This window comes from Numida meleagris, chromosome 1, assembly GCF_002078875.1.
Source record: "Numida meleagris isolate 19003 breed g44 Domestic line chromosome 1, NumMel1.0, whole genome shotgun sequence".
NCBI classification, from domain to species: Eukaryota; Metazoa; Chordata; class Aves; order Galliformes; family Numididae; genus Numida; species Numida meleagris.
Genome location: NC_034409.1, coordinates 5,171,733 through 5,243,821, shown reverse-complemented (window position 1 = coordinate 5,243,821; position 72,089 = coordinate 5,171,733). Strand labels below are relative to the sequence as shown.

General features: G+C 36.8%; 1 long non-coding RNA gene across 1 annotated transcript; it reads right to left on the bottom strand.

Moving 5' to 3' along the window:
- On the bottom strand, positions 37,442 to 54,611 carry LOC110392694. Its single transcript, XR_002434572.1, has 2 exons — positions 54,423 to 54,611; positions 37,442 to 37,962 (listed from the first exon to the last, which is right to left on the bottom strand). It is a non-coding gene; the product is annotated as an uncharacterized LOC110392694 (long non-coding RNA).

Here is a 72,089-nt window from a genome sequence, read left to right as displayed (position 1 = left end):
AGGCTAACTACAGCAATTAGTATTCTTATACATTGTTTGAAGAATTCCACTTTAAATGAAGTTTGTCACCCACCCCCAGACACATGGATAAATCACATACAGATTTTAAAAAAATAGTTCAGTCATAACAGGGACACACATGCAGCAAAATAAAAAATGAATGCTGAAGAAAAAGTGATTTTCCTTCCAATCTTCTCTAGGTAAGCAGCTGATGATACTTCCCACTTTTGAGTTCAGTTTCCACTTCTTTCAGCTACCTTAGTAAATTTGGATTGCAAACTTGCTTGGTGGAGCAATCTGAACCAGGGATATCATGAATGCTCAGGATCCCATACACCTCATCTGAGTTGCTGGCTCAGATCTTTTCAGACACATGAGAGAGCTGACCCTGATTTGTTATAGACAGTGTTACATGTGGTAACTCTTGAATTACCAAGTAAATGGTAGGTGATGCCAATGCCTTGGTGATAGCTTTTTTTCTTTTCCTTCTTTGTTGGTGTTTTTTGTTTGTTTGTTTGTCGTTGTTGCTGTTTTTTGGCTTTACAAACACCTCTAACAGAACTTTTCATTTTGGGTTGAGTGAAATGACTTTTTTTTTCAGCAGTAGATTTTCCTCCTCAATCTCTCCCTGAAGTTCCACAGTTAGTTCAATTTGTTATTGTTGTTTTATTGGTGTGACCACTTTTTTCCCCACTTTGGCAGCAAACTCTAAAACACAAATCAATTTTTCAATCAGTCTGCCTCAAGAATACAAGCTGGTGTTGGGCTTTCACCAAAACTCTCAATATATCAGGCCAGCCTGGGTACACACTCAGAAAAGATCTTTTCTCTATGACTCTGCCAGCCTGTGTATCCTTTACTGCTGGTGCAACAAGGGTGACAACCTGTGGCAGGCCTGGTGGGAGCTGATCCTAGTGGCGGGCGTGCAGTCAGCTATAGCCTGCTGTCAATTTTACCTGCCAGCAACTCTCCCGGAGGCCTGAGTCTGCCAGAGTTCACAAAATTGAGGACAAACAGTGCTGTTTTTTGTTGTTTTATTTTTTTTCGTAAGTCAATTCAGGTACTCAGAAAACAGGTTGAGCTGGGAGGGAAGACAGATGACATGGGAAAAGGGACCACCTACAAAAAGAGATTTTTGCCTTCCTATTTGTGCACACATGTGAAATTCACTATTAAACAGAATCAAACGAGAAAAAAATCTCTCATTTATACAGTGCATAAGACAGTTTTGTGATCTCAGACTTCAGATGCTGGGCTGGGTTTGCCAGTCATTAGCAATATTCACACACAACCTCCTCACTCGTTCTTTGTAAGAACGATGCTCCTTGATAATAGAATCATAGAATCATAGAATATCCTGCATTGGAAGGGACCTTTATAGATTATCGAGTCCAACACTTGGCTCCACAGGAACACAGTAGTTAAGCACAAAGATTTCTTCTTTCTGTGATCCTCCATTGACATCTGCCAAAACTGAGATACTGGCTTGAATGAATCAGTCAGTTACTCAAATCTGGCTAACTGTGCATCCTTCTAGATGACAGCATGTAGAGGGACTGTGTACAAAATATCATTGGTCATTTGTATGCCTTGAACTGTACTGTGTGTTGATAATAAATTTGACAATATCACTGAGGGAAAAAATTGTACTGATGTCCCGTTCCTAGGAACCATCTTCTATTTCTTTCTTAAAAAGGTGTATTTTTCCTAAGAAAAAAAAGAAAGAAAGGAAAAATATGATATTCTGTACAAAATACGCCTTAGCACCTTAGGCATTGCAAGGATCACCAGCCAATGTGCTGAGGAATAGCATAGCAACCGTCACCAGGGAGAATGTCAAAACTCTGAGACATGCAGACAAGAGAAAAAAAAAAAAAAAGCAGGCAATGGAGGTAAGTTCCAGCTTCCCTTAGATCTCTGAGAAATTGTTTAATTCGAGTACAGTTCAACTGCATTGAATCTAACAACAACAAAATATATAGTATAAAAAGTATATATAAAACACATAAAGTACTCTACACTATTTTTCAGAGGGAAGATGCAAACTTCGCAAAGAGGGAAGGTGAAAACATGGATTTTGGTAGTATAATTCAGAAAATAATCTAGGTGTATTCAATAACACATTTCTTTAGGGTAAAATCCTGGTTGGCAAGTTAGGTTTCCAGACAAATAATATGAGCCATTAGCTCTTCACTAGTGACTACAAAGCCCACTGCCTTTGTTGTTTAAAACACATATTGAAGGGTGATTTTGCCAAAGCACTCATAGCATCTGGTGTTCTCCTTTCAGTCCTTGCTTGGAGGATAATGTGAGAAATCTCAGATTTTACTTTTAAAATTATTTTTAAACAAATACCAAATCCTTGCTGTAGCAGCATCCAAATGGAGAAAGTGGCCTACATGCCCTGCACAGATATAAAAATACAAGGACATACATCAACTGTTTAACTATATAACAAGTTCTCTTCTATCTTTCCCTTCCTTTTATGCAGCATTATGTATTTAGCTGCCCTGAAGATTTTTTGACCTAACTTCTCTCCTATCCCTCTCCAATCCGTTCATAATTCTGTAGTTTTGACTCACTTCTGAGAAATGTAAGATAGGAACTTGCATCCTGTTAGACCAAAAGGGAGCTTACAGCAATGTCTTCATCATGGAAACAATGTTCTTGCTCATAATCCAAGAATGACTCTTTAAATCATGACCTTTATTTGTTCCATTTTGGATGAGGATGTGGGACTTAATGTTCTCAGCAGATCCTGATGATCAGTATGAAGCCATGATTTGTAAAAGCATATGTATTTTTTCTTGGGATGAAAAGATAACTGCTCCTGATATTTCTTCTTGACAAACTCCTTTTACTCAGCATGTAGGAGCCTTCCATTATTATTTTGTAAACATTAAGTGTTTAACAAATTGAGGGCAGATGCTTGTCCTTTAGGCATTAGGGCATCCAAAGTCAATGTTTTTGACCCTGTTCCATCACTATTGCACTAAGATATTAAATAACTAAGAACAATTCATATTTCTCAACTCTGAAATCATTTTGTCCTAATTCTGCTGAAGAAAAACACATGTATACCAAAATCATGTCATGCATTTACTGGAACAGGCTGCCCAGATGTGATGTGGAGTCTCCTTCTCTGGAGGTACTCAAGACACATCTGGATGCTTTCCTGTGCAACACACCTTAGGGAACCTCCTTCTGCAGAGGAGTTGGACTTGATGATCCCTGAAGGTCCTTTCCAACACGATGTTGCCATGATTCTGTGATTCTGTGATTTTCTTATTCATTCAATCCTTGTCTTACAATTATTTCCTTCTCTCTTGAATCATTATCTATGGAACTTTGACACTGTTATTTAACTATGTTGAAGCTCTTAAGGTAAAGTGCTCATGACAGAGAAGATCTGTTAGGAATCACCAGGAAATATGATTTTTTTTCTTTAATTTAAAATGGATGATTGATCTGCCAGAAACAAAGTGTCCTTTTGAAAAGTAATTCTAGAACTACAAAGAAGGACTAGAAAAATAAACAGATAGAAATTTCTGGAAAAACTACTGTGGATAGGCACAAAAACATATTTGAAACTTAGAGATGTAGACTATACTGAGTTAAAAAGAAACAGGAAAGTGCCAGGAGGTTTCTCAAGAGAACATCTCCTAATAGAGCAAATGATATTCTAAAAAAGCATCATATTCCACTTCTGTATTTTTTTCTTCTCTAATAAAAATATATATATATATTTAAATTCTTGCATCTTACAGACACATAGAAGACATAGTATGAATAGTTCAGTTTACCTAAGCTTATCTTCTATATGTGAGTTTGTTGGTTCATTAATATTTTATAAATCACAAGGTTTTGTCCCATAGTAGGACAGAAAAAACCTGTTAAATATATATATATTTTTAAAAAGGATAAAATATGGTTCTTACCAACTACTAAATGTGTTTTGTTTATTTGCTTGTTTTAAAATAAAAATAAGGATTACAGTAGCAAGCATATTAGCAAGCAAGCAATCTTGCTGTGCTTGAGCTGTTCAATATTATGCAAGTTGGAGTAAATTTTCTCTCTTGTGTTACCGTTCTGATGCATGAGGAATCCAAAAGAAAATATGTTTGCACCAGACCATGCAGCATCTGATCAGTATGGGTAATTTGCTGTAACTGGGAATCATTGACACAAATTCTGTGACTCCATCTAATAAGAGACTCAATAATTTTACAGCCATTAGCACAGCAAACTAAGTCTGTAAGGATGGTGATCAAAAATCACACTTTAGGGCATAAACTAATTGCCCAGCAAGCCAGGAAATTATGTTTCTCCTGTGTTGCACAAACAATCAGATGTCCTATAAGTTTTCACCTTTTTTTCCTGAAACAAGAGAAAATCAAATACTGAACGAGCCTCCACTGCTTGGATGTAGAAATGAAGAAATCCAGAACTGTAAGTCGAGAAATAAATGTTACATTAATGTAGACCTCATTTTCCTGGGTAATTTCATTATTTAACATGTAATATCTTTCCACTGTATCATAATTCCTACGTAATATAAATGAGAGCTGTGCCAGGAAAAAATTAAAAGACATAAGAAGAGCTGATGAATAATGGGCTGTAGGTTGTGGGTTTCAGGGTTGTAGGCTTTCAGAAATTTAACCACACAAGCGGCATTTCTTCCCTTCACTGCCCTCAGTGATTAAAATCAGAGATGGGATCTGGCCCCAGCTTATCAGGTTGAAGCTATTGTGATGGTTAAATGGGAAAAGGAAACATCTTGAATGATCCCCATCTCTGTATAGAAATGCATATTAGTGTTTGTATCCTACATTTTTTTTTCTCTTAAAAGGCACAGAAAGAACAAAAGAAAGGAGAAAACATCTCTCATTGCTAGCATGCTTCTACTTCATTGCTTGCCTACAGGGCTGCCCTGAACCCTTGATCCCATTCCATCATAATACAAGCAGCAATCATTTTTCCTTCAAAGGATGAAGTTTGGCCACTTACAGAGAAAGAAAAAAAAATAGATGAAAAAAAAAAGGAAAAGATATGTCTCTCTTAGCTCAGAAGGTCTTTCCTAGGAAAAACCACCATTTGGGGGAGCTTTGCAAGGACACATCTAAGTAGTGGTTATCAGGAGCTGGGAGGGGCTGGGAGGGAAAGGTCAGGTCTATACATAGCCTAAGCATTTGCTGCTTGCTGTTGCCAGGCAAAGGTTACCCGGCTAAATGAACCTTATGTCTAACCCCATGTGGTATTTTTTGTGTTCTTATCTGAACTCCTGTCATGCTGAGCAGAGCAGCTCGCACCTGACATTTTTCCCTTTACGGCCTTTTAAGCTACTAAGTCTGATTAGTATAGCATCCTTAGGGAGTGGGAAGACACAGGGCAGGGGGGAAAGGTGGCAGGCATTTGTAAGGCAGGAAAATGATCTCCCTCCTGCGTAGAATTTTGGCCATCTACATAACTGCTTCTGTCCTTTCTTTCCCCTAATGAATAAAATCTGAGGTGAGAATCTGACTCTCAGTCTTCAGGATCAGCAATTTTTGGTCAAATTTGCCCATGAAAGAAACTCTCTTTGTTAATGAAGGATTTAAATTTAAGATTTTAATCACACATCAGGACGCTCAAAGTTAAGGTTGCCACAGCAACCTTACAATAAAGCTTTGTGCAATGCAGTTAGTGAAACACACATTTCAATTAAAAATTGTCTCATTTATCTGACAGCTTTTCATTTCTCCCCAGATTCTGTTCTCTCCTGCACCCTCTCTGAATTGTCATCTAAATGAGGTGAAGGACAAGAGCCATATTGGCAGAGGTGAGCCGTGTGCTGCTGCATAGAGGGGCTGGATCTCAACTATATAGTTCAGTACAAGGCACTGTGGTGGTTGGCCTTCCACCTTGGGTGGAGTCCCTAAAATCACCATGAGTTGGCAGAACCAAAAGCTTTGCTGGAGTCTAGGTGGAAAACAACAACAACAACAAAAACTCTATCTAGTTCTTTGCTACTAAGAAGACTTTTTCAGTAATGAGCATCTAACAAGGAATTGGAGACATTTTGGGGATGTGAAGTGTGTAATGCTTTTAAGTTGGACCAGGGGAGGTTCAGGTTGGATATTGGGAAAAAAATATATTCTCAGAAAGAGTGGTGAGGCACTGGAACAGGCTGCCCAGAGAGGCAGTGGAATCACTGTCCCTGGAGGTGTTCAAGAAAAAGGGAAGATGTGGCACTGGGGGACATGGTTTAGTGGACATGGTGGTGATGGACCAGATGAACTTAGTGGTCTTTTTCAACCTTAATGATTCGCAGATTCTATTCTGGGAGACTGCGCAGAGAGAAAAGGAGAATGGTTTTGTGGGGTAGAAATATTGTCCAGTGCACAGATGGCCATTAGTGGTGACTTGGTTCACTGATCAACAGTGACATGAGTCAACTGACCTATCTCAAAAGAATCATAGAATCTTTAGAGTTGAAAGGTCATCTAGTCCAACTCCCTTGCAATGAACAGGAACATCCACAGCTAGACCAGGTTGTTCAGAGCCTGGTCCAGGCTGGCCTTGAATGCCTCCAGGGATGGGGCTTCCACAGCCTCTCTGGGCAACCTGTTCCTTTGCCTCATCACACTCAGCATAAAAGACTTTTTTCTTATATTCAACCTAAATCTACCCCCTCTCAGTTTGAAACAATTTCCCCTTGTCCTATCGCAACAGACCTTGCTAAAGAGTCTGCCCCCTTCTTTCTTGTAGCTCCCCTTCAAATCCTGAAAGGACGCTATCAGGTCACCTCGGAGACTTCTCCTCTCCAGGCTGAACAGCCCCAGCTCTCTCAGCCTGTCCTCATGGGGGAGGTGTTCCATCTCTTGGATGATTTTTGTAGCCCTCCTTTGGACACGCTCCAACTGGTCTATGTCTCTCCTGTACTGAGGACTCCACATCTGGACACAGTACTCCACGTGAGGCCTCACCAACTCAGAGTAGAGGGGCAGGATCACCTCCCTAGACCTAGTAGTCACGCTTCTTTTGATGCAGTTCAGGTTATGGTTGGCTTTCTGGGCTGACAGGGCACATTGCTGGCTCATGTCCAGCTTCCCATCCACCAGTACCCCCAAGTACTTTTCAGCTCAATCCTTTCACTCCCCAGTTTGTATTGGTAGTGGAGGTTGCCTCGATCCAGATGCAAGACCTTGCAGTTACCTCTGTTGAACCTCATGAGGTTCACCTGGGCCCACTGCTCAAGCTTGTCTTTTCCTTCTGGATGGCATCCCAACCCTCTGGTGTGTTGACTGTACCACACAGCTTGGTGTCACCTGCAAATTTGCTGAGGGTGCACTTGACCCCATTGTCAATATTACTGATGAAGATATTAAAGAGTATCGGTCTCAGCACTGACCCCTGTGAGACACCACTCATCACAGGTCTCCATCCAGACACTGAGCCATTGGCTACCACTCTCTGGACCCAATCCTGCAGCCAGTTCTTCATCCACTGAATAGTCCACTCATCAAATCCATATTTTTTCAAGTTGTGGGGTACTGTGTCAAAGGCCTTACTGAAGCCCACATAGGTGACATCAGTGGCTCTTCCCTTGTTCATTGATGCAGTGACACCATCATAGAAGCCTACTAGATTGATCAAGCAGGATTTACCCTTGGTGAAGCCGTGCTGGTTCTCCTGTATCACCTCCTTGTCTTCCATGTGCCTTAGCATGGAGCTTCTGCTCCATCATCTTCCCCAGCACAGAGGTGAGACTGACAGGTCAGTAGTTCCTGGGTCATCCTTTCTATCCTTCTTAAAAATGAGTGCCATGATGCCTTTTTCCCAGTCATCAGGGACATCACCTGGCCTCCCTGACTTTTCAAATATCATTGAGAACTGCTTGGCGACAACATCAACTAATTCCCTCAGGACTCTGGGATGCGTCTCATCAGGACCCATAGACTTGTGCATGTTCAGGTTTATCAGGTGGTCATGAACCTGATCTTCACTCACAGAGGGATGGCCATTGCTTCCCCAATCCTCTACTTCTGAACCAATCATTCGAGGACTTTGTGATGAGCAGTTATCAGAGAAGATCAAGGCAAAAAGAAAAGGTATAGCATTTATACTTATGTACTGGATAAAGATATTATAGTGTTGAAGTTTTGTAGGTCAATATTTTGGAATCACCAAAAAGCAAATGTTAGAAAAGTGTCTCATTTGCATCACAAGATGATTTTGCCTTGTGCTTCCTGCAAGGCTAGTGTCACTTCATGTCCTTCTTTGTTTCCACAGCATCTTCCTGCCGGCATGGTACCTGACAATTTTAGGTGAATTGCTGGTGTCTGATGCTAGCAATTGTAAGCAAAACGTGGTAAGTGGGGGGCCATTCAGTAGCTCTTCAGCTGTCTTTCTCCTTCTCCATCTTCCAAACTGAGGTCAGAGCCTCCTTCTCTGTGGGCAGAAACAGCAGTGGCAGAGCAGCCCTTTATAAGACTGCAAGAGAAGCCGATTTGACGCGAACTCATGGGGATGGAGCCAGCTGAAATGATAAGAGGCAGCCAAAGGTCACTCTGGCCTGCCAGCTGTAAAACCAATCCAAGTGACATGACTGTAAAATCCAGGGCTTGAGAGCGACCTCCTCCAGCTTCTAATGGTGTATTCACTTACCTCTCCCCACTGCCGCCTGCTCCCTGCACAGTGCCAGCATGGAAAACTTAAGGCAGCCAGCGGGAGGTATGAGGCAGGGAGCAAGGGTTGCACAGAGGGAGAGGAAGCTCTGCCTGGCAAAGGGCAACTGTGATGGAGGGTGTGGGGGGGGGGCACCACTGCAGGCCACTGAGATTGAGCTTTTTAAGTACATTTCAGCATAGCATGTTTGCTCCTAAGAAATCTAATATCCTTTGGGTCAGTGCAGGCCAACTGTTAGATATAAAGAATTCATAGCACTTGCAATCCCCAGATGAACCATTTTCAATTCTTCATGTTTCTGAAAAACCATTGTGTCGATCTATCAGCGGTGGCTGTGCCGCATAACGAGGGCCATCTTCTGCCTTAATGCCAAAGTGTAAATATTGCATTGCAGCAAGCAGCAGTAGATAATGCATAATAATGAGCTGGATTTGTTATGTGATGTGCTATCCAGAGCCACTGAAAACAATGCATCAGCTTAAAAAAAAAAGAAAGAAAAGAAAAAACACAGAGGGAGAAAGATTTTTTTTCCAGAAAAAGAAAACAGCTTTTGTGCTGGATGTAGAAGTGAAATAATCACTTACAATTCAGAAAAATAGACGACATGGTCAGAAACATGAAGACAAGGATAAAAGACCAACTCTGATCTGATGAGCCATTGGAGTTGTCAATATAAATTCACGTATACACCAGCAGAGCTTTAAACAGAGTTGAATTTTCATGCAGGAAAGATGAATGTTTTTATAAAGCTTCCTCGCTCTGATTTAATGGGACAGGAATTTCAGTTTCAGCACATGATTAAACATGATGAAAAGAAATATTGTTTGAGCCAATAGTAATCAAGTGTTAGTTCCATGATTTTCATTGTTAATTTTTACTGTTCTCATCAGTAATGCATTTTTCCTCTCTCAGAAGGCAAGGTATAGCACTTTAATGGCTGTCAATCATCTCACATTGTAAGCTACAAGCACTTTAGGAATTACTGAACCAATGTTTGGCAGAGGCTAACAAAATCACATCCATGCAGTGTGAATAATCTGATTCATGTATCTTCATTCAATATTTTTAACAGTGTGGGCCAAAATAAAGGGCAGCTTTCTCTCTTCTTAATGCATGTTGTACTGAAGTGTTTGAAGCAGAAAACAAGGTAATGGCAGCTAATGATCAAGTTTCTGACTTCTGAAGAGATACGGTATCTGCAGGTACGTGCATAAATCCCACCTGGTCCTCCAGTGTGCTTTCAGATGTCCCTTGCCTGTGCAGCTCTTAGCAACTCAGATGGGGCTGAGTGCTGACAAGCTGCCGAATATCATCAGTTTTTACTGCAAGCATTGGGAGCTCATGCAGCTCTGCATCTTTCCAGATTCAATTCTGAAGGTGCCAGTAGTTTTATAATTCAATCCACCAAGAAACATACTGAAAAACCGTTTCATACAGATCAACACACAGACTAGGCAGCAATATCTCTCCCTCATAGCAAGGCAGGAACCTGGATGACAAAGGCTCTGCAATGTACGTTTTTTCACAAGCTGTCATAATACTGTTTTGGGGTATTTATTCCCTTCTGAGTTATCCAGGAGAATAAGAATTGGATAGGTAGCTAATCCTCAAAGATTTTCTTAGTTAAGTGTGCACTGAGGAAAAACATCTGTGCTAACTCAATTTGTTCTGAGCAAAACCCAAAAGGGACATTATTACCTAAATCTTTAAAATATTTTTATTAAGTCTAAATTTAATTATCTAAGATTTAGGCAACTAACCTTTATCAATCATCTAGGTTTCCTCAAAATTGCATAGAGATAGGTATAACTAAGGCAAAGATCCATCTCCTTCTTTCGACTGTAGTGAGGGCCCAGAAATCTAGTGGAGGCTAATAATAAATCACCTAATCACAGTACAAATTCTTCTGTACTTTCATCACACTTTTTTTTTTCAGCACGCATTCAAAAAAAAAAAAAAAAAAGGAATAATAACATGTAGAAGTTTACTTAACATTAACAATGAGGATTAGACCCAGTGGTGAGACCCAATGAGGATAATGAGACTTCCCACGCATTCAAAAAAAAAAAAAAAAAAAGGAATAATAACATGTAGAAGTTTACTTAACATTAACAATGAGGATTAGACCCAGTGGTGAGACCCAATGAGGATAATGAGACTTCCCAGGAATTCAGTAGAGATAAAGAAGTTTGCTTCAGAAAACAACACAGTTTGAGCCGTGACTTCAGAAATATGATAACAAATATGAAACATTTCATACAATTTTTTTTTTGAGATGGATGAAACAAAGGGATGAAGAGATTGTGTGTTGTTGGGTTGCCTGACAACAGAATTTGAGAACTTCCTGGATGTATAGATTAATGTTTAGCTAGGCAAAGCAGTATAAACAAGAGCAATTAGAAAACCAGACCAAAGCAAAACACACAAACAGCTGAACATCGTATTTCCTACACTTTCCTATATAATTCCTCTCATTCTGAAACAAATTTTTCTGAAAAAATATCTGGTAAGAGAAAAAGATTCCTTGAGCCTAGTTGTTATTTCTAACAACTACTTCATACAAATGTCAAAAACTTTAGCAAGTTTGATCTTATGAATAAAGATGCTAACCTTTTATAATGTTTTTGTTACAAATTAAGGATAGGCACCTTTAAAAAAGGACTTCAGACCGATGTGTGCCTACTGCTACTCTGCCTATTGCTCTTTGCTGATAAATCACTTTTACCTTTAAGTGTGAAGTTAGTGATGATCTCTTACCAGAGATTTCATCTAATTTTGAATACACTCAAGCGTTATGCCATTTGAATGTCTCTCTTAAATGCTAGTATTTTTGGAAAAGCTTAGACAAAGAGAGGAGGAGGGTGTAAGCAGAAGTCAGTAACAAGAAAAGCAAAAATATAGCAGTATGAAAACTAAAATAAAGAGAAAAGAGGAGAGGAGATATGGAGTGATTAATTATTGTTTTAGTAAGAAGGATTATCGTGATCAAATCTTACACCTGTTTGTAATGACAGATCAAGCTAACACCGTCACAGAATAGTGAGTGGCAGAAAGAGTTCTCTGGCAGATGGAACTCAAACTAGGACGCGATTTTCACAAACCTCTACTGAGATTAGGACAAGTCTTTCTCCATTGTAATTCTGTGAAAGGGGAATGGAAGTTTTCGCTTTTGAGGGCTGTTGAAAAAATATTTTGGCTAATTCTTCATGAAATCTTCAGATGTAAAAGTGTTTAATCATTGAAATAGAGAATATCTTCTATCAAACAGCAGTAAAGTTAGTCTGTAACCATTCCTGTTCCCTGGTTATTTTTTTGTTATATCAGTCGTCGTATAACAGAGAATGACCAGTGTGTATAGACTATATTACCTTCTTAGTAAATTCCTCTGAGCTAAAGCAAAATAAAGATCACACTCTACCTTGCATTCTAATTCAGTGCTTCAGCTTTGAGAATTTACTTGCAGAATCAAAATGTACCTATTATCTTTATTGTACTATGCAGGACACATTTTTGGAAACAGAACCACTTCTGGTCTTGAATGCTTTTTCAAAGACCATCCCACCATAAAAAAAAAACAAATAAAACTGACATATTTCAAGTAAAATGTGAAATATGAAAACCAATTATTCACTTCCACTAAGGGTAAATGCATATTTTATCATCTGTTTATCTTTGAATATAGATAGTGCAAGGTACCAAATCCTCTCCTCAGAGTCTAAAGTGCCAATTTTTTTTTTTTATTTGATGCAAACAGTGGATTCTTGTTTTATCCATTGAGACTTGAATACTCACATCTGATATAAGAGATGTGGATTTTTAAATTATCTTTCAGTAGTTCCAAATATTTCAAAATTACTGTTTCTGTGCAATGGAATCATTTTTGTATTAATTTTAATATCACAATCTTTCTTGCATGAATCTGTCTTCTGTGACTTCCACTGGTCAAAATGTGATAGTACACTGGTAAAATTTTCAATTTGTCTGAAAAATTCCTTAGGCATTAAATTCTGTATTTAAATTACTCTGGACTCTGTTCAGTGGCCATTGCCATGAGTGGAAGGCTTATATAAATTCCCATATAATTTTAAAAGAAATAATGGACATTGTAGATGTTAAGTATCCGTAGATGTTAATGAAATTTCTTTAAAATAGTGACAAATTTTCACCTGCAAAAATATAAATCTTTTGGGTGACTTAAATTCAACTCATATACTGAAACAAAGACAGTTCACTGCTGGATTGTAAGAAAATACAGAAATTTTCTTCTCAAAACATCAGGCTGGAAGTCAAGAAACCTTTAGTTTTATCATCATCTCTGCTAATAACTCCCAGAGTGGCCAACGGAGTTTAATACGTCTCTCTCTGTCACCATTTGTCTATCTGATATGCATTACAGAACACTGCTAGCATGAGAAATAACTAAAATGAAGAGCACATTTCCTTTTCCTTGTAAATTTCCCAGAAATCTCGCTCACTTTCTTGTCAAAACCAAAACTGAAAACCAAATAAAAACGTTGAAACATTTTTTATAAGAAGTATTTTAACTTAGACTTTGCGCTTATCAGAAAAAAACAAACAAAAAGCAAAACAAATCAGACAGAATACTTCTATGGTATTTTTTTTTTTATTTCAAAAAATAATTTTCATTAGTAAATATTAGTGTTTGAACACCAGAATTATTTCTACAGAGTTGGCCATGAGCCAGCAGTGTGCCCTTGTGGCTAAGAAGGCCAATGGCATCCTGGAGTTCATTAAAGAGTGTGTGGCCAGCAGGGAGAGGGAGGTGATCCTCCTCCTCTACTCTGCCCCAGTGAGGCCACATTTAGAATACTGTGTCCAGTTCTGGGATCTCCATTTCAAAAAGAACAGGGATCTCCCCGAAGGAGTCCAGTAGAGGACCACAGAGATTATAAAGGTCCTAGAGCATCTCCCATTTGAGGAAAGGCTGAGTAACCTGGGTCTGTTCAGCCTGGGAAAAAGACAGGGGGTCTGGTAAATGTTTATAAATATCTAAAGGGAGGTGGGAGGCAAATGGATGAGACCAGGCTCTTCTTGGTGGTGCGTAGCAATAGGACAAGGAGTAATGGCCTAAAACTTGAATACAGAAAGTTCTGTACTAACATACAGAAGAACTTCTATATGGTAAGGGTGACAGCACTGGAACAGGTTGCCCAGAGAGGTTGTGGAGTTTCCTTCTATGGAGATATTTAAGACCTGTCTAGTCTCCTACTTGTGCAACGTATTGTAGGATACCTGCTTTGCGGTGGGGGGGGTTGGGCTTGATGATCTCTCGAGGTCCCTTCCAACCCCTGCAATTCTGTGATTCTGTGATTGTGTGTCTATTTTTGAAATTCACCAAATGATTTTATAACTACTGAAACATTGGCTTCAGCCTTCATCATTGCTCTATCTGGGAGGAATGGGAGATACATAACTGTACAAGTTATCTACTAAAAAGGGGATATTTCATTAGTTGTAAACTAAAGACTAAACAGTGTTTATTAGTCAAAAGTTTTTGTTGTCATTGCTGTTTAATATTTCATCCAGATTAGAACTGACAGTATGAGAGACATGAAACTGAATTATTATTTATAAAACCAGTGGAGAAACTGTTGTCCTCAAAATACCTTATGTCAGAATATACCCAGGTGTAAAACTGATATGACCAGTAATACTGGGTCTGAGTTTATATTTAGAGAAAAATTGAGTACAACCCTGTACAAAACTGCTTTTGTTGTCAGTAGACTCTGGAAACATCATGTGTCTTCCAGTTTCTCCAAAAGGAAAGTTAATGGAGAAAGAAAAAGATGTTCCTTTGCTGTCAGAGTGCATCACAATTCTTTTCCATCCTGCAAAGTGGAACCTGTGGCTTCAAGAGCCCTGATTGTCACATTGGACAACTGGGCAATTGCTAGTGGTTTCACAAGGCATTTACGTGAATGTCTGCAATGAGCTGTAAGACAGCATGAGTTCATCTGTAGACTGCCAGAAAGAATCCAGGCATTAGTTGAGGTCAGATGCCTATAAAATATTTAAATTGACATTTTTTTAAAATCTTTAGAATATCAGAGACAGTAGCTGTGCTCCCCAGAGAATGAGTACTGCTGTATATCATCTGCTACCATCTGATGAGTCTCTGTATATCTTTAGATCTTCTACATTTAGTGAAACCTTTGCTTACACAGTTTGATTTCCTTTCCTACTTTCTATATGAGTATTTTTTTAACAGAATTTGAGAATTTTCCTGGATAAAAGAAGCTCAGATTTTCTGATTCTTTTCAGACTTTAAAGGAGATCTTGCTTACAAAATCATATTTTATATAAGAGATTTCCTCAAGATGAATATTAAAATATATAATGATGCATAAATAAAACTACATGCCAATGCATCCTTCTTATGTATCTCAGTATTCATAAAACCTGCTTTTGTCCCTGCGTGAAGCACACAGAACAAATTTGAAAAGAAACACAAAACAGCCTTTGGTCTCAGTCAATTGGCCTTTGACAGACAGCAATAATTATTTTCCTTGAATGTCCAGTCTGGCATCCAGAATTTCTAACAGTATATCCCCAGCAACTTCAGAGCTACACAAGATATTTAAGTAACGTCAGACTTAGTAGAGAAGACAACTGCATGTATTATTCTGATACCAGTCACAAACTGCATTTTGAAAATCAGGCATTTTAGAGATGATAGAGGAACATCTGACAGTGACAAGTATTTTCTTGATTTTAAGTTGTAGATTGGAAAGTTTCTTAGCTGAATTCTGATTGTTCTGATTTTCATAATGAAATTTGTGGTAGGGTGGGCCTGATCCAAAAACATTTTCCTAGGTGACAACAGCTGACAGTTGGATCTTCTGCTAACTGAAGTACGGAAAGCATTTCTCCTAAACCATCTATTATCTAGACAAGACCAGAGAAGGAAGAAGGCATTCATAGGTGAACAACAGCAATGCTATAACTTAACCAGAATGCCTGATAAAACTTGAAGACTAACTGTATGCTTCCTAAGTTCCATTCTGAGTTCTTGATCACAAAACTAGTTCTTTTCAAAAAATACATTTCATGGGTGAATCTAGAGAAAAGGATACTAGTCAACAGAGGGAAAGCAGTTCTTAGCAATTTGGGCAAGCCCTGGGTATAACACGGGGAAAGCAGGGATATCTCTTAACCATTTAGAATTAATGTATTAGAATAGTACAACATGATCATCCAAGATGGCAAGAAAAAAGCTCATTTTTATGGACAAAACAGCACTCCGCATAAAATTCTGACATATCAATTTATCATTGTTATTTGCTTCTGCTCTGGATTTTGGGACTGATACTGTTTATGCATTTTCAAAAACATCTTGAATTAATATTCAGTGTTTACTAAGCCCGTTGGATTTCCTGATGGAATTTGCATTAGCTCATAGCAGCAGAGGCCTCAGGAGAGTCAGTACCAAAGAATTAAATAGTAAAACAAATGCTTTGATGTGTTAAAAAATAGGGTCTCCTTCAACTTTACTATATAATCATCTGTGAAAAGAAGCAAAAACAAATAAGTCACATCCATTCTTTATTCCATTACTAAATAAAACAATGCCGCTCTTGTTAAGAGAATATTTTAATGGCAGTGTATTTGAATACTAGAGATTACTGAGTGTTTGACAATTTTCCATGATGAAATTTTCAACCTCACCATACCTATTACTAAAGGCCTCTGAACCATTTCAGCTAAGCCAATTATCCACAAAAGGATGGGTTTGTAGCATTAAAAGTCATTTTGGGTGATCTGACATTCAAGCCTATCTCAGAAAGAAACCTTTTTTGGTAACCTTTTTTATAACCTTGAAGAAGTCATTTACTTTGCCCATGCCTGTTTTTTGTCTAGTAAAAGTCTTGTTTTACACAGTCTAGATTGCTGCAGGAAAGATTGGGAAACTCATATCTCTACAGCAGATGTTAGGACAGGCCAATTCTCTCTATTGCGGTCATTTTCTTTCACAGATAAATTGTGAACCTTGACCTATCCATCATCACCCTGGAATTCAAGCCAAAACAAAGTTAATAAACATTTATATATAATGCCTCATATTGGTCTTAACAGAGCTGGCTGATGTGGTTCCTGAGCTGCTCCATCATATTTGAAAAGTTGTGGCTGTGAGGCGAAGTCCCCATAGACTGGAAAAAGGGAAACATCACTTTTATTTATAAGAAAAGGAGGAAGGAGGACCCAAGGAACTACAGGCAGGTGAGCCTCACCTCTGTGACTGGGAAGAACATGGAACAGATCTGCCTGGAAGACACGTTAAGGCACATGAAGGATGAGCAGGTGATTCAAGACAGCCAGAACAGATTCTCCAAGGACAGATCATGCCTCACCAATCTGGTGGCCTTCTATGATGGAGTGATGGCATCAGTGGACAAAGAGAAGGCAACTGATGTCATTTACCTGAACTTCTGCAAGGCCTTTGACATAGTCCCCCACCACACCCTTGTCTCTAAATTGGAGAGACTGGATTAGAAGGGTGTGACCTATATGATAAGGTTCCAGATCAAATGGGTTCTGTATGGCAGATGAGTGTGAGTTTTCAATCTCAGCTCTGACTATATGCAGTTCATTACAATCATGTGTCTTCAAAACACTTCATGTCCTGAACTTAATGGAAGATATAACTCGGTATGGATAACTTGCAGCTGCTTTGTCAATTGGGTCACTGTTTCTATCATCAGAATGCTAGAGATACTTCCCATGCCTACTCTGAGTCTTTGAATTATATACTAGGTAAGCTCATTGTCCAATGTCCTCACCACAAAAATTTTCAGAAATGGCTATACTATTTTGTATCCTTTAATAGAATGTTTGTGTGAAACTCTGAAAACCTATAGTATGCATTTTACATTCATGAGATAACAGTTTAACAGCGATATGCAAGTTAGGTGAATAATGAAAGACACTGTCAAATGTATTTGAAAATACTGAGAAATTCATCAAATAAACTATTCTATCAATGTTACAGTACCTATTTGTGTAGGTATTTCTACCACCAGAGGTATCTGACAGCCTCTAGGGTAACCATATTTTTATTGTTAAATTCTTAATGATGCTTTCGTGCCTGAGGCCTTATGGAATACTACATAGCGTCTTTTATCTAAAGATCTCGTAATGATTCACAAAGATTAATCATCAAAACATCCCTATAAAGAAAGTAGGTTGTACAGTACACTTATGCACCACATTGCGTACAGCTGTCTACAAACTGGAAATCACATAAATGAATTTTTTTTCATTGTTCTTCAGTGGCTTAAATATTAAACTCCCAGTCCTTATAATTTTGTGTAGGAATCTGTGGGAAAGAAGATGAGAGAAAAGTCTCAAAGTCAGTGAGTCCAGACTTTTTTTCAATGGACAGTTCAACCACTACTCACCTTCTTTGTGTGGCCCGAGAAATTCACAGCTCTTCTTTTCAGCACTGCACCAACTTGAAACATAATTGAAGGTTTGTTCTGATATAGCATCACAGCAGATGTTTAAGCATATGGACTTTGCCTTTGATCTGAGTTTCTGGATAGATGGGAAACATGCACTATGGTTTAGCACACACTGCAGTTTTTGATGACCAGGACAGTGATATAAATAAGGTACAGTAAAATTCACATGAGTTTTGTGATTCTTTCTTATCCTCAGCAGGAGTTAATGTATCTTAACGTACAGCAGTAAATACAAATTTTAGTTTACGAGCCTGGCCTTCCCACTTTTCAGAGAGGAGTGAAACCAACCATTTTCTCAAGTGCTGAGTAAAATTGTGCAAATTCTGGGAAGAACTCATGTCACTTGCACGTAGTATCCCTTCCTGTGATTGCAGTGAGCCTGTCTTTAAAATAAGCAGATGCCCATTTTACTGAAAGCTTAAACTAAGGTAGGGATCTAAAAGGATTTGTCTGAGCTAATAGGGATCTGTAGAAGACAGACATATCCAATAGTATATTTGAACTATGTTTGCTTGGCTGTTTTTCTTTTTCTTTTAAAGAAATACAAATTCAAGTGCCACAAGCCTGCCAAAACTGTCTGAACAGATCCAGGAAAGCAGAACATCAGTTTTATACGCATATATTCAAGGCTCACCAGCATCATGCCCTCAGCTTTTACTCTTGTATGACAAGCATGATCAAATATACAGAAACCAAGCAAAACAATACCCACAAAATCTTGCCACGCAGCCTATGGAAAGAACTTGTCTGAACACAACAGGGAAGCATTACATACAGAATTCATCTCTTGAATACAAAGATTTCATTTCTGATCTGGACAGTCAAGCTGAGAATTGTGTCTGTGATAACACTGGCATCAGGGAGAGGGAAGCTATTTTTAAAATAACTGTCTTCAGGCCAAAGGGTAGCTCCCAAAGGGAAAATTAATTAACTCCGTCTTCTTTCTGTTTAAGCCTACTTCACTATCAGGGCCTGGAAGTAAAGAACAGTATTCTTTTAACTTAAATAAAGAGAAATAAAAAATAAATAAAGGAGAGAAATAAGTATGGAATAGATGGGAAAATGTCCCCGATTCTGGAATTAACCATTGCATGTTTGAGCCAAAACTTAATGTACAAGAGATGAATGCACAACTCATCTCTTTTGCATGCCTCCAAAGACAAAGATTCCATTTTATATAATATCAAATGCATGCAAGGACAAGCTTACTGCATAATTTGTAAACTGATAACACAGTCACAAATAATCTTTCTCTTATTTTGAATATCCCCAAAAGAAGTAAAAATTAGAAAAAGGTTGATGGCACCTCACATAACCTTTAACTGCCTTGTCTAACCTAACCTAACGGCCCTGTCTGAGATAACCAGCAAGGCTATTATTGTAGTCAAAAGAGAGAAACAGACAAATAGACATTCAAAAGAACTCACTCTTAGAGCATTCTTACGATGCTTATAGTCTGCCCCTCAGTTGACATCTGAGGGAGTGAGGTATATTGCATCATATATCCGCTGATTCCCAGAGAGTTGGGGAAACTGGATCCACAGTGGATGTTCACATCATGAACATCTAAATAAGATAAAATGAATTTCATTTCCAGTACCTGATCACATGATGTTTCTGCAGATAATTTAGCCAGAGCAGAAAGAATTAGGAATTCTGCATCAACTCACCTGAAGGTGAAGAAGTGCAGTAGAGGGTTACGAACTTTGTGGACAAATTAAGAAGCTCCTTCATATGAAATTTTTCTGTGATCAGAATTAGAGGTCCCATAATTATGAAATACAACATTCCAGACTTTCTGCACAAGCAAATCAGGTTCAAAAACGGTTATTATCAGTTCTAGTAAGTACTTGCACTTTTAATTCTAATGTTTTAGCAGTTGATTTGAAACACTTACAAAGGACAGCCTGGCTGGATTAAGGCTGTGATTTGGAAAAGCTGGTTGGGAATCCTGAACCCAACTCCAACTGTAATTAAATAATTTCTATTTATAAGCGATCCATTTAGAAGACATGATTAATGTAAAATTCTAGCCCTTTGTATCACCATGTTGATTTATTTTCACAGCTTGATGTTTTGAATTGGTTAACTGCTACAAAGAAAGCAGTGTTGTTTGGATAGACCATCTGAGACGTAAAGAAGTAATCTGCATTTTCTTCCGAACTACAACTTCTACAACGACAAAGTCATTTTGACTACAGGCCCAGAATTAATTTCCTCTGATCTTATTAATTAAGCAGTGTTAAAATATTGGTAATGTTTTATAGGGATTGGTCTATGAAAAGACATGGAGGGAAAGTAATTTCTTGTGGCTACAGTACAGAACTTTCTTTTAAATGGCTGCATGCACTGAAGCAGGTCACTGAAGAAATTTGGTAATTGAAAAAATTAAAGGAAAATGAACAAACATACTCTCAAAAAGTTGTGAAGATGGCAAGCCAAAATGGAGTTCTTAAATACTAACTTCAAGGAGAATAAATATCAGATCAATTCTTAGCTAATTAATATATACTCAGAAGCTTATGCCCTGGTGTGCACATGTAACTGTATTTAATGTTAATGAAAGCTATGTGCATGCTACAGAGAAGGCTAGACTTCTTAAGAGAGGTTGTTCAAATTACTTCCTACAGATACAGGTCAGAGTTTAATCATTCGATTTGGCCTCCTCTGTGTTATCAAAAAAAAAAAAAAAAAAGTAACAACAATACACAGTACTTAACTGCAAAATCTAAAGCTACAAGTATTATTTCTACAAAACTTGCGTCAAGTTTTCAAGTCACATAGGCCACCTCATTTCCCAAGGAGAAGCAAAAAAAAAAAAAAAAAGGCAAATTACTGCTGTCAAATATTGAGTCAAGATCTGAAGATTCATTTTTCCTTACATGTGATTTTGATTCTTCTTCTGGTCAGAGAAACAGAAAAGCTTGGAAGAGAGGTTCTCCAGTCCTGAGTGATACATAAACAATAAAAGATTTCTTCAATTTTTGCTAGATTTTAATACCAAGAAGACACTGTTAAATAAACTGATTTAGTGCTTTTTATTGGAGATTAACAGCCTATTCACTGCAACAGACAAAAATATAAATTCATTATTCCTCATCAGTTTTTACATCCATTCACATACGTAAATGTTATTATCTGGGCTCAAATATGACCACTCTCTGTACCCAGATAGCAAGAGTAAATGACCCAGCTTTCCTTTGGCCTTCTTATATGATGATTTCCATTTGAACTAGACGTATGAAATGTCACCTAATCAAATCAGTAACAAATTAAGGCAGTAGCCTTGTACTTGTACTTCTATTTCTACTAGGCATAAATGACCAAAGGAAAATTCAAGGGAGAAGAGGAAGAAGTTAATAATCATACTCTAATTTAAATACTTGGTTCTGGTCAAGTAGCTTGTACTTTAAATTCCAGTGATTATGTTGACAATAAGAAAAGTCTAGACAGATGGTTCAGATGGGGACACATACAACCTTCACTTAGGATTTGATTTAGTTGCCTAAGACTCGACATTTAATGTCATTTGAGATGCCCTGGGGTATCCAGAACATCTGTGCAGGTCTGGAAGGTGCAACGCAAGACCCATGGGAGAACCATACCTTTCTGGAAGGGCAGATGAGTGTCAAATGGGATATCCTGGGAAATCTGAAATGGCATTGCATTGCTGTGTTTGAATAACCAAATAGAACCCTCAGATACCTGCACTTCGGAGTATACATTCTCTATATGTACGCATCTATATGACAGCTGTAAGTTTAAGCTTTTTTGTAGGAAGTGGAGCTCTATGGCCTGATTTGATTACCCACATAAGGGTACAGAGATGTTTGAAATGCCCTAGATTACCTTGCTGCTTCACCAGCTGCTGGTCCAGAAGGACACAGGTCTCCCATAAGCACTATGTTATATCTACCAAGGCCAAGCTAATGATTTGAACTCCTTAGTTCATATTGAATGGCACCAGGAGTCTGGGGTATGTCACTGAGTGGAGTCTTAACACACCTAACAGTCAACGCATTTAGCAGTCTTGAAAAATAACAATCTCAATGAAAAATACCGTCAACCTCTATTTTAGTCAATTGTGCAGATCAGTAAACTTCACTAACTGTATTGATTAGATGTCCAATGACTATAGCATCTTTAAATACTCTAGGTAATCTGTAGGGACCTCAAAGTACACACCTAGATTTGTGTATTTTAGCTGTGCTCTTTATCCATTTACTCAAATTAAATTAAATGTATTCAATTTGGAATGCTCTTTGAAATATCTCAATGCTTTGTGACATGTTAGACTATTCCTCTCATGGGCATAAATGCCATATCTCTATAAAGACTCATCAGAGTTCTGCTGGTGCAGAATTCCACCAGATCTGATGCTTCTAGATTTTTGTATTCTGACTTTGCCACTTGCTCACCCCTTATAGTAGTTGTGTCAGAATCACTATTGGATTAACACCCAAAATCAGAAATAACGTCATAGTAAAATTAAATGTACTACAGCACTACAGAATTGCCTTTCCATGCACACTTGAGAAGTTCTAGAACACTGATAGACTGAATGGATTGGGAAGAGAAAATAGTTTATCTTATTTTTATATTTTTTATCCAGAGTAATGATGATGTTAAGCAATTTGTTGGATGTACTTCTTAATAATTTTGTGGTAGGATTTAAGAGGTCTCTAAATACAGAATAGGGATATGGCTGCAGACAACAGGTAAAAAAGCATAGATATGGGTCTGAGATTATGCTAGTGATTACAGAGATTTATACAGCAGAAGGGATGCTAGTTTGCCATGGTAGGGAGAGGCAAGGAAAGCTGAGGTATGCTCATAATAACTGAAGCATTATCTCGTGTTTGCTTCCACATCTGCTGATGCCATATGTCACATCTGGGAAGAAGTGGAAACAGAAAGAAAAACTGCAGATACTTCATTTTAGGACTTCCAGCTTATGGTCCATTTTCTCTGGTCTCACTCGTCCACTCATGCCTTGTGAGATATTGTCCGTGTACTCTGCTCGAATAGTTGTCTTCTACAAGACCACACTGGGGTTAAATGTGGGGAAATGTGCTAAAATGATTGAAATTGTTCAGGTGAGCTCAGAAAGGACTGCTGGAGACAACAGAGGTTTTTGATAAATGGTACCCGAATAAAAATGTTTAGACAAGCATCCATGTTTGACCTAATAATTCTGTTATATACAAAAGACAGCTCTTTGGCGGTCAGTTCTTCAAGTCAAAATCTTGCCATATTTTACCTCTCTTCAACTCCATGTTTCCAGTTAGCACTGATAGTTTGTTCTTAATGGAAAAAAAATAACACAGAAAAATAAGAAAATTATAGAATAAAAGCAGACCTTAAACTGCCTTATCATTTGAGTATTTTTGAAGTTATTTGGCATTTAGTTGTAAGATATTACTCTTCCCATAATCCCATATAAACCTGCATCATATTTTCAATATTTTTACTTTGTTCTTCTTTTCTTACCCTCTTAATTTAAAATTAACTCCAGCTCAACTGTGGATCTCCAAACTAATACCCTCAAATCACTCCGAATTTTGCAGTTGCAGAATCTCTATCAGCTCTGAGAAACACTGTCTCCCGAGGGAAGGCAACAGTTGGCATTTTTAAAATCTGGAAGCAAGTGTTCAAGTTTGATGAGGCTATAAATTCACTGATGGATGTTCTGTGCTCAGCAGGGGAATGGGTACAGGGAACAAAAGAGTATCCAAGGAAAGGGTCTGCTCAGTGTCCAGACCCAGTAAAGCCTTTGCTACTTACTGAGGTTGCAAACAGGGCTGCTTATTACAGGCAGTTTTATTCCAAGGTCTTTATCACTCTTCCTGACAGTTTGAGGTTATTTATCAGCAAGGTATAATACCTTAAATATCTTTTGGCAAGTTCTCTTCTGGAAAGCACTTCAAGAAAGAGCTGAGGCAGTCAGGCAACTCAGTATTCCAACAGGGGAAACAATTCTTTAATAAATTTGATATTTTTCAATATAATGTTCTGTCAGTGATAGTTCTGTAATTAAGAGTTATTTGACAGATTCAAACTACTGCAAGATAACCTATCGTGTCAGTAAAAGTAAGCTTTCAAGCCTCAGGAGGTCAAACTGACTACATCTTTTTAATGGGTAGGCATGGAGTAAGGCAATGACCTAAGAGCTGGGAGAAATAAAGAAACATTCTGTCATTGCTGCCTTGCTGATTAACTCTCTGGCTTTCTCTTGTGATTACTGGAGATTTTCCAGTCAAGGAACACCTTCTGCCTGACACTGATACATGCTGCTTATGTGACACGAGAAAATGTAGGAAGTTGTCATCTGCTCTCCAAGTGGTAAAAGAGTAGGGAATGCTTTCTCTTCAAATCTGTAAAACAAGTGTTATCATAAAGGACTAGGTTTATGCTTTTGGCCAAGCAAGAGGAGAATAAATGGAAAAAGATATTTTGGTGTTGATTGCAGTGCTTTAAGAATTTCACTGAAAGAACAGTTTAATATAAGGATTTGTATTTTAGCACATTATAAAGGTTTTTTTTTAGTACTATGTAAAGATAAATTCTTTTTGTGAGACTTTTGGGGTTGCACAGTACCGTAAAATGCTGGGAGTATGTCCATGGGTGTTTGTCACTGTGGCCTGCAGATGTTCTCACCAAAGGCACCTGATGCTTTTCAAGTCAAGCTGTACGCAAGTATTAGTCAGCATACTAAAATTAGTCGGCTACTTCACCTGTGCTATGTCTCATTAGATTCTTTCAATATGTTCTTTTAAGCAAGTCAAGACTTAATGGGGCTGTACAACAGAGATTACACTTGGGTTACACTGATGCCACTTGGAGATCAAGTTCGAGAAAGAGGGTTTTTAACATTCTCCTTTCTTTTGAAAAGTAAGTTTGGTTCTTTTTAGCAGAGGTGTCAAGACAGATGAGACCTTCACATCATCTCTTTGGTAAGTGAGCAATGCAGGTTTCCTCTGTGCTTGTCTGTAGTGAGCATGGTTCGTCAGTGTAAGACAGTTGTTCATACTTTTACCTCTGAAGGTCTCAGATCAAATGCTGCTGTGTCAGAGCGCCTGAACTCATTCATACCTTTTGTGGCTAGGATTGGGACTACTGCAAACTGGGACGATAGCAAATAGCAAAACTGGCAAAAATTCAGTTGATCTCATTAGGACAGTGACAGTTCACAGTCCTGGATAGGTCTCTAGCTTTGGTTGTTTAGCTAGTCCACACACTTGCTTGTTCAGCCTGAGCTGGAGTGGATTAGAGAAGTCCTCTACATTCCAAGCAAAAATCTACACTTGCCCTTTAGATAATTATAAGCATTGAGAAGATCCACTCTCAGTCTTCTCCAGTTTTAACAGTACCAGCTCTCCTAGCCTTTCCTCATAAGAGAGATGCTCCAGGCCCCTGACCATATTTGTCACTCTCTGCTGGACAGAGAGTCTCAGATTGGACACTGTTTGGTCCAATCTGCCCTTCCAGAACTGCAATAGAGGTTACCTACAGGACTATTATCAAAGTTCCTCATCCTAGCAAGCAACTGACAGCAGTCTGGGAACAAGATTTCCTACTTCACTCATGTCCATATTAGGTCATTTTATGGCAAAAAGTCAGTCTAGCAAGGTAACAGGAACAGCACAATTAGAGGTAATTAGCCCAGCAGGAGAATCATTGCCATAAAGGTAACTGGGAAGTTGGCAAAATGAGAAAGGTCAAAATAGTCACAGAAGATGGATAGATAATTTTCCTATTTAGATCACAAGCTCTTTGGGGCTCACAGAAAGCCAAATGAAATGACCTCTTCTGTGGCCTTGGAGTATTGCCATTAAAAAAATGCAAAATATCTAGTGATAAAAATAACAATAAAGGTGACCTCAGTGAGGAATCTCAAATAGATGAGGACAATAATTTTTTTCAAGGGACATGAACTTACTATGGGCATAAAGGACAAAATTTCAGGTGCTTGTAATTATTAATTTAAAGGAACATGTGGCTGTGGGATATGAGACACAGTCTTGGTAAAAAAAACAACAGTCACACACTTCATTTCCTGCGCACAATTTGATGGGTATACGCTTGTATTCACTCCTGTTACTTATAAATAATTGGAAAGTGAAAAAGATTCCTGTCCTCATTAAACTTTAGCACCTTGGTGGGAACTGGAGCAGTTATTCACAGAGAGAAAGTCTACATTGAAATGCACATTTGATGCTAACCAGTATCACAGACAGCTCTTTCACAGACGGCTCTATCAGGATTTTACCTGGCACTCCTCAAACTGGGCATCTTTCAGTTCAATACTTAATGGGTTCACTCATGAGGATGACTCATTTGGAAGCACTCATCTGGCTGAAGTCCTCTGGCACCATTTAACTCTCACGTAACTACTTTTACTCAGCAGACTCAGTGTGACTAATGCTTGCTGAAAGCTGTGGTCTCCTTCAGAACTCTACACCTGAAATGAAGATGAGCAGTTTTGTATTAGGCTAATAGAGATAACCTCGGGGAGTAGTTATGCACTCATTTCAAACACTTGAAAGAGGAACAAAAACTATGAAGTTGCTATTGAAGTATAATTAAGATGGTGTTTTCAAGTACAGTGTAACCTTAAACTGGAGAAGTAAGGGAGTTAGAATGGAACCACTTACAAAGCAGTAAAAGCTCCACTGCATGAGGCACTCTGCGTGTACAAAATTAGAGGATTAGAAACTATTCAGCCAGCCCAGTGCCTGTGTAGACTGGGATTTGTAAAGAGCTTCTTCATGTTTTTCTATTGAAGGAAGAAAGATATATATATATATATATATAAATTAGACTAAGAAAGGAGAATATGTAAATATTTTCATAGAAGTCATCTGGTTGAAACAAACCGAAGTCCCACCTACCACCTTCTGAAGCCTTTCATGAAAATTAGATAAAAAGATAGAAGTTTCCATTGTGGCTCTAACATATATTATTTTTTCTTAAATTAAAGAAGTCCTGGGCTCTACTTAAAAGCAATTTTTGTTTTCAATTATTTTGATGTTGTCAGAAAAGGTGGGAAAAATTTATTTTCTGGTGAAAATTTAAAATCCCGAATATTTTCTTGTCTGCATAAGCTTCATATGTTCCCATATTCATACCATTATCTCCATTGATGAACAGCAGTCCTGAGAGATCAGTGAAGCTTCCAGGATCGTGTTTTAAATGTTTGTAAAGTTATAGGGGAGAAATATGTCCACATACACATATTAATCACAGTAGAGCTTGAATGTTGGTGGGGTCTTAGGAAGGTTACGTTTGGTGATTTTTTTTACATAGGCCTTTCCACCAGTATTCCATTACATTTTGTTGCCATGAGACAGATGGCAGCTGAGGGGCAGTCTGACACAACAGACATGGAAGTGTGTATGAATGAATCCTCCATGTGGAAAAAATTCCATCCATTGACATTCATTGATGCTTTTATTTATTTATGGAGACCAAACAGTGGATGTCAGAAGGGTGAGGTGGTGGGTGGTGCGTTTCAGCAGTAGTGAGAGCAATGCTAAAGACAAGCCAGGTTCTGGATGGCCATGGACAGCTGTCACACCACAAAAAGAAGAGCGTCTCAATCAACTCTTCCGCACGAACTCATGGATTACAACCAGTGAACTGTGTACAGGGCTGTATACTGGCTTCAATGTGTTGGAAATGATGGTGGCTATGTTGGAACATGGCAAAGTTTGCACCACATGGGTCCCACAGAAACAGAAAGAACTGTGGACAAGTTTGGATTTACTGAAGCAATTTATTGACTTATTGAAGTGATATGAATCTGAACGTAACAGTTTCCTGGATCACATCATTACCAGTGATGAGACGTGTCACCACTATGAACTGGAGTCAAAATGGCAGTCCATGGAGTGGCAAGATGTGAATTCCCCATCCAAGAAAAAGTTAAAGATGCAGCCCTCAGTGGATAAAGTGATGTGCACTGTCTTTTGGGAAAGGAAAGAGGTGATCCTTCCGGATTTCCTGGAACCTGGAAAAACTATCAACACTGACATCTACATCATGATGTTGACTAAGATGAAGTCTTGAACTTCCAGAGAATTTTGAACCTTGAACTTGCAACAGAAGACAACCTCTTGCTTGCAACATGGTAATGCCAGGACCCATACTAGTTTGAAGACCATGGAGCACATTGACAGTCTTGCCTGGACTGTCCTATCGTACCCACTGTATAGTCTGGATTTTGTGCCTTCTGACTTCCATCTGTTCAGGCTGATAAATGATGAACTGCATGGACAAAATCTTCCTACCAAAGCAGCTGTGAAACAGTGGGTCACCTCCACTGGTGCAGAAATTTAGGAGCGCAGCACGCAGGCTCTAGTTGATCACTAGCCAAAATGCATAGTAATCATGGTGACTGCGTTGAAAAGATAGTATTCTGTAGCTGAGAATCTTCTCTATCAAAAAATGTTATTATGCTCTTTATAGCTAATATAGCTATATAGCTAATATAATTTCAGTGCAAATATATAACAGGCATTACTGTCGGAGGAACTTACATAACAGGCTAGAATTGATTGAACTATGGTTAATTCTAATCAAGATGGATCTATGGAGAAATATGTGTCAAAATTGTTTGAATTCATTCCTTGGTGACCATACAGGTGTATTAATCAATGATAAGTATAAGACCAAATAGCGTTTGCAAATTTATTAGGTTTTACCAAGTATTTTCAAAGGGGATTTATCATTGCATTTCAAAATTAGTGCATGTAGATCATGCTGGCACTAAAATACACTTTACTACACCACAGCAAAATCTCAGAGGAAGTTTTAGAAGACTTTTTGTTTTGCTTACAGGCTAAGAAGGGAAGGTGGTTGCATAACAATATTTCAGTATGGTCAGGAGTGAAAATGATAGGCAGCATTAGCATAGACAGCCCAGAATACAGTGACTATTAACCAGTATTGCTACTCTTCGATATCTTTGTGTTCGGATATTCCAGTTATGTTTTTTGATGGTACAATGTAAACAAATTTTTAGTCTCTGTACAGAAGTAAAATGGTGAAGTTTAATGACATATAGTATAAATATGTTAGACCAAATGATCCAGTGGTCCCTGCTGACTTCAGACACAATGAATCTGTGAATGAACAGTGTTTAATGACTGGTTAAAACTGTATTCGATGGAGAATCCAGACTTGAACAGCAGAGGAACCCTGCAGGAATTCTCAGTGTGATATACATGCTTCTCTGAGACATGAAGAATCAAACAGTTCCACACAGGCTACTCTTTTTCTTGTTTATGAAAGGGTTTGGGCAGACAGATATTGTAGAGATAAGAAATGTAAATTAAACTCATCAATGATGTTGGATTTCAAGAGGGTAGAGTCTTTCAGGGAGTCTCATAGATTGCCATTCATTTGTTTTGCTCTTCTCAATGTTCCATGCACAGCTTGAGTTCTGGAAGTGCTGAAATTTTTGAAGTTAGGCTCAAAACTGAGGTTTTGTTGCTAGGGCCTGAAAAATCCACAAAAGTCTGTCAGGTCAGAAAACCTGGAGGTTAGATAGGTTGACATGCTATTTGGACAGGAAACAGCTTGCTGCAGGGAGCTACTGGTTGCTTTATATTTTCAGAGTTGTCATCAGAATCAAAACAGCTTGAAGCAGCACTTATGACTCATTTTCAGTGTGGAACAAAGCCATAAGTTAAGCACCACATGCTATGAATGTAACACATAACAGGCCCCTTAGCTACACCAAAAAGTTTTACATGGTTTTCAAGTGTCAATCTACTTTTCCCTGTGCCTAAGGCTCTATGACATCTAGACAATCGTAATCAGGTTCATTCCTCTCCTCACTGCCCATTATAACCTGCCATTCTTTGGCTTCTCCACTTACTATTCCGCTACTATGGATTTAATCTGCAGTCTTCTATGCACTAAATTTAAGGCCTAGAAGTTTTCATGTATTATTCACTTCCATTTGCTATACTTGTTAAACAGTATATGTTCATTGCACTTAATAAATCACCATTCCCTTTCCTTCTTGTATTTCCCAGAACAGAGTTATTACTCAATCTATCTCTACCGACAGCAGCTTCATAGCTACCACGGATATCTCTGTATTCATGAGGCTATTTATCACTGTACCTGTCTTAAATATTAACAAAGTAAGCTTGCTCGAAAAGCTTAAGCTATAATCTCTTGGAGGTGTGTGCGGAGACATACATATGTCTGACTTTAAGTTGTGTGAAATGTCTACCCATTGGTTGTGTGACATCCTCCTCAACTTGGCTAATATGAGGTTATTAATATGCTCATCAAAGTAGAATAGTAGGGAAGTTATCTTCTGTATGTGTCTCTTACAGATAACGAAGGGACCAAAGTGTGAAGACCTTATTAATTTTGCATATCTGCTTTTGCTCTCCTCCCCTCAAGAGAATTTTACTTGGATTCAGTGACTGAGGTATTCGCACTTTCTGTGTCTAGGAAAGAAGACACCTGACTCCTTCTCTTCCATTCCTTTAGTAGGGCCTGGGAAGCTGATCTAAAGCTGCAGCTGGGTGCCATAAGGTGGGGAGCTGCCTACACGGCTGGGTGAAGGCAAGCACCAGTAGTGCTGCCAGTGACTTCAGTCAGTGCACAGTTATTACTTCTATAGCTGAAGCTAAACTGCCAGTGCTGATGTGAAGATATCTGTGCCAGTGTTTCCTTGTGTAATTCTTCACCTCACACCTTGATTCCTGTTTCCCTTCTGAATTATTTTTCTTTTGGCTTTCTTAAAACATGTTCTGTTTGGTTGCAGCCATTTAACTACATCACATAGACAATTTTTCAGCTATAATATGACTTTTCTTCATTTACTAATTCAGTATCTTTGTGTCAGCAAAAAATAATAACAATTTAAAAATATATATATATATATATCAATCCAGCATAAATCTTTAGAGGATGGCATTGGGCATGAGCCCATTCATGAGTGTTTCCTCATTATATTAATCAAACCAACTCTTTAAAATAAATGACAAGCTAATCAGAAAGTTTGAACTGCCTCTTCAGTATATGAAGGCTTTTTTTTTTTCCCGAAGATTATTACCTTGGACTCTTGTAATTAGACGTAATATTTCTTTAAAGTAGAACACTCATTTTTGACAGGTTTAAAGAATGACAAATTCAGCTGAGTGACAATTCAAAGAGTTGACCTTTTGTTCCTAGCAATCTGTCCCAAGATTACAACAAAAAAAAATTGTATAGAACACTTTTAATCAACAGGAAGGAAATGGCAGTACTAATTCTTTGCTGGAAAGAAGAAATATAGTCAACGATACAGCCAGTGACACTAATATAACATGTTTTTAAGTTTAGGTTGTTGGAATAATCATAAACTTGTCTAAATCCAGTTCGTCAAAGTACTTTGTGTGCATCCTGGAACAGTTATATTCAGGTAAATTCTTTGAAGAACACAGCATCTCTCTCATAGCAGGGATATTCATAATATTTACTTTTGCCTAAGGAAGGGAAGCTGCTAAGTCATCGTCTAGAGGAGCTTTTCTCTCTTTAGGAGATTAAGTTAGGTAGCTTTGCTAAGGTATATGTTCTGAATAAGGCCTTAGAACCTCTCTATTATATATAGGAGTGAGAATAATACAGGATTGTCTTTCTTCATCATGACAAATATTACAAGGCAATGGGGTATGTACAACTTAGCTATACAAGCTATGTGAGACCCAAACTGTATATGCAGCTCAACTATCTTCCAAAATTATAGTAATTAAAATAATAATGGAAAAAATAATTTGTATTATAATCTGATGCTTAAGGAATCCTGTGCTGTCATGATAGTGGCAGGGTGTAGAGCTTTTGAGAATTCAGAGCATTTGAATGTGTGCTATCCATCTGTCCTGGGGGACATGTAGGAGATATAAGTCTTGACTGGTGATAAGAAAAGACAGTATTTTTCATCCATTATTAAATACAGCAATAATTTATCTATGTAGAAAAGGATTTTTCCCACCTTAAAGAATCAATGTTAGCCATTTGCTTCTAAAACTATTGATTTTAGAAAATCCTGCATTAACATGTCAGTACTTTGGGAAGAGACAAACAAGAAAATCATATTCTTACATTTTTAGTTATTTTTTAAAATTCACAAACTTGAAAAAAGAAGTAAAACTATTCAAAGTAGATATTCATTCATATATTCATGTGCTGATACATACATGCGTAACTCCAGGGAAAATGGGACTCTAATTTATTTCAGCCTTCTAAAATAGAGACATGTGATCTAGATGTCATGTTATTAGTGGAAAGATGGGCACTTTCACAGAGCAGTACATCTAATCCTAAAATAGATGTTCAAAGTAGTTAGGACAGTCATGTTGTCATTGCACAACAGACAGCAGATGAGCTCAATGCAAAAAGGTGATGTAGAAATGATGTCTGTCTGTAGAAAAACAAAAGCAAAGAATATAAACTTTTACCTTAATTGCGATACGCTAAAGGTCATCGGTCAAAAACTGCTACTACTCAAATATGCTGCTGCTTCTATTTCTAAAGACTAGAAATAACTTCTGACTAGTGATAGCAGCACATTGCTTTTATTTTAACAGTATCTCTGTTAATTAAGTGTAGAGACCAAGACCTATCAATGGCATGCTGAAATATGTCCAATTGAAATCTTCTGCATTCACACTGAAGGCACAACAAAACCACATACAGCTGTAAATTTTATCTCTAATGTAGTATGCAGTTGAGAACAAAACATAGGTATTTATTTGTAATGGATTGTCAAAGCAGTAATATATTCCTTCTCATATTGATTACTAAAAAATTCCTCAGCTGGACTTAGCTGTTATATGTGCTCCATCTGTTACGGATGGGCTGAAGCTACTCTTTGACCAGAGGGGATTATCTTCATCTTGCAACTCCAATCTTACAAGCATAAATTTAAGTACAACCTAAATGAATTCTTTAGGGGATGCTGAGTCCAGTGTGTCCAAACATATTTGGATTATGAACAGTTTAAAACAGACATGTTGATGAAAAGTAGGCAGAAAGCGGAACAAAGCGGAACATACCGTGTCCAAGGAAATTTCAGAACCTCTCTCTCCAGGATTACCAGCACTGGTAGTGCTTACAATGAAATTTGCTGGTATGTTCTTGTAGATTTTGAACAAAATAGTGATAGAATTTGACACCTATGTCTATTCATTATCTATAGCTTCTTTGTTTTCAACTTCAGCCCGCATAGCAAGGTGACATTTTGGAACCAATGTTGCCATTAAATCGAGTTGTGCCTTATTTCTGAAGTAGCAATATCTATTTTAATGGAAGTATTTAAGAGCATAGCACATACTTCAGTAAAAATGACAGTGACAGAATAAGACCCTTATTCTACACTATATCACTTAGAAAGAGAAGACAAGAATAGGCTATAAAAGCAGGATTCATGTGAGGCTTTATCTAGTTTATCACTAAAGAAAGTGAAAGAAGTGAGCCATCATGCACTTCTAAAGAACACATTAGACAAGGAGTAAAAAAAAGTGGTTACTGATAAAAAACAGGTAAGTCTTTCAGCTTTGTTAAATATTAAACCATATATATTAATAATTATGTAATAATTAATACAATGTTGTCTAGGAGAGCCATTCCAAAGGACAAGAGGGAAACTTGAAGCACACATAACCCTGCAACCAGGCACCATTCTGTGACAATCTGCACAGATCAGAAGGTATTCATCATATCTGAGCCTCAAGGCAGAATGGTGAAACTAGTCTGAGAACAAAGGCTGCAGCTCCAGCTGGAGTGTCAACACCATATACTCCAGTGTGGCCAGCATCTCCACCCAGACAGAGCTGCTGAAGGGATAGGCTGTACTGAGGAGCTCACACTGCAGGAAGTGCCCAGACCTTCCACGTGCGGCATGGACAGGTGGCAGAGCTTCCTGCAACAAGTGTGCCCAGGTGGAGGACCTCTTGCAGCAGGTGACTGAGCTTCAGAGGGTGGTGAGGATGGTGTGTAATATCAGGAAGGGTGAGAAGGAGTTAGATAGCTGGTTCTAAATGCAGTCTGCAGCAGACCCACTGCTCATGACCAGTCTGCCCAGTCAAAGGGAAGAGGTTTGAAAAGACTAGTTGAATCTAAAGAATTGGCTACAGGACTGATGTTACAGGCAGAGGTTTGGGTAATTAGACCATCAGACTCACTTTGAGAAAATTGTTCTCCTAGGGTCTGATGGGGTCCATCCCCAGAGAAGAGGAAGAGCATCTTCAGGCACAGGCTTGCCAAACTGATGGCTTTACATTAAAGTTTCCAGTGGAGGGGAGCCTCAGTCCATCCCTTTTCTACCAATTAGATGCCAATATCAGCAAAAGATGTTCAGAACCTGGAGAAGGATAACAAGTCAGCAGTAGAGCACCTGAAGAGAAGCACAATGAAACTCCAGCCACTTCAGCCAGTAAATCATTTTCATAGAGGGCCTTACTTTGAAAGTCCCTATGCAAATATAACATGGGGAATAAACAAGTAAAAATCTGCATGCAAATACAGCATGAGAAATAAACAAGTAGACCTGCAGGGCTATGATGATATAGGCTTTGCAGAGACATGGTGGGCTGCCCATTATGACAACTGTGTTGGAATGGAAGCATATAGGCTCTTTGGGAAGGATACCAAATGTTTAGGAAGGACAAACAGGGCAGAGGAGGAGCAAGTGTTGCCCTTTATGTCAATAACTAGTGGAGTGCGTGGAGCTCTGTCTGGAGGTGGATGAGGAGACAACAGAGAGTGTAGGGGCCACGATTAAAAGGAGAGCAGGGCCAGGTGACATTATAGTGGAGGTCTGCTCCAGGTCACCAGACCAGGAAGACAGGCTTGGTCTGCAGGGAAACCTGAAAGCAATCTGCCAGTACATTGAAGGGACCTACAAGAAAGCTGGAGAAAGAATTTTTATAAGGGCATGTAGCGATAGGACAAGGAGTAATGGCTGTAAATTGAGAGAGGGTAGATTTAGATTAGATAGAAGGAAACGCTGTACTAAGAGGGTGGTGAGGAAGTGTTCAAGGCTAGGTTGGATCGGGCTTTGAGCACTCTGATCTAGTTAGTGGAAGGTGCTCCTGCTTATGGCAGAGGCTTGTGACTGGATGATCTTTAAGTTCCCTACCAACTCAAACCTTTCTATGATTCTACGATTTGTTCTATGATTTTAAGATAGTGAAGAGTTATTTTCAAGGGAAAAAAAAATAACTGTGCCTTTTTCTTTCTGATTATTATTCAACTCATAAAATAATAATAATAAAAATTTAGAAAAGCTTTTGATTGGATGTTATTAGACTTCTATTGTTTTAATTTTGGAAAAAAATGCTTCCATATTAAAAAGGACAAAAACAGTCAAACAAATGCAAAAAAGCAATAGAACACACAAAGTGTTCGGCTGTTACTGAAACCTGCATTACAAAAGATATATGGCTCATGGATGGATGTTCTACTATCTAGTAAACTTCACTTAAAGATATGTCTGTGCTTGGGGCTTTCATAAAATGATTTTATCTTTCATACTTGGATCCTCCAGTGTCTAATGAGAGTTCATGCTGCTGTATTTCTCTACATGGATTCATTAGTTGATGTTTTTTACTTTCCTAAGAGTGATTTTCATAAGACCTTATGTCAGACCTTAATAACTTTGAGACTGCTATCCCATCTGTCATATTTGGCTGGAACATAAATTGGCCGTATCAATTAAAAAACAACTGGGTGGGGTGGGGGAGAGGGAGATAGATAGAAAAATACAGAAACTCTCACTCAGGCAGTGTGTATCTAATTTTCCTAAGTGTCTAAGTGAGTTATGTGCATGAGAAAAAAGATTTAGATCACTCAGGCTAAACAGGGATTAGCTCTCTATTTCACTGGGCAATCTCAGAAGCCCAAATTGCTTATACAGAAAACAGGCTGTAGTAGGAAGCTACCAAATGCAGATTCTGGATGTTTACATTAATTATACATAATAATCAGTGAAGATACGAAGCCTTGCCTTCTCATCCTTCTTCATGTGTGACTTTCACTGTCCCAGAGGGCTGCAAATTCAAAGGCCACATTCCATTTATAGTCATAAAGCACAAGGCCCATGCTTCTTCCTTTGTGCATCATTTACTGGATATCTTGTAATTTCCTCATCAAATAAAGCTTGGGTCTTACAGGCTACAGTCTGTTCAGTGCACAAGTATAATTAATTTTCTGATTAGCATCCATCATTTAAAGTGTTTCAAGGAGAGGTAATTTCAAAAAATAGTATCTGATGAAGGTTAGAATTATGGAAGAGATCCATTTTTAATCATGTAGAAGTGAAATGGGCGTTTATTTGTAGAAACATTCAAGCTAATATTTCCTCATTTCCCATTGCATTGTTATATATGTGTAAAAATAAGTTGAATGCTAGGACATCTATTGTAACATGAACTTTGAAGTTTTCAAACCCAGCAGCTCCAGTAAGTTACTTTAAAGGTGAAAAAAAAAAATGCAGAAAAAGTGGAAAAAAAACTCATTTAAAAAAATGCCAGCTTATATCAGCTGATTTGTAACTTCAAATTTTGCTTTTCCTGATTTACTGTGATTTTAATATTTTAGTCCATATTTTATTAGATTAAACAAGAGAATCAATATCTCTTCCAAGAGATTAAAAAAAATATTCAGAACACCTAGTGAAGGGTGATAGTTTAACTGATAGTTAAAAATCTGGTACTGATTATCTAAAGACAAACCCTCTGTACAGGGGAACCTGTACACGGCATACAAATGTTGCATATACCTTTAAAGTTGTGAAAAAATCTTGACAGACAATTGCTCATTAAAATCTGATAATTGTAATCAGAGTTCTTTGACTCCCTCTAATTGGTAACAACAGAACTAAAGCAGTCTCTGCTTTTGGCATTCTGTCTGTCTCATTTATCTCATAAGAATTAGAAAGAAATATATAGAAGAAAAAATGCTTTATTAGTCATGGGATTTAAAAGACATCAATTAACTTCTTTAAACCTCCCTCTTTTTTTCCTGTAAAAGACGAGGCAATTTGTTTCCTTGATGTGTGAGCCATCATCAAATCTAAATTCACAGCAAGAACACTTCTGAGATAGCCCAAACTTATCATGAGGTTAATGAACCATTGCACTAGTCCGATCAAACCCATTTGTCAATGAATAATATTGCTCATCTGTTATCTTGCATCACAATTTGGAATAAAACTGCCAAAGTAAGAACTTATTTATGTTTCTCTTTAGCAAAGATTGTTGCTTCAGACTGGAAAATGTGTGTATAATGGGTCAGTTGTGTAAAAAGAGTTTATTATTTTGCACTGAAAGTCACAAACTCATTTTGAACTGATTTCTGGTTTTTGGAACATAGATGTAATGTGAAAGCACAGTTGGACATACAATATTGCAAGTAACCTCTGTTGTGAGGCCTACCAAGACAATTTAATACAGGATTGTGTATGGTTTACAATACCCAGAAACTTCCAGTGAAAATTAAAGCTGAAAACTTAAGCATAGCATGTTACTACCACCAGGATACCAGGTCTTTGATTTTTTTTTTTTTCTCTGTACATTAGAGACACAATTTAACTGGAATGTAGTATACCCACTTGGAAAGAATTAAATAGCCTCAACATAAGAGCCCTATCACATTCTAATTGTGGGAGGTTACACAGGCTATGAGTAGAGCAGTCAGTGTGCATATGCAAAATACAAATTCAATTTTACATTTTTTTTATTAGATGAAAATCCTTCGACGGCATCTAGATGTTTTGCGATATTTTCCCTTTCTCTCTGGAAGGAGCTGTGTTCTGAAAAAAACAGAAACAGGAAATATTTAAGAGATAACATCATGTAGTATAAAGGCTGAAAAAATAGAAACATGCAGTTTTAAGATCAAAACATTGCATAGCTCAGGGATAAATATATTTAGTGTTGCTGAACATGGACAATCTCTAGCAATTTACAATAAATTATTGTAAGGTTTAATCATCTTTACTGCTAATAAACATTTATTTTTTATTTTCATCTTAACACTTCAACTTTCCACTAGTAGAACTTGTAGTCTGACGTTTTCAAGAGTCTGTTAACAAAACTTTACTTGTTTTTATCCCTTTTGGAATCAAGTTATTCTCTGAAAATCTTATTTGTAACATATCAAGTTTGATCAGGTGGAATCTTTCATACTAGGACTTGCAGATAGGACAAGTAAGGAAGTGTTCTCTATTCTGGAGAAGAGCTGTGACTGAAATAATCAAGGAATGGATTTCTCAAAGAGGCCTCCAGGAGTCAGCTAGCCAATTCAGAGGTAGATGGGTGTCTCACTCTTAGATCTCTTTGAAAATCCCAGAGTTAATTATCAGTGTTTGTACAACTCTTTGAACCTTCAAGACATTCGAATAAGGTAAGCATGGTGATAGTTTGTATGAAACACAGCTTGTAAATTGTATAAATCACACATCAAATCTCTAAATAGATTGATCGTGTTCTGGGAGTTTTCCCTTTAGGACAAGCATAATCAGATTCAGTTACAATTCAGTAATGCATAACATAAGCTTTTTGAACAGGTCATTGAAAACTACAAAGCAAGAGACTGTGAAACTAACCCTGAGGTAAGTATCTAAGAGTTCCACCTTACATTCAGCATACCATTTAAAACATGATGACAAAACAGCATTACTGTTTGACTTTATCAACTCTGTGCTGCTACAGATTAACTGAACTCCTGAAAGGAAGTGAATGTCATGTCTGTGGAGTGTAATAAAACTGTTGTAGATAAAACAGAATACATATATAGAAATATATGTCCCCAGACATGGTTATGATAGCATCTAAAGGCCTTAAATCCAGGTCCATGTTATGCTAGGTACAAAATAGGTACAGTAAGAAAATGACCATGTCCCTAAGTGATTGGGATTCAAGTAGATCGTATAGACAAATGTAAAGAATAGAGGTATTGAAAGACTATGTTTTAGTTGTAATCACTCAGTGGCAGAGGCAACCCCTCTTCAAATACCTAGACCCTAAACTCCTCTGGCATTATTGTTATTCTGAAGTAAAATATTGAATGAAATTCAGATTGAAAAGCAAAATGTGAGAAGGAACAAATAATATTTCTCTTCAAAGCTGTTTGATAACAAACTTACTAAATTTAAATGTTTTTTTTTAATTATTATTTTGTTCACAAACCAGGACAAACTGGCTGAGAAAATCAGTCTGTTTGGGACATTAAGCAATAAAATGCCTTTGAATATCACTTAATTTAGAAGCTTACTAACTTGATGCTTAATAAATAATGTTTGTTTCCTGTGCAAAACCAACACAAATTTAATATCTTTTTAATATCTTTTAGCAATATTTAAGGTATTTCTGAAATATATGCAACTCTTGTACTATATTCCACTATGAGGACTTTCTAACATATTATTTTACATATGCTTCCCTAGATACTCTTATGATGTAATTTCCAAACTGCCTCCAGATGTGTTCTAGAAACTGCATTGCATTTGTACATCTAGGAGCTACTAGGTTGATGGGCAGTGGCTCAGACTTGTTTATGCATGTATACTACACATGTATCAAAAGAGCCATTTGGACTTCTGTGATTTGTTATTTATGGGAGCACTAGTGTCCAGGCATAAAAAGCTCAGTATTGTGAAGACTTAGACCGGAATGTTACTTAGTACATGCATTTTAGTACCTAGTACGAAACATAGGGAAGACTAGTGACTAACTCAGGCCTTTCTCCACAGAGAGATGACTGCTAAAAATGTTTTGGAATGCCCTCGCATAGCACTTCCTAGAAAGTCATTATTTTTGTTGACTACATTATGGTAGTTCTTTGTTGTACAGCTTGTACATGTTCAGAGTTCCTAAGTTGTACATACATGGTATGAGACAGCTCCTACCCTGTTTTTCCTGCAAAAAATCAATTTAAATACAGAACAGAAAGACAGTGGATCTTGTAAACTATCAATGGCAAGTGTAGTACTTGTGTTATGTTTTCATTTTGTCTTTTAATTACCTAAATGATGACTATTTTTTAGAATCATAGAATGGCTTAGGTTGAAAGGGACATTAAAGGTCATCTGGTTCCAACTGTTGTGGGCAAGATTATCAACTACTAAATCATGCACTAGATAAGTATTATATTAGGCTGCCCAAGGCTCCATCCAACCTGGCCTTGAACACCTCCAGAAATGGGACACCCACAGCTTCTGTGGCAGCCTGTTCTAGCACGAGTGAAGACTTTCCTCCTAACATTTAATCTAAATCTACTTTAACAACATTCACCCTTGTCCTATCACTATTAGTCCATGTAAAAAGTCTGTCTCCCTCCTGATTATAAACTTTTACGTACTGGAAGGCCACAATGATGTCTTCCTGGAGCTTCTCTTCTCCAGGCTGAGCAAGCCCAGTTCCTTCTGCCTTTCCTCACATCAGAGGTGCTCCTGCCCTCAGAGAATCCTCATAGCCCTCCTCTAGTCCTGCTTCAACAGCTCTATGTCTTTCCTGAGCTGGAGGCCTCAGTCGTGGACACAGTACTCCAGATGTGGCCTCATGAGGTCAAAGTAGAAGGGGTCCATCACCTCCCTGTCCTGATGGCCACCCCTCTTTTGATGCAGACCAGGATGCTGTTGGCCTTCCGGGCTGCAAGTGCACACTGCTGGCTCATGTTTGGTCTTTCATCCACCAGGATCCCCAGCTTCTTATCCTTATGGCTGCTCTCTATGGGCTTCAGAGATTTAGAGATCAAGTCAAAGTGTGGTACCATGTCGCAGTCCTTGCAGAAGTCCAGGCAGATGGCAACAGTTGTTCTTTCTTTGTCCACTGATGCTGTCCCTTCTACTAGAAGGCCACCAGACAGGTCAGGCACAATCTGCCCTTAGTGAAGATACGCTGGCTGTCTCACCTGTTTGTCTTGCACGTGCCTTAATACGTCTTCCAGGGGGATCTGCTCCATGATTCCAGACACAGAGGTGAGGCTCACTGCCTTGTAGTTCCCTGGGTCTTTTTTTCTCACTTTCTTAAAAATGAGAGTGATATTTCCCTTTTTTTCAGTCACAAGGGACTTCACCTGATAGCCATGAATTTTCTTATATGTTGGAGAGTGGCTTGGCAACCACATCAGCCAGTTCCCTTGGGACCCTGGAGTGCATGTCACCCAGCTGCATAGACTTGTACACATACAGTCTCAGATTTACTCTTCCACTCTATACTCCATTTATAATGCTCACTTAAAAAGAAAATATAATATGAAATAAAGGAACAAATTGTGAAATCTATGTTTACCGGATGGACAACAGGCTAAAGAAATAAATTTTTTCTGCAGTGGTATGAGAAGTACAGTGTGGTACAGTAATGGTACAAGTACAGTGTAATAACAAAGATGAAAGCAGCATCATTTTGAGTTATGACTACACTTTATTTTGAAATGAGGATAAAACTGTCCAGTCGTAGCTAATCTGGAGTCAAACTAGTCATCCACAGAAGATAGCTTCTACAATAAGTAGTTATTAATTCCTTTATCTGTCTAAACTAATTCTAGAAGATTTATCTAAAGAGAAAAAAAATTCACTTAAGGCAACGTTACATATTTTAAGTAAGATGGAGCTATTTCTAAATAATGTTATAATTTTTAATAATGTAAGACATTGTTATTCAAGCTGAAGTTTTGACAGAAACTATTTTGAGCTGAGAATTGTCTATTTGTGAGCCTTTAATGGATGTTTGGTAGAGATAGAAACTAATTTCTTGTGGCGTTTAGATTTTATAAAAATTCCTTATTTCTTCTGAAACCAACTTCACTGATACGAAGATTTCACACTGAGATGTAAAAAGAAGAGCCACTGATTAAGGGTATATTGCAAACAATACTTTAGCCTTATAGCTATTTTATTGTTCACCTGTGGTTATGGAGATTTTTCTACTTTTCTTCTGAAGTATTTTGCAAAAGGCCTCACTATATTGCTCATTGAGTTAATGGGCTTGCTTACTCATCTTGGTTTGGAGAACAACAAAGGAAACTGCATGTGTCCCAATTTATACTGCAAATGGAACAAATGTCTTCTATAAGTATAAAAGGATGATTTATTTTAAAGAATAAAGCCCTCTGAAACCAATTAATAGTTGACCTACATAGTAAGGCACATATCTCTGTGTTTCCTCCCTTTTTTCATAGAAATGATCTTTCTGTAGCAGAAAAAAAAAAGTAAACAAGTATGTTATCATCCAGTTCTTCAACAAAGACGTTGAGGTTAAATATGCAAGCAATTTTTGCACAATTTCCATAAAATTAACACCATTTTATCTTTATAATCTGCTACAACTGTAGCTGGAGAATACAGGCTAGAACAAACCTCCATCCACCTAAGATCTTCCTTGATATCTTTATGCAGTGTATAATGGCCAGTGAGAACATGAGAACACACAAACAGAACCTTCCATTCTAAAGACTCAAATCCCCAAATCATTTGTGTAGCTGGAGTCATTTTGAGTTTGTGATTCTTCAACACATGCCAGAAGTTTTATATAGAGGCTCAAGGAGAGTATAACTGGACTTGTATAACATTTTATTTGTTGCAACATTCTTATAACCATTCTAGCTTATAACTCCTGATGTATTTCATTATTATTTTTGCTTGCAACTCTTGATGTGACAACAGGAACTAAGAAATATGAATTATAGATTTAATAAAACTTACTATGTATATTGAAAAAGAAGCACTGTGTTAGAAGAATAGCAACTGTGTTAGCTGGTTTAATGGTTGCACAATCTGGAAAGAGAAGAGTGATCTAACACTTCATTGTACATGCTGCTTGGAAGTAAATGGTAAAATTCTGGAAAACAGATGTGCTCTGTATGGCTTTAGTTAAGGTTACTATCTCTGCCCATCCCATAAAATGAGGTTTCATGTTGATCTCACCTTGTAATCAATGGAAACTCTTGAGGTGGTTATAACAGAGTGTACTTTCCCTCTATGATGGCTAAGATTAATTCATTCCCAAAGTTTATTTCATTAGAATCTGAAGTTGAAGTCAGACTTCAGGCTTGAATACTTCTGTGAGAAGGTAAGTTGTTAGAGAAAGGATATCTGTCCTGTAAAACTGAAACTAAATAAGTAACATTCAAAAGTCACAGAAATAAAGACTGAGCCAGAATTAAACTCACTCTTCAAAATACAGCAAAGAAGGGGAAAGTGTACAGAATAACGAAGGCATAAGAATAAATGTTTTTACATCAATCACGAATATCTTTAGACTGGAACATGAAAAAGACAATAACCATCAGAGTTGTGCAACATCTGTCCAAAATGAAAAGAGGAGGACAACATTTTAATTACTCTCAGAGCAGACAATATTACATTTATTGATGGTATTATATAATATACTTGACAGCACAGGTAGGACACTGGGCTCGGTGATCTAGTTCTATATCTCAGTGGTTAAAAAAAAGGGCTTCTGTTTTCTAACAACATTTCTTTGATCCAAAATTTATCTTCTTGTGCTTTGAGAGAGGATTGAATTCCTGTTTTACCCTGATTGAATGTAACTGAATGCTTTTGGTACTAAATTTCATCAATAATTTCACAATATCTGTGTTGCTTTCAAGTACCTGATAAACGAGTGACTCAAAAATAAATCTGTTACATTGTTCAGAGATGTACAGAAGAATGTAATTAAGACACCTCCATTCATAAGCAACAGGAAAGTTGTGTGTTTGCACGATAGGCAGAACAACCAAACCTTAATTTTCAGCATTATATGTAAAGAGATGAAAAACTTGTACAAGATAACCCCTAAGAATTTAAATGGGAGTGTACAAATCCACATACTTTTGTTCCACCCATCTGTAGAGAGTTCATTACCTACAGAATAAATGAGTGCTTGGTTCTTTGTTTTTTGCCTTGTTTTGATGATAATACTCTTTGTCCAGTAAATGGAGCCATATTTAACAATTAGACTATACATTTCCTTCTATTTCAAAAGCACGCAGCTCTGCAAGCTTTGTATTTCCATTATATAGCCTTCAAATACAATTTTTGGATCACTGCACCCTGAGCGTATTTTCACTTTGAACTATTGTCTCCTCATTTACCCTTCTTAATATTATCTGTAAATTATCCTTTTGACAGTTTTTGTTATATGAAACCATTACTCACTGTCAATGATCTCTACCTTACTGAAATGCTTTCTCAGACATTTGCTATGCTGTATCTATACAACTCTCTCCTACACTGAATTATTATTAAAATTAAATAATAGTATTTTCCACATATACATCAACATATACAAAGACTATGTACAGCTATATCTGTATCAGTTGCAGGAGTATAGTATAAAAATTATTATACAGACTACAGAAATGCTGTATCACAGCAGGACAAGTTTTCAACAGCAGACTATGTAGGTTGCTTCTGAAATGTCCAGAAAGCTAACTAAAAAAAAAAAGTGTATTATTCTGTATACAGAAGTGTACATCAACATTGGTGATTTATTGGATAAATCATAAAATAAAAATAAAATCATAAACCATAAAAAAACAGCATCTCTGATTTAAGCTAAAAAGAAGGAAGAGATTCATCAAATAGTTACTTAAGAAGGATACTTCCGTAGGCCAATTGAATTTGATTAAAATTGAAGTGAATCCTAAACTTGGTCTGTGAGTAAGTAGTAATGGATCTCTAAAGTTTGAAACATTCTAAAAATTCCATTTACATTTCTTCCAGATGATTGTGCCTCCTGTAGAACTTCATAATACCCTTCTTTGAGCTTTAAGTCCTGTATGCCAGAACAATGTTCTTTTGGGTTATTTCCCTAGAATTTCTTCCAAAAGGATTAGCTGGAAGGTTTTTCAAATATTTTTATGTTCTTGTCCTCTGAAATAACTGCATTATAAGAATAGCTTTCCTTAAAACTCCAATGAAATGTAAGTAAATTGTCAGCAAACACAAGATTAATACTCCAAGTGCCTACACCTGATTAATATTTTAAACTAATATGATAATCTGTATTACGTAGTCTGCGCTCTCTCATTTGGAGAAAATTAATGGGAAAGCAGGGAAATGACAGGATAGGCTTGGAAACCACTAGTCTAGAGGAGTTTGAGATATTTCCTACTAAACTGTTGCTGCATATGTTAGACTCACCACTCCAGAGGGAAGGAGCAAGAGATGGTGTTTATCTGATCTGGGAAATATGACTTTATACAGCTTCTCCTTTTTCTTTCTGTTTCAAGTATAATAATATGTGAAAATATGTCTTTCCAATAACAGCTGACAATGAAACTTTACAGCATCTATGTTCAATTAGTACTCTTGCAACTGCTTTCTTGGCCTTCTTCAAAATCACTCCACAGAAATAGCTGCTGATGAGTATTTCAAATCTAGTACATTTTAATAAAAAAACAAAGATCAACAAGAGCAGCTGAGATATTTCAGGTACTGCTTCCATAAAAATGTGTGGGTCTTTAAAATCTCAGAGGGAAATATCAGCATCACGTGTTGTGGTCATTGCTATGGTAACTATACTTTTTGCTTTTATTCAATAATGGTATGAACTACCTCTTAAGCCTGTGAAGCAACATGACCTGCTGAAGTCTAAATTCTTAGGGTTCTACAAGTTTATGTATACATTCATTTTTGTTGCATTTTGCCCCTCAAAAATATATGGATTTTAACAAAAAAAACAAAGATCTTAATCAATGGAACCCCTTCCACTACTCTATATGCCTCTCACTTTTTGATTTATAAGAAATATGATGCAGGCATTTATGCCAAAGTAGAGGAGTTTAAAAACTTTAATCATTGTGTGAGATAACAGCTGGGAAGGCCTCACTCTTCAGGATAGTAGAATTCACTTGTATTCAATCATATTTTATGTGAAAGAGTACAAAAAGATCCAGAACATAAGACTACAAGCTGCACCAAGACATTTTTTTCAATATTGACTATCAAACCAAATATTTTTATTAAAGCATCCTTTGTTTCACACACATAAAATCTCCATTTGAGATTGGCTCCATTAAACATGGTTAACAGATATAAAATAATGAGGGCTTGCTTTAGTTCTTTCTCCAAAACTTATCACTTTTAAAGCTTACTTTTTGCTGTTCTTTATTACTTTGGTCAAAATGCACATTTAACATATTTTAGCTCTGTAGAAAGAAAACAAAGATATTTTCAAGGGAAAGAAGTTTCATAACATGTTTCTCAGCTAGTTCTAACCGGCAAACTAATCTCATAACAGAAAAAATTTAGATGGAAGAGAAGAAATACCAGTGTTCTGATTTTGCTGACAGGACAGAAGCAGGGAAGAAAAGTTGGAAGGGATAAGGCTTGCAGGATAAATTACCTACATTAAGACGCTTTTATCTAGATGTCCATATATGAGTTTAGCACCTAAATTCAAAAGTCAATAAATATCCATTCAACAGAATATAAGGACAGATTTAGTTTACAGTGCAGGAGAAAAACAACTATGGACAGTTCTAAAACTTTAGATTGTTTTGACTAGACGTCCATTAACTACACTGAGATTTTAAACTTTTTAGGTCACAAATGGACAACACTTAAGTTTAGATAAACTAATGAATCAATATCTCCACCAAGAATTTGAATTTCTGAAGAAGAAACATACTTTTAACACCGTGCAGATATTCTGTTGCGCAGCTGTCCTGTTTTGCAGTAATTTGGACAGGCAGTTTTTTTATATATATGTATATATATATTTTACTGGAGAATATGTGTGTTACTTGCCCTTTCTGTCATCTTTACTGAATACCATGTTGGATATGACATGCTAACAATCACTACCATCTCTAATACATACTCCAGTACCTTCCCTAAGACACATCACCTTTAACCTACAATTTAGGGTTAGGTCAGGTTAGATCACTATCAATGATCATCACCCTTTATAATATTCAGTTTGTTAGAGCTACTAGAGCTATAGTTTTATTCTGTTGCTCAAACTGAGGTGTATAATGTCATTTGAGATGCACAGTGTATCCCAGTGCGCCTTCAGCCACCACTTAGTGCAATCAGGTCTCCACTAGGTCCTCTGTTACACCTTCTGATTCCATGTGGATATTTTGAATAACTCAAGGCATTTAAAATTGCACTAGATTCTTTAGCATGGGCAGCAGAATCAAACCTTAAATATATACCATAGGATGAGAATAGTTACACAGCTAGAATGTCCATGTCTCTCCACTGATTTTAAGGAGAGCTGACCAGACAACTGAAATGTAGTTGTCCTTAGCGTACATAAATAACGCTGGCTGAAGTCAGATCGAACCTTGCTGATTCAGCAGCATGCAAAGTAGGTCTCTTCTGTAGACTTATAAAATTTTCATTTAAATCAAACAGCAACTTCCTCACTCATTATTTGCTATAGGCCAAATACAGATTCAGCCAAGCTTGCTGATTTATCACATATGAGAATGTGTCCTGCTCTAGTAATCAAAAATTGCTAACTTCAAGTTTTCCAGTCTAAGACTATTCTGAAGCAGACTGTATACACTCTGAGAAGGAAAGTATGGATTAATTCTAACATAACTACTTGAGTAAGATGACATATTTCAGTACTAGAAAGTATGAAGGGCTTCTAGTGGGGAGTAAAATACAAGTGAATCCTCATGTGGTGATGACTTGAAATGGAAGAGCTTGTCAAATAAACATATACTGCAGAATTAGAAGAAATGTGATTATTTATTTATTTATTTAGTTAGTTAGTTATTTTGGGGGGACATTAGAAAATAGAATAAGGAAGGACTATATAGACCTTTTAAAATATTTGCTGTTTTACATGATTGGCTATTTCATGAGTAGGAAAGACTAAATAATTAAGAAACTGTTATGAAAAAAATGTATTCTGACAGCAGCATAGGTATCCAAGCCACAAGTATTTCCTTGGACTATTTAATATCTTGAATTTAACAAGTAAATATATGGTGTTTTTTATAGCATAAATGACATATTTACTATGTTCCTTCTGTATAAGAAATAAATAAGAGGTACCTAACAATGCTGCTCATGTGTGTCCCTAAGTTTACCCAGGTGAGGAAAGCAATATGATTGAAAAATTATGAAAGAAATAATTTAAAAAGTAGTTATTAGAGTTTAAGTCTTTCTGTACTTCTGTAACAGAATGTGATTTTGTATCTCACAATCTTCTCACATTCAAATCATTCTTCTGTGGTACAGGGAAACACGTCTGGAAAAGATCACTGGCATATGAAGTCCAGCCTCTGTTGCAATGTGCAACTATATAATAGATATCTACTCCACGAGGCTTGTGCTCCTATAGAGGTTTTTCACCAAATAATTCTTCTCCTTTGTGATGTATCTTACAACTGTTATATTAATTATTTTATGAAGAATCATTAACAGCACAAAGATAGGAAGTTTTGGATTGTTGCCTCTAAAACAATCTATTCTTTCCTGGTACAAGTAGATATTGTCTCCCACATTCTTGAAATAACAAAGTAAAAATAAATTATTAGTGTTTTTATAGATTTAGTGGTATGCAATTTATAAACAAATTTTTTTGCAAACCCATGGTAGACACTGAGCTACAAACTCTGCTCCATTCCGATTCTTACACCTTGTGAGAGGCAGCAAGACACAGAAAAATGTATCTTGTCCACCCAAATTTGCTTCCCACCATCTGTTCCTTCCTCTTTGCTTTATCTCACTTGTTCAAGCCAAGCATAATAGTGAGATATGCTAAAGCAAAGACGATTAGTATCACAGTGGAGATAGGAAATGTGAAGAAAAGAATTTGGGAATACTATGGAAATAAATCCGCACTATAATGAACGAATGTACTCCGCTATTTGCCACCCTCTAGTAACGCACTTACAATCCTATTATCGGTGGTCATAAAGGGAATTGTCACATTTATAAAGTCTTGAGAATAAGCATTGCTTGCAAACAACAAGTAGAATTTTGATAACAGGCAAACAGCTTATGTAAGCAAGTCTGTGATTTGGAATATAAAAGAAGCCTTGCACCTCTGCTATTAGCAGAGTAACAAGAACTGCATATGTGAGTGTACATAGATGTGTAAATACTCAATACTCCTCTGGACAGCTTCAGTGTTCTGTTTATGTCTCATCTCCCTGCAGAAAGCATTGTTGTTTTTCTAGGACAGCACTGGATTTTTTTGCTGTTTGTTTGACTGCCATTTACAAAACGCTGGAATCACAGCAATCCCCTAGGTGCTCTCTCTCACCAGCACAAACACATTTTACAGCAATCTGTTCTTCCCTACTTAGAAATCTCGTTTTCCAAGAAATTAAAATCTGCCTCCAAATCTTTGTACGCTGTAACCACCAGCAGTGGGAATCACGTCATGTAACTTTATCTGCTTACAATATGGACTTCTCCATATAAATTGTGAGCTTCATCATAATAAATGGGTAAGAAATTTGCACTGTTGAGACTATTTATCTAACTTATTTCAGGCACTGATTTCAAGATTGTATAATTTGCCATTAGAGCCCTTCCATAAGGAGAGGCCAGATGACTGTATGTTTATATTGTCCAGCACTACATTAAGTCAGATAAATGCCTCCAAGGTGTATCAGGATTCTGAAAGCAGGACGAGTCTGCTGAGTCAAGAGTCGAAAGAATAGACAAAGCAGGGCCCATGAACAAAAAAAATAAAGTGCAGTCTTACAAAACAAGACAAGTTAGACTACAAGATTTTATCACTTATCAAATTCACAGTGTTTTTCTCTAACTTGCTCTGAGTTTTCTACACTTAGTCATCAATTAATGATAATATTCATCAGAAACGTTTACATTTTCTAACCATGAAACCACTTGAGAATGTTCCTTGGAATTTAAATTTAAGAACAATACGCTATTACTGTATTACAACATTACATGATTACTATCACATTTTTTTTTCCTTTTCTCATTTTTCTCCCTTGGAGAAAGTTTATTTGGAGGAAAACATTTCAGTGGATGGTAGACAACTAAATTCTCAGTAATGATTGAGAGAATTCTTAATAAAATTTAAAAACTTAAAATTCTGAAATTTTCTCATAGTCTATGTGGAAAGATGAGTAGTTTGAGTTTTATCATCAAGGACTTTCCATGGCTTCCACGAACTCTGCTTCTACTTCTTTAGCACTTTTTGAGAAGACAAATGAGTACAGAAGGGCAATCAAATCTCTGTGTGGGGGAGGAATTAAGCAAGAAGCAGCTTGGAGGCTGACATGTGCAGTACTTCTGGGGCTCAAATACTTGTAATGAATAGACTCATTCCAAAGCTGATAAAAATAAAATGAAATAAAATAAAGAGGACTCTTTTCATGCCTGAAAACCATTTCTATAATTTTGTCTTTAATTACAGTTCTGAAATGTGTGACATTTCAGTATTTGTTGAGATGATACACTCAAACCAGGACTATATCCAATCTTCCCATGAAGACTGCTTGCAACAGAAATTCTTGATTTTTTTGAAATATTTATGAGAATACTATCAAGAGCTGAGTTGATCAGAAGGATTACAGCATCCAAATCTTCAATATTTTGGAGACTGCTTCCCACAGGCATCAGTACTGTAGGTTTTTAAATACTTCTGCAAATCTTGCTCCAGTCAGCTTCAATCGATTTTGGAACTAATCATGTATGTTAGGACAAAAAAATTAAACCTTGGGACTTCCTTGGAAAGAAGTTCAGTATCAAACTATCACAAATGGTGCAAGAGGTAGAACTAAATTCTGTGCATTTTGGCATAACTATACTGACCCTGAATGGCTTAAAAAGATACAATTACACTTTGTTCAGAAAACAAACTGAATTCAGACAGAAAAATCGTCCCTATATATTGAACCTTCTGACCATGAATATTTTGTTCCAGATGCAATACAAAGCAGAGACATTGACCTCCTATCACTCAATTCAGTGTTATGTGTACAGCAAGGAAAGCAAACCCTAGGTGAGGCATGTGAGGTCCTGTTCAGATGCTGTCAAAAAACTCAAGCAGAACTCAGACAGAAACTGGGAGGAGAAAAATCTTTTTTGAATAAGACCATGCAGTGAAGTGTCAGGGAAACACATCCCAGGTTCAGAGACAAATAGATGCTTGAGTGCTCTTGTGGAGTCGTGACATAACACTTCAAAAAAAGCAGCAAAATGTTGATGCTTCTTGTCACCTGCTGAACTTTCACCCAAAGATAGTTGATGTATATTAATCCTAAAACATTTTAGTGCGTTTATAACAGAGCAACATCAATAGCCTTTACCAAGCTGAATCATTTAAAAGAAAATAGAAGGTCAAGAGGAGAACATTTTAACTGCTTTATTGACTCCTTCTGATTTATATTTTTTGTACAATTTTTTAGATTAAAAGATAATGTTTGTTGCTGAACGGCCAAATAATTAGATCTTTTCTGTTAAGGAATATGATTATATATCATTGATATGTTGCTTAAGGATTCTACATGGATATATCAGGTTCTGTGAGATAAAACATTTCTGATTTCATACACTTTTTGCAGTGTAATAGTGGAATAATGAACTTTGCAAAACATTTAAATGCTAGCTCAAGAAGACTGAGATGTAATGTCAATAAATTTCTCTTAATTGGACAGGTGCCTTATAAAACGGTGCAATGTCTTTTGATTGAATCTGACTTAAGCATTAATAGTTACTCAGAAATAAAAGACAATAGTTAATCTTAGGAAAGTACCAGCATAATGTATTTAAGGATATATTATACTACTCTTGGAGCTCTTTGCCAGTAAATGATTGACAACACACAGAGAATGGAACAACTAGCACTGCTAAAGACTCAACTGATATGGTATAATTAGTCCGTATATATTAGTCCGTATATATTAGTCCAGTATAATTATGCTGATATGGTATAATTAGTCCGAGTTTGAGCATTATCTTCAATCAAGAAGATGGTTTCTCTACAAACAGTGCTTCTGGTGTGAATTCTTCACTTTTATTGTCTCAGAACATAGAGAAGCTTTGCTTCTACATTTGGCATCTTATTATGAGTAATGTATTCCATGACTTAAGTACCAAATTGAGATTAGAAGTAACAACCTACACATAGGATGTTTAACAGGTTTGGTAATTATAGAATCATAGAATTGCTCAGGTTGGAAAAGACCCTAAAGATCATCAAGTCCAACCACAACCTAACCATACTGCCCTAACTCTAACAACCCACCACTAAATCATGTCCCTGAGCACCACATCCAAATGGCTTTTAAGCACATTCAGGGATGGTGACTCAACCACGTCTCCGGGAGCCTACTCCAGTGCTTAACAACCCTTCCTGTACAGAAATTCTTCCTGATCCCCAGCCTAAACCTCCCCTGGCGCAACTTGAGGCCTAGTGATTAGCCTATTAGCCTATTGATGGGTAAGTCCTCTCCCAGCAAGGAATTTTATACCTGGCAATATATGCAAAAATTGGACTAATTTCCATTAGCAAGAACTAAGTATTCTGGTTTAAACTAATGCTGGAATTTTTGACCCAGGGTTTTTACTTTCTGTACCACTATGTCTATGTTTGTAGTTAACTTCCCCTATGGCTAATTCCATTTCACCTGCCTTTTTTTTTAAAAAAAAAAAAGTAATTTAATGACGTTTGTTTCAAGTAATTTTGGAACTGATTGCTTAGTCCTTGATGGCATTTGTTTGGTATTCATCTGCAAACTTTTCAAAGCAGCTTTGCTCACAGTAGACTCCAGTCTTAAAAATTACAAAACAGCAAGTATTTCAAGGATTTTTTCTGACCAAAGTTGGGCTAAATTCTGATGATGATGATAATGATCTTCAGTTGATCTGGAAAGCAAACTGAAGTAATTGTTTTGAAAAAGAAACAACTGCAGATTTTTTTTGCTTGCTTGTTTGTTTTTGTTTTCATTTTTTTCAGTATACATTCTTGGTTTAATTTCAACTGTTACTACTTATTATTATTCCATGTTAGCATAATTTAGTATGGCCAATGAAGAACAGAATTTCAGCTTTCTTTTCTTGAAAACAGACAGACAATACATTTTGAAAATGTGTTTCAGTAAAGAAATACATGAAAAATGAACCTTTCCCATGGACAGTTTCATTTTTGATAAACTGAAGTTTTCTAATGAGGACAGCTGAAAAATCTCCTAGCTGTTAGTGAAAGAAAATATTCTGAAAATGTGTACCAAAGGTAGAACAGGTTTTCAATTTTGAAGACAGAATCATGTTGCTTTTATAAATATAGTAGCCAAATAGTAAATCAGTTACTCAAGAACGGTTTGAACACAAAGTACTATTACTGTTTTACTCACACTAACTGACATTATTTCATTTACTTATTTTTAATCAATTACACTGTATTCCATGTTAAGGAAAAAAAACATTCTTCCTTACTGTCTTTAGACAGTTCCTTAATTTAAGCCCTCTGTTGTTTCTGCTATGTATGATTTGAATTTAGATGGTGTTGTAAACACCAGGGACCTGTAGCTAGATTGTGCAACATTCATCTAGGAATTTACAAAATAAATATTTAGGTATAAATTAAGGAGGGGATGCAATCAGAAAACAAGGTGTAACATGCAGGAGTTGTATCCCAGTGGTTTCCTTACCTTGATGTTGACGCATTTCGGATGATCTGTTAGTAACAGAATGTTTTACATAAACTATTTTCCCTCCTTGGAAGACCATTACAATTTCCACTCTATTTTCTCATGCCACATCCACTATAGCAGAATCTGAACACCTTCCATAGTATATGAAAGAATGTGAGCAACATCTGTCCTAGTTCGTTTGTTCTTAGTCTTATTTTCTCCCTGGAGAGAAAACTGTGTATGTAGTGGATAGGAACATAAATAATAGATTATTCCTCTCCACAGTCAAACTAGGAAAAAAAAAATGGTTTGATCCAGAGTGATTTTTTTATTGTTGTTTCTTCTAAGCAAAACTTCAAAAGAAAAGTCAGTGGCATATAAAACTTTCTATTCAACTTGAGAGGAAATATTTTGGTTTTGCAGAATAGACAAAAGAAAAGGGAAATGAAAGGTTAGATTCATAAAACATTGTCAGAGAAGAAGCGGGTAAAGGAAAGACCTAGCAACTCAATGATTATAGTACTCAGCGCATAGCATGACTCACCACAGTCCAGCTCCCTGCTCTCTCTCTTCTCCCATCATTAGAGGTCCACCTTTACCACAAGTCAAAAAGCTTTTCTAGGAAACGCCACTTCATTTGATTCATACTATAAAAATAATGATGCAAATATGCCTTCAAGCACTTACTGATCATAGAGAAGACATCTGGATTCTGGTGGTTTGGATTGTCACTTAAGTCACTGCATGTCTGGATTCCAGATGACTCTCATGGAAGAACTCACTGTTCAGAACAAAACAGAGCAGCCTGAATTGGAGGAAGTGAAAAGTCCCTGCCTGACAATGCCTTCTCCTTCATGTTTATGGACGTTTCCTAAGATGGAGTGTCCCCTTTTCTTGTGGTTTTGTAAGGACTCTTTTGTTTTATATCCAAAATATGTGGCAATCTTGAGTAATGCATTAATAATTTCAAGATGCCTAGAATCACAGCTTAAAATATCCAAGGGACATTTTATGCAGTTCCAGAAGAAATTTTTACTTAGATGAAATTCTTATGTTTGTAGGTAAATCTTATTTATCTCCTACCTTTTGTCTCATTCCTCAGGAGTTCCTGCATGATGTAATTTGTTAAGCAGATATTTACTAGTAAATAGCAATTTAAAACTATTTTTTGCATTATGTCTTTATATCTGGTTTTAATAATTCTCCTGGATATAAATAAAAAAAATCTCTTCACAAAGTGAATTCTTCCTGGGGGAAATTTTAATGCTACAGTAGATCAGCTATGATATAATTATCACTTTTTGGTATTCCTATAACTGTAATGTTCTTTAACCAAGCAACACTTAAGAGTGTAGTAAATTGTATCTTACTATTTAAAACATGCATTTCTGTGAATGTTGGAGAGAATAACATTTTCTTCCTGAATGTACCTCTTCTTTGCCTCTTACAGTACAACCTCAACTCTACCCTGCGTCCCTTGGATAGCCTCTTCATTTTAGCAGCAGACTAATGATCACATGATAGTATGTCACGTTGGGAGCTCCTAATGTGCTCATTGCCAACAGTAACTGCCAAACAGAATATTTATCAGCTGGGCTTTCTGCATTTTTTTCTCTCTAATTTTAACCTCTGTCTTCTGTCTGATAGGTGAGATTCACAAAATCCACAATAATTTTATTTTCTCTTAAAACACAGCGTTTCTGTCAAATTTGTTTGAAAGCAACCCATAGACTCAAAGTTTATTGGGGTAAGGGGCCATGACAGACAGGTAAATTCAATGGATTTTCTTTTCCTTGTATGGGAGAATAGAGTGCTAATGGATCAACAAATAATTAAAATAACTAAAATACTTCTGATCTTGACCATATTTTTAAAAATAAGCAAAGTATTTACTAGATGTCAGGATGTCAGGTACATTGTTTTGTAGTACTTAGGGCTGTAGTTATTGGAGTGCCATTTTTAGCACTTCATTGTCATTTGAGCCCTAAAACAGTTCTCATTAAATTAAAATTTAAATTGAGCTAGTTTAAAATGGCAGGTATAAGGGGCCACAGTCTTGAGACGGTGAAACACAAATAAAACCAAAGAAAAACAAAATTACTCTGTAGTTCAATTCTCAGATCTTCTGGTCACTTTCTCTCTGATTTTGTGCATGTCATTACTAGATCTGAAGTAGATCAACATTATTATATTTTGTTCTTTCTTTTCTCTCTTTTCCTTGAGATTTCACAACTAAGCTACCTCAAAAAGTGGGGAGCTGATTTGATTATCATTTTTCTAACTTTTTTTTCTTGCGATTATTGTAAATTTTTTTAGGACAGAGATGCTCTAAGCCTAAAACAACAATGTTATGTGGAAAAAAATGGACAAATTATAAGTTTTTAAAAATATTTTTCAGGTTATAGTAGTCCATTGATTCTGCCAGCTGGGATGTTTTTATTGCAAAAACAATAGTTATATTCATTCTGGAGAACAGTAACGCTTCTACTCGTACTAAATTTTATTTTAAAATACCAAACACCTTAATTTTTTGTGAGTTCTGTGTCTATGAATCTCAGTTTACTTACGTCCTTGACTGCCATAGCTTGATGCTTTCTGATCAAACCTTTGAATTGTAATGTTAAACTAAATATAAATGAGAATGCTATGATGTTCACAATTATGGAGTCTCAAGTGTACTTTTTTTTCATTTACTTTCTGAATACAGAAAAGTATAATTTCTAGCATTAACATCAAATATCCTCAAGCAGTATAAATCTTAATTACTGTATGCTGGAAGTAGTACTAACAAACGCATGAGGTACTTTACAGGGAAGAAAGTGGGTCCCCATGTACACGTAAAGAATCTCAGCAATTTCTTTTCTGCAGTTAACAAGACCTAAATCTGTTTAATGGTGAGTAATCTCTGAGAAGCAATATAACATGGATAATTGTTCAGAACTTCAAACTCCCTTCCTACTTTTCTTTTAATAATGATTTCCTGGAAAACGCCCACGGTAGGTCTGACATTGAGTGAACTGATGAACTATGAGTGCATTCGTCATTCGTAAAACAACTTGGATTGAAGTTTGTGAGTTTTGATGATGCTGTACACTGGGGATTCAGAAACAGAGATTGTTCAAAACTGTTCAGCAGAAATCCATCATCAACTCATTTACGCAGGAAATGTTTAAGGAAAATATATTTCAAATGTTTTAATCAGAATTTGAATTTCCACAGGCAGAGAAAGCAGCTAAATTAACACTGAAATTGAGAGAACTGCACCTCCATACATTTGGTAGAATTACTGCCTTTGCAAGAGTTTAATTGAGCCCATCAGCTGGAACTGAATGATAAAGCAAAAATTTCAAATTTTCAAATTCCCTTCTTATTTTATTTTTCTTATGGTTGAGAGGGAAAGAGTTACGTATGTCTTCCCGAATCTGCAAGAAGTGTGAAAAAAAAGCAAACAAGCAACCAAAACAACCCGCAGCTCTTCTGTATTTATCTTTGGGAGCTAGAAATCTAAGAGTAGATTGTCTTCCTCAGAAATTTACTGCAAAGACAGCATGGGATCTGCTGTTCTGACTGGTACCGGATCACTGCTCTTTGACGGACACTTATCTTCAGAAAAGGTGGCAACAGAGACTGAAGGATGTTCTGCTGCCGATAGCCCAAAGACGATTCTGTGATGTTGAGACTATTGCACTGGCAGAGCAATATTTAAGATATTCTTCACATAAAGAAAACCTTAACTCTGCCTTTTTCATGACTCTTTCTACTACTGCATGTACCTGGTGTTGGTACTCCTAATGGTCAGAATTTTTCTCTGAGTTAGGCAGAGATATTCAACATCTTGGGGATGAACCAAGACCCATAAATCCAGTTGTGTATCCCAGTTGTCATTTTTGAAAAATGACAGAAATATCATACCCAGCAAAACCAATAGTTCTGCTTGTAAATTTTCTGAGTCTTGTAAGATCCAGAAGGTAAAGGGTCTGCTTTGCTCAAAAGCAGCCTGTGAGAGTAACAGTTGAAATTCAAACAGCCAAAACAGTATATATGCATATACGTTTCTTATTTTCATTTCATTAATTTCATTCTTTTTTTTATTTTACATTGAGCTAGTTAATACTTTCCAGTAACATTTCTGTCCCCAGTAAGCATCTTTTGGTCATTAGTTGTTAGTTGTAAGGTCTGACAAATCCTATTTTACCATAAGAAATTTTTTTACAGTCCAATGGACATAGATTGATTGCTGCAAAATCTTTTATTCTGATTCTTTTTCAAAACCTTGAAAAGAACAAAAGGTCCTCTATAACAAATATTTATAGTCATTTTAAGTCATTTTAACCTTTTTTGGCAGCAGGCAGAACATGCCTCTTTGCTCTACAGCTTCTCAGCACCTCACTTAAAATAACAAATTGGCCCCTTCTGCTCCAGGATTGCCTACCCAGATACAGGATAAATAGCTCTTTAAATCCTCATGATATTTCTCTTGTCTCTTTGGCCTAATCCATTACCAGTTCTGTCATTATCATTCATTGAAGAAAATGTCACAGCTAATGTACTGTAAGACTTAAATTTAATTCAAAATCACTATACAGACATTTCTTCCTTACTACAGGCTATACATCTGTACATATAAAATCTTTATCCACATATGTAAAAATCTAAGTTTATTGAAGCTTCTCAGGTACTTACACAATGATGACTTAATAAGATAAATTACCCAGCAACACATCAAATTCCTCCAAATTCCCACTATCTCTGCAACGTATTGCATGGACATATGATGGACAACCACAATGGGACTCCTAGAAGGTAAAATGATTTAACAGAGAATAAAGGCATGTAGGTTGTGCTTGTCTAACAAAAACTAGATGTTATAATTCTGTAGAGTAAGGAAATATCATATAACTTTTTTAGTGAATTGACATCACTAAGTAGGCAGACGACATTTGAGGTAAGTATTGCAGGAGATAGCTGCTTCTTTGAAAAGTTAATAAAAATAAAGGAATGTTTCTAAAGCATATTATTTAGTGTTTGACCTTTCCTCTTTAAAATCTGTACATTCAGAAGTTAACTTTATGTTCATATATTCAACATATCAAGAACATGGACAGATTTAGGGAGAGCTTTTTATTCCTGCGCTCAACTCCCACCAGTTTGAAGGGAATAGTCACTTCAGAAATTCCCAGGGACAAGTGCTAAGATAAGAAGTTTTCTGTTTTATGTGCAAGTCTAATATTAGTAGTATTATGCATTAGTCTAATTGTGTATTTTAGGTCTCCGTATCTTACATAAAAGAGATATCAGTCTGTCAATATGCCAGATTCTGAAACTTTCCCATTTAGCACTTTTTGCAGTAGTCTAATCCTTAACAGCTTGTAATTTAATACCTGTTGTGTCAGCAAATTTAATAGCCATCGCAATACCTCCTTCGGTTGATCGCATCCCAGCTTAGTTTGAGCTTTGCAAAGCTTGGCTGCTCCAGCCTCTCACAAACAGGAACCTTTGCATAGCCATGGTCAGGCCTGAGGTAAATTAATAACAGAGCGAAACAGTCTGGTGCATCAGGCTGGACAGCTGGGTTGAATCCAAGCTAGTGAAATCACATTTCACCCCATACCATTTGTACCTGAAGATAGAATAAATTGGCTTAGGATTCCTCACCTTGAGAACTGGCCCAACCTTTTGCTTTGTAAAGAAGCACAAAACTAAGCAAAACTACAGTTCAGTTTCATTACCAACACTATGCTCAGCAAATGTTTTCTTTCTAGTTTTATCTTTCAGTTGTCACCTTCTCTAACAAAGCACCATTTTCTTTCATCAGGGCTTTAGAAATAGCTCAAATTTGTTTCCACCTCCTTTCTGTACAGCTGTGATCTTTAATCCCTGGTATCAATCTCTTTTTCTGTGGTTCCTGCCTCACACTGTAACCCCTGCAACCTTGGAGCAAATGAGTCTATTTTTGTCTCTGGAGATTTGATGGAAGATAACACAGTTATTAGGAATATCTTTTTCTTGCTCTAATAATGATGATCTGCCTTCAGTAATTTTTCCACACCCAAATTGCCAGCATGGCTGGAAGAACACTCTGACATGTTTTTTCCTGGGTGTACAGGTAGCTACATTTCCCCCTCCTTTCTCTTTTTTCTTTTTCTCTTTTTTTTTTTTTTCTCCTGCCTCTTCTATGTGAGATGTTTATTTATTTCAAATTCTATTTCACCCAATCCCCTGTTCTGGCTTATCCATTCATGTGCAGCTTATAACTGCCAGCATTTACACTAGGCTGCTCAAATTTATTGCTGACTACTGATACAGCTACAATTTCATTTTGGGCAAATAACTCAAATTCTCTCACATTCCCACAGTGTGGTTCATATGCCAGTGCCTGAGGAAAGAGATCACCCCTACAGCACATTTGAACATTCAGCTTCCCTGGTTTGTGGCACAGGACAGGACAAGAGGTAATGGCCTTAAGTTGCACCAGGGGAGGTTCAGTTTGGATATTAGGAAAAATTTCTTCTCAGAAAGAGCGGTAATAACTTGGAACAAACTGCACAGGGAGGTGGTGGAGTCACTATTCCTGGAGTTTTTCAAGAAAAGAGTAGATGTGGGACTGAGGGACATGGCCTAGAGTGACTATAGACATGGGTTGATGGTTGGACTAGATGATCTTATTGGTCTTTCCAACCTCAATGACTGTGTGATTCTGTGATTCTATGATTACAGAGTCAACGCTGTACACAGTGGGAACAGCCTACTATCTCCTTTTCTCTACTGTATCAAGACCCTGCAGGACTACTGTTCAGTAACATTGAAGAAAGTTATCTCAGGTGACCATAACTTCCAAAATTTATAATAGTAGAGGGCGAATGCCATGTTTGCAAAATCCCACAGGCAGCTTTTCCAGACAGATAGTGTTGTATGTGATGGGATACATGGGATATACATAGTCAATGTGATACAAATTGAAAGTTTTATTTGATACTTAAATTTTAGCACATGGGTTATCTCCAACTTCTGAAGGACATCCATCAAAGTCGCAGTTTGAAATCCCATGAAAAAAGGGAAAACGGGCAAACAAAAACAAACAAAACAACTTGCTATCTTTCTAATTAGGTTGGCTGACGTATTTTCGGAAAAATAAATTTGGTTTTGATTGTATTTTAGATTTTTTTTTCTACATAAAATTTCACAAATTCTTTTGCAAATGTAAATCTTCTGAACAGCAAGGAAAGAGGAAGGAAAGGAAGAGCTCTTGGAGAATATTTCACTTTTGCATCCAGGGCTGTGGCCCCCAGCACAAGAAAGATGCAGAGCTCTTGGAACTGGTCCAGAGGAAGGGCACTAAGATGATCAGAGGGCTGGAGCACCTCTCCTATGAAGAAAGGTTGAGGCTTGTTTAGCTTGGAGAAGAGAAAGCTCTGGGGAGACCTCATTGTGGCCTTCCAGTACTTGAAGGGAGCATATAAACAGGAGGGGTAACGACTATTTACATGGGTTGGTAGTGATAGGACAAGAGGGAATGGTTTTAAACTAAGGCAGGGGAGGTTTAGGTTAGTTATTAGGAGGGAGTTTTTCACACGGAGAGTGGTGACGTGCTGGAACAGATTGCCCAAAGAGGTTGTGGATGCCCCTCCCTGAAGGCATTCAAGGCCAGGCTGGATGTGGCTTTGGGCAGCCTGGTCTAGTGGTTGGAGACCCTGCCCATGGCAGGGGGGTTGAAACTAGATGATCTTTGAGGCCCTTTTCAACCCAGGCCATTCTATGATTCTGTGATTCTATGATTTTAAAAGATGTACCATCAGGTCATTGTTCAAAAATCAACCAAAAAGTTCCAGTTCCTGACCACCCTTCTCAGTGAATAATTTGTTCCTGTAATATCCAATATAGGAGAGTTTTCCAAACACTTCCGCCCAAAAATATATTGGAATCAGTCAAGTTTTCCTGCAGAGCACCATTACAAAATCATACAAAGTCATACAAAAGTGGGAACAGTGCTGAAAGAATAAGCAGAATTGTTACTGTCCCATGGGTCCCTGTGGAAGAAACGCTGCAAGAACTATCACATGGTGCTTTCAGAACAGGGAGGTTACCAGCTGTGCTATTCTGGAAAACTGTAATTCAAGTTTTTGCATTTCTAAAAATCGTGAGAATTAGAAATAACAAAGGATAAATAACAATTCCTTATTTCCTTCCTACTAATACATCCTCTTTTCCCAACTTCTCTTGTCATTTTTTGTAGCAAATAATTTACTCTACTTACAGATGCATCAAACCAAAGGACATTCTTATGCTTCCTCTGGAAAACCATTCTGTAATTCTCATTGCTAGGTGTTTTTGAAATTACTCTGACCTTTAAGTTAAATTCCACTTTTAGAATACAAATTCAGCTTTCAGCTTGTGCTGCAAATAGACATGATTTAACAAAGTCGGACTTCATCCTAGAAGAGCCTGGGCAAGACTTCAGAATGCCTTTAGCAGCTTTAACTTCTTTCTGTGTTCCTGTAGGAAGCATAGAATCATGGAATCATAGAGGTTGGAAAAGATCTCTCAGATCATCTTGTCCAACTGTCCACCTACCACCAATATTGCCCACTAAACTATGTCCCTAAGTACTACATCTGCCCTTTTCCTTAAACACCTCCAGGGACAGTGACTCCACCATTTCTCCAGGCAACCTGTTCAACACCTGCCAGTTCAGAATATGAGAATTATATTCTTAGTAAAGCAGGATCTAATGAAGAAAAAATTATTAGTGTTGTAATTGAAGGTATTTGAAGAGGAAGTTCACTAAGAGTTCGGTCACAGGTGACTGAGTCTATTCTTCTGCTGTTCAATCAGTTTTATGTTTGACGTTCTCCAAATTGTCAGAATAAAGGAAACTGAGTGATAAATCTTTTATTGTTATTAGTATATAAATAATAGATTTTATTATTATTTTGTCTGTGGGCAAAAATAGTTGAAGGAACTGAGCTTGGTGGGAAAGGAAAACTTTGAATCAGTCAGAAAATAACTCATAAGAGTAAATGAGACAATAAAAGAGCTCAGAGAATCATACTTCCAGCACAAAGGTTCAGCCAGTTCACTAAGGGTAACACATGGGAATGTGTGTAAGGTGAGTTCTTCAACTCTGGATGTAGAAACTGGTGTCTTGCAAACTTAACTGGCTTATTTTGTAGAGAATTCCAGAAAACCTTTCCTCTGTGTTCATAGTGATATCACTAAAAACAACTTTAGTCCCTGCTGACAAATCTTTTAATTGTGAACAGTCTTTTTTCTCAGAATTCAAGCTTTGGATCTTTTCTAATATTTTTTTTCCTTATTTATCGGGCACAGAGAAAACTAAATTGATTTTTTTTTTTTTTTGTCTTTTCCTTAGGTCCAATAACTCTCTCAACACTGATTCTTCACTCAACATTTGGCTGGGAGTGGAATTTTAATTTCCCAATCAGCCTCTGTGAGCCATGCTGTTCAGACTTCATTTTAGCCATCTCAGGAATTTAGAAGGTTAAGACCATTTCTGTCTCAGCAGGATGCACAGCTCCTGATTCACATTTTATAACACCACAGTTGAATTATTGCCACTTTGTTTTTGCAGCCTTCCTTGACCATTGACTGTGTAAGTCTCCAGTTTGCAAAAATTCAGCATCTAGAATAGCTGCATAAAAAAATCAGCTTATCACATTGCAAGTATGAATGCTACAGTCCTCCTATCAAATACATAATAGCTATTACAGTGCTTACATATTATTCATTTCTTGTTTTCATATCCACTTACCTTCCTGAACAGTCACTATCAGTCACTATCCTTGTAACTGACACTTGCAGTTGCCCTTTGTTAAAAATTTGATCATTTTATTTAAAAAATATAAGATGCTTCCCATCAGAGCAGAGAAATTTAATTTTTTGAGTTTGATTTTTTTTTTTAATGCTTGGTCTTAACTTCATTAGCAGAAGTTCTGTTTAATTGTAATGTAGTTTAAGTGAATAATGCCATGTGTTGCTTCTGCATGAAGTGTGCTGTATAAATGCAAATGAGCTAATTAATTCATAACAACAAGTATTATAGCAACACATTGACTGTCATGCTCTGCAGTTTCCAGTTGAACACTGTCTATATGTTTTGTTGGTAGAGGAACTGAAGAAGAGTGTTAATAATTTTAAATTTAAGTACCCTTGTCTGTATATAAGGACTAAAAATTCTCCCCTCAGTCCTAGTTGATAACTTTCTGTGTGAATGTGGGTGAAATCACCTCTTTGGATGCTTTCAGATATCACCTTTTGGGGAAATAGGAACAATGATTCCTTTTCCCTCTCTGAAAAGTACACAAAGAGCTATGGATAAATTGAGTTATGCAAGTGGACAGTAATGAACGCAATCTAAATCCTTAGTAAATTGTGCTGAGTTCAGCTTCAGCAACATTTACATCAGACTGTTACAAAACCTAGGAAAATTACAAAAAATTTACTCTCTCTTTCTCAGTTGCTTCTAAAGCCAGTCTGCCTATGAGATCTTAGATTCTCTGAATTCTCAACAAGCTGTATGTAAACCAGTATATGATTTACCCTTCCAACGCAGGATTCATATTAATAGTAAACAAGATGGGTTAACAGCTTTTGTCTAATCTCACAAAAGTAAAATTTTATTGTAAAAATATTTAACAATTTCAGGGCTTCTTTTCAACTGATAGTTGATGAGTTACTGAAAAAGAAATACAAAGCAACCAGACTTTAAAAATCTTGAAGAAAACTCAGTTTTTAGAAAGTTTGCATGGGAAAAAAGCCTGCAGTTAATTTATGTGAAAAGTATTAAAATATCCCAAACATTCTGTTTAGAAAGTGTGTGTGGAAATATTATCACTGATTTTTCATCAGGTTCCCTGGCACTTGAATTGATGTTTAAGCATTTTTTTTTTTTAATGTAGAGACAATGCAACTTTGTGTACCGCTGTCTGACTGTATCTCCTCCTCATTGCATGTCTATGTGCAAGCACACAAAATCTGAGATTAAAATTCCCTTCCCTGAAAAATAGCTGAAACCTCAGTGCAGAAGCACCCTTTCTTGTTGCAGCTGGATGCTTGCAGCTGCATGATACACGCTGGCCCTTGCACAGCTGCTGAGCCAGACTTGCCATAGACCCACTTCTCACTGACAGCAATTAGCAGGTGCAGTGTACTAAGGTACATTGGTGCACCTGGATCTGGAGGAAGACACTGGAGAGATAAAAGCAGTATCTTCATGTAGAGTAGTTTCTGATATTTTTCCTATTTATCACCAATATAATACATCTTAAAGCTGACTTTGCTCCCTGTGATTCTTTCTGAATAGCATCAGAACAGTCACAAGCCCTCAAATATTATACAACAGTCTTCAGGATCTCACCAGAACAAATCTTTGCACTCTCACACTAGCAAATCTTTATTCAACTTAAACAAGGAGTTATTAATAATAATTCTCCAATGTTACTTCAAAATAAGTGGATGATTTATATGATTATGGTTCCGAGGTAAATGTATTGATTAAATACTTCTTATGAACACATCCCCTTTAATTTTATATGCAAACGTGCTTGTGTATAGACACACGTAAATGCATATGCATGCATATTATACAGGAAATCTATGGAGCTATGCATATTTTTATGCATCTTTGTTTACATACACATATGCAAACTGAAAGCAAATGTGTAATGCTCAGACACAGACATTTAATACAGCAAGAAAGAAGAAAAAGAAAAATAAATCTTAAATTGCCCAGTTATGGAGAAAATTACCAAGTGTAAGATTGAGAAAGACTTCCAAAAATATGTTGTTGAATATAGCTGTGTAATTATGCAAGCCATCATATTTCTTTCTACTGTTTTGTTGCCTAGTTAAATTAAATATACGAAGAGTGCAAAAAAGATTTATATTGTATGAAGGCAGTTAAGCACTTCAGATTGCTAAAAACATTATCTTAATTATCCGCATATTATACTCAGAAGAAAATCATTAGCTTTCTCTTTATGAGAACTGTCAATGTTAAAAATACTTCATTCCAGAAAACTGGATTTAAGGAAAAATGTTCAAAACAACTCATATTTAAGTCATGAATAGTTTACTTCGAACTTTTTAAGTACCTCAAAATTAGCTTAGACAGCTAGAGATAGGAAAGTCGTCTTCAAAACATCTGTGAATCCAAGGACAAATACTGATTCCTTTGGACATTTATTAATAACAAGAAAGAGTATATTGGAAAGACAAAGATACCTCATATGAGCAAAGTGTATAGTCCCCTGTAAAAGAAAAATGTAATGAGAATTGAAACCTTGAGGCATTACTGAAACAAAACTACACTAAGTCACTAGAGTAAGGAAGGCAAGCAAGTTGTTACAATAAGAAAGGCAAAAATAAGAGGGGAGAGTGGGATGGACTTATTTGACTTGGATTGCAGGCATTCCAAACTGAGTTCTTTAGTTTAATCTCATCATCAAATTTCTCTCCTTGGTTTAACAGAGAGAGAGAAAGAGATGGGTACTTCCAACACATGATTAATCCCATCCTCACATTAGGGATGAAACATGTTACAACCTTATTCTTAGGACAAGACTTCAGAGTGAAAACACTCCTTTCCACTTTTGTCTTTTATTTGTCTCATCTACTGAAAACCTATCATAACGTTTTTCTTATGTAGGGCAGATAGTGTCTTCTCTTGTGTATTTTTACAGCTTCTGGAATACCTGAATACTGAATTCCTGATTTAGCCTATAAGTATTTATACAATAAACTTCAGTCTAGTAAGATGGTTGATTTTAAAGAATTCAGATATGAATTTGAAAAATAAAAAATAAAAAAAAAGGAGTAGGATCTATGAAGCTTTTGGTGTCCTGGAGTGCATCAAGCACAGCATTGCCAGTCTGGTGAGGGATGGGATTGTCCTGCTCTTCTCTGCAGTGATATGGCCTTACTTGAAGTGCTGTGTACAGCTTTGGACACCACAATATAAGAAGGACATAAAATTATTAGAGAGTGTTCAAAGGAGAGCTACGAAGATGGGGAAGGGTTTGGAGGGCAAGGTGTGTGAGGAGAGGCTGATGTCTCTGGGTTTGTTCGGCCCAGAGCAGTGCAGACTCAGGGGAGGCCTCATGACGGCTGCAACTCCTCACAGGGAGCGGAGGGGCAGCGCTGAGCTCTGCTCTCTGGGGGCAGTGACAAGGCCTGAGGGAACGGCATGGAGCTCTGTCAGGGAGGGCCAGGGTATTAGGGGAAGGGTCTGCACCATAGGGCAGTGGGCACGGAACAGGCACCCCAGGGCCATGGGCACAGTCCCATGTTGCTGGAATTTAAAGACTGTTTGGGCAATGCTCTCAGACATCAAGTATAAATTTTGGGTGGTCCAGTGTGGACCTAGGAGCTGGACTCAATGATCCTTGTGGGTCCCTTCCAATTCAGGAGATTAAATGATTCTGTGATTAAGCTCGGAGACCACCTGTCCCTTGGATTAACAATACTGCCAGTTCTTAAAAACAAATACTGAATGAAGAGTTCAGGCATGAAATTCAAACTACTTATTTTTCAATTGACTGTAATGGAATCTGAACTTTTGTAAGTTTAGATGAGGTAGGAAGAATGTGGAAATATGACTAAGTCATAGTATTGGCCCAAAAGTTTATTAAACTGCAGAATGACACTCTCAGAATAGAGGAAAACATTATAATTCAGTTTAATAGATGTGGTGTAGATGTAGTGTAGACATAGCAACGGGTGACTGAAAACACATAAACTGAATCTAATAGGTCTGTGAGATACGTCTTGAGAAAGGAGACTTAGCTAAGAAATGATCAATATGAGGTCTATTTAGCAGAGGCCTGGGAGAAAATATATGTTCATTTCTGTTCCCTTCTTGCACAGCTCCTCCTGCAGTCTTTTGTATGTCATTTAAGACCCAGAAATAATTTATGATTTGAGATACTTCCATAATGAAATGTTTAACTTGAGTCATTTGGGACCTTATTTCAGCAGTGCTGAAAACTCAGGAATTACCTCTGAGTTTTTTAATGAATTTTCAGGGCCAATCAGTTCTTAGGGACAGGTGATGTTTCAGAGAGTTATGCCAATGGTAAGTATACACAATAGCAACAGGAAATACATTTTGTCTCAATACTAAAAATCTAAATAAAAATAATACTAACATAGTTTGGGGAACAAAGGAAATTTATGATCATTGCGAGGTGATTGAGTTATTCATTAATAGGAAAAAAGTGGAACACAACATATATGACATGAAATTAAGAAAAGATCCTAAATAATTCTATTCTTAAATATTTCTAGCTTTCCTGGGTATATGTCACAGTAAAGCACATGTTATTTACCCAATGGACCAGAGCATTTTCTCTGGAAAAAATGAGCTTGTAATGTAAATGCTGACACAGCTTCAACTATAACAGCATGAATGAAGACAGTTTAATAACATTTTTATTGCTGTAACATCTTTTAAAAATGAAACACCTGGGACTTGTGTTTTAAAAAATAAAGAGCAGATTTTGTATGTTCTGCCCTCTTCATATGATAACAAATTAATCCAACAACCCAAATACTGGGGAACTAACTGACCCTACCAATATATAAAATTATCCAAAGGAAAGATAATTAATAGAAATAACAATGTATTTCCCAGGAAATATATTATTATATAAGCTAATATTTAGAACTTTTTATATTTTAAAGAGATGGCAGATTCCTGCTATTTCTCTGCAGATACAGATGACACTGTACAAAGAAATTTTGAACTATGGGTAAAATTGTCATCTGAAATTACAAAACAAATGCAGTGAGAATTTTGGTACATGACATATCAGAACATGAGCTTTATCCTAAGAATGACATGCTATTAGGAAAAATACTAAAAGCAATATCTTTATAACTGCGCTCCATTTTGCATGAATTCTAGGAATTGCTCCAAACATAACTTGGATCTGCTTCCAGGAAGTCTCAACTCTTGGGTTATAGAATTTGCATCTCTTAATAAATTACTTATCACATTGTTGTGAGGCAAGAAGGTGAAGAAAAAGTAATGTGTAGTAATCTTATACTCAGAAGTTCACCAAATGTCCAATCTCAGGTGTCTATGCTCAACTGTACATGTTGCCCGGGCCCATTTCAGAGATTCGTTGAGTCTTCAGCTTCAGTGACATTAAAGTTTATGGCAAAGTCTGTCTGTTGCTGACATAGCCTAAAAGATAGAAGATGTCAGTGGAAAGAGGCAGCCGAGTTTTTGACTCCCCTCCATGACACTGGGCCAATAGCTTGTCTAAAGTGATAGATTATTAACATAATTTTTCACAATTAAGTAATTAAAGAGACTTGCGTGTGATACTACTAATTTGGCGGCATGCTGAACTCTGCATTGCATGAATCTTGAAGAACTTATGTTCTTACTGACATTTTCATATTAAAATGAATTACAAGTGTCATAAAATATTCTTCTTTATCACATATCCTAATTTTGATGTACAACTCAATCTGATGGATTTTCTAATGGTACTTCCATAAATGTGTATAGAGAACCACATCTATTTGCATGACTTTTATGAAGATTTCAGACCTAGTAATGCAGTGCAAAAAGTTCTACATCTTGAAGTTTGTAATGATTTTATGAAGAATTGGTTTTTCTAATAGAAAGATAGTGAAAATTCATAATGGAAATTTCTGTCATCACTAGGGGCTGCTCTCACCTCATCTAAATTTATTTGTGCAATACACAATGTTTGGTTTAAGATATGTTTCTGTTCTGGTCACTGGACAGTCCTGATTCATGCCATTTTACAATAGTGCTCAAAACAGATAGGATGAATTACATTGTGGAGATGCCAATCTCTGTCCAGGATTTTGAGAGAATCTATATAGTCATCTTAAAGAGTATGCCTATATTTTCCATGTGTCCAGTTCACATATACTCTAGCCTACTTACAACTGCATAAATGATTACATTATCCAATCAACTAGAAATTTAATATTAATAACCTGATTGTTTAAAAGGTGATTCTCAATGATCAGATTAAGTTCCTTATTAGTGGCTCTTAGATAACTCACTTCAATTCTAGTCAAGGACTCAGGAAACCTGAGTTCAGCTGTTTCTTCAATAAAATTTGCTGAGAAACAGTAGAAAAGTACTAACATTTAAAAACATATTGACTCCTTCCTATCATTGATGCCAGTGAAATTTGAATGTCAATACATCTGAAGATTTCATATCTCTTTCTTACTCTAGGTACAAAATGGGAAAAAAAAAAAAGTTGACTACAACACAAGATTCTGTAATTTTTTTCTAAGATATTATGGCAAAATGGTTAAAGGTTCTACAACCCTTGGAAAAAAAATATTTAAGTATCTATGAAGCTTAAAAAAAAAACGTGAAAATTATTTAAACTTCTGAGGTGACTTCTGGTGTAATACAAAGTGTGACAACATTTGAATGACAGTTGTTTTATAACTATTTTTACCCAAATAGTCAATGCTATAACACAAATATTACATTCAAGTATGAAACCTATCCCAAACAGCTCTTCAGTGTCTGTCTGGATTCACTTTAAATGGTGTCCTATTGATTTAGATTTGATTCAGAATTGAAGCTTTCTTGAAATTCAGAGAATGATGAAGTAACACCTGCTCTAGCTGACTGGCTTCTTTTGTTTATATCTCCTTTTGGAGGGTATAGTAGCAAACTGTTGTGAGTCTCCCTTAAGTTCTGTATAAGCAATTAAGTTCACTGTGGAAATAGCACAAAATTATCCTTTACTGGATTATCTGTGTTCTCTGAAGCACTTGTCTCAAAAGCTAATCCAGAAATGACTGTTTTTCTCTGAAGTCATACCCAATTTTAAATGAGTGATTAAAGAAATGAGTTCACTAACATGCTGAAACTCATCTTAAAATTGGCATATAAATTTAAATAGGCATCACTTAAGTTAAGCACTTTTTTGAGAACCACAACCCTAGTGATTTATAGTGCCTGAAGATCTAATGCTGCTAATTGTGCAGAATTGGATTTATATTCGAAGACTATTCAAAAACATTCAGGTAGGTAAAGTGTAGGATTTTCCAGTGTAACTTCAAAAAGCCTTTTTTTTTCATTGCTGTCCCATCTGCATAGCCTCATCTTGTGTTTCTTTGAACTTTTTCTTCTAAACAGCATTGCAAAGAAGTAATTTAATATCACAGCAATCTATATGTCCACTTGTAGTTACTAACCAATTATACAACTTAAAGAGAGGTTTTATGAGAAAGGAAATATTTTTCATTTTCTGTCTGAATCACCAGTTTCACGACCTGTTTTTCACTTATTTTAACTGCTTTAGCTAATTGCTAGATAGGTGATTGAACTATTGAAGCAAAATGGAAGAGTTCCAATAAGAGAAAATCAGTAAGACTTGAATCATCTAATTACCCTGATGTTATCATAGGGTGTGGAGGAGTTTTCAGTTCAAATCTACACCAAGAGGAGATAAATTTGGGAGCATGTGGTAGTAAGTGTAGTGATGTGGTATTTGTTTGGTTTTCTTTATTCCTTTTACTCAAAAAAATGGAAAAAAACAGTCCAAGAAAAAGTCACAGCTTTCACCTGAAAAGACATGAATGAAAAGACCTTTGAAAAGGCTTAGTTTCATCATGACACAGAATACAAAGTTTTTGAAACCTTACAGTCTTACAAATGGAGAACCCATCTGATTTCTGTGTTGCAGGAGCTTTCATCTCTTACACATAGACTGTGGAACATAATGGCCTAAATTCTGCTTTGTATAATATTCCTCATTTGTAATTTTGTAAGTCATCCTTTTCAACCATTTATTGGAAGCGTAACCAGACACTTAAAGGTGAAAATTCTACTTATTGTATTGCTTTGTGTCTCGGCTTTTTCAAATAAATACTTTAAAAACAATTTATTATTGACATTTCTCTGTATATTTCCAAATTTGTACATGAGAAATTTTATCTATGCCTATATTTCTGTAGAAAATACTGCAGAAACAGTAAAATGGCTACCCACTGACTTAGTTTCAGCTGGGATGGATTTTTTCTTCACAGTGTCTGTTGTGATGCTATGTTTTTGATTCTAGGAGAAAAACAATGTTGATGACACACCAATGTTTATACTTTGCTGCTAAGTAGTGTTGTACAGAGCCAAGGCCATTCTTAGCAGAGAGCCCAAGGAGCTGGGAGGGAACAGAATTAGGACAGCTGACCTAAACTGGCCAAGGGGATAATTTATACCACGTGACATCATGCAGAAGGAGTTTTTCAGGGGCTGGGAGTTCATCTCCCTCTCTTCTGCTGCTCAGGGAGCTAGCTGGGCATTGGTCAGGGGGTGGTGAGCCATTGCTTGTG